Here is a 72089-nt window from a genome sequence, read left to right as displayed (position 1 = left end):
TGATGTAGCATAATTAACCTATATGAAGTAATCTTCTACATATATGAAAATAATTTAATTAATATTTTTTCTAATGTGATGGCCATGTAATATCGCAAAATGAGATTGGTATCTGAAATAAGTTCTGTATTTTTCTAGGCAGCATATTTTGATGGCAATCACATTGGCAGAAAAGGATTTGCAAAGTTCTTTCGCAACAGTTCGTTAGAAGAAAGGGAACATTCTGAAAGAATAATTAGATACCTGAATGCCAGGGGTAGCAGGTTTCTAACTTTTAATTTAACGGTAAGTACCTTTTTTGTTGATTTTTTTCCCCTGTTTCTTGTTCATTAGATATCTTGAACGTGAAGACAGTGACACCAGAAAACTTTTGCCACTAGACAATTTTCTGCCTCTTTGATCGAACTACCTACGAGAATAATTTATCTTTGAATTCGAAAGCACGCGCTATAGAGTATTTATTTATTTATTTTTCTTTGCTGTTTTTGTCACGATGCAGAATTCAAACTTAAATTACTTTTTATAAATTAAGAATCTCTTCGTCCAATGCGAAATGGTGTAAACTGCTAGTTTGTGCAACATTTTTAAAATTCCTTTAACACGAGATTGACTCAATTAAAATCATCAAACCGCCTTAAATTATAGCAAATTCAATCATTTACAAAACAGTTACAACACGTTATTTTAGATTTGCTGCCAAAAAAAAAAAAAGAAGCGCATGAGATGCTGCGTCGGATGACGTAATTCCAAAGCATACATAGAAGTTGAAGTGGTTTCAGTGGGAAATGTAACCAGTGCGGGCAATGAACGATGATTTCAATCAGACGTTAAACTTTCAATTCGTCTTAGCAGTACTCCATCTTCATTCCTAAAAGTAAACATCCCATACAAGTTTAATATTGATAAATTCGTGAGGGATTTTTTATAGGTTAATATTTTGACAAAAAGGATTCGGAAGCCATTATAGATGGCGATTATCCGTCGTTGCACTCTGAAAATACAAGTGAAATTGAGTCACTTAACGCTTAGTGAGCGTCAAGTGCAATTCAGTAAAATAGTGAAAAGGGACGAAGAATTGCCTGGTCCAATTTTAATCATTCGAGCATGTTTACTTTATGAGTATAAATTGGGCGAAAATGCTACACAAGCAGCCATGGAATTCGGAGAAGATATGGTGTATGAAAGTACAACCCAAAAATGGTTCAAAACAACTTAAATCAAGTGACGAATTGCTCAATGATGCACGCTAGGCGTTTGCGGAAAGATTCAGTGCGAGCAGTGAAACCATTCGTCTTCATTTGCATCAACTGAGAAAGGAACACAAACTGATCAAATGGGTTCTACATAAATTCACAGCTGACAAAAAACTCCAGAGATTATCAAATTGCTTGTCACTTTCTTTCTCCTCACAATAATGAGACATTATTGGACGAGTTGTTAACGTGTGGCGATGAATGGCTTATGTCAGCAACATAGAACGATCACATCATTGATTATCATCTTGTGAAACTGTACCGCACCCATCGAAGCTCCCAATTCGCCAACAGAAGGTACTGTATTGATGTGTGTATGTGTGTGTGTGTGTGTCTGGTGGAATACAACTGGTATCGTCCATTACGAGCTGTTATCCTCTCTGAAAACAATCGCAGGGGAGGAAAAAGTGGTTTTGTTAGTTTTTTAGTTTTAATTTTATTTTAAAAATACTCGCGCAATATTTTCCTGATAGTTTAAAAACCGTAAAGCATGAATTGATTCGATTAAATTTGAACGTTAAACTCTGAAGTCGTTAAGCCTATTTTAACACATGTTTGTGTTAGTTGTACTGCAATTTAAGAAACGTTGTTCAAGTGCTGTATGTATGAATGTTGCACCAACTAAATAAACATTGTGCGAGTACGTGCTTTTTCCTAAATACATCATGAGAATTGTACAAAATTCTGCGTGCATTCACCGTCTCCCAAAAGAGTTTTCTGATCATAGATTACAGTTTTGTGAATACTACAGGTAAGTTAATATTTATCAAAAAAACTAGGCAGAAACTCACTGCTAGTGTGTCATTCGGTCATTGGAGAAATAACACTACATTTAGACACAAAATTTAGCAGAAAGATTGAAGTGGCTCGAAGGGGAAGAGGAGCAGCTAGATAGCGCCATTAAACAAAGTATGGTTACGTATATTGATGAGGTCGAATTTCTTCCTTTAATGGTGTATCCTATCTTCAGAAAAGTGTTTTTAATTTTTTGCCATGTTTTTGGTAATGATGATCTAATAAACATAAAAATTAATAAGGAAAATCCAATGATTAGCTTTTTTTTCAGGTACTGTTATTTGCCCAGGTTTATAGGTTCTGTATTCAGAAGAGAAAATCGGAGCATAGAAGGTTTAAATGCGCATTTTAAAAATATTAGTAAACAAGATATTGATGGTTTTGTTTACAATTGCTGCATCATCAATAACCACATGCAATTACAATCATGGGGTTTTCAGAGCATAGCTACATAATCTGATGGGCAGAAATTACTTTCTTAGAAAATTTAGATGATAGAAACAACGAAAAATTTGTCAATATTTTCTATAGCATTTATTTTTTGCTTTTAAAATGTATTTTTAATCAACCTTAACATACAGCAATATAGAAAAAAAATTTCCCACACTTCTCCCATTAAAGAATATTGCAAAATATAGCTAAAATTATTAAAAAGTCACTAGTGACTTTTAAATTCAAAATCTCAAAATCATCAGTAGTGATGATTTTGAGATGAATTCACGTTACTCTGGACAACAAATTTAAGATTTTGATATATTTTTTTTTCAAACTATGGTACATATTACGCTTATTGAAATATTTAATGAAATTTTAACAGGTATTTTAAAGTTGGATTAATGATTAATGAAGTTGCCAGATTACTTGAGCAGAAAAAGACGGGACGGAATGGAAAAGTTAAGAGCAATAAAAAGTACTGAAGCCTATAACAGCTACAAATTGATCTGTAATAGTGCCACAAAAAAAGGTTAGGCTGGCAAAGGCAGATTTTGAGAAATCGCAAAGAGAGCAAAGAGGGGGCGGATAGGGAATTCTTCACATATATAAATGCAAAGAAGAGAAGTACAAACCAGATCGGACCCTTATGTATTGGACGTGGGATAGTATTAGTTACCCAAGCTGAAGTTGCAGATGAACTCAACAGTTACTTTGCATCGATATTTACAGAAGAAAAACTCTTTGTGTCAATGAGAACTCACGGGAGTGAAGTTGAAAAAAATGTAATTAATGATGTTGAAATTTCATATGTTTATTTAATGAAAAAACTTTTGAGCCTACAGGCCAGTAAGGTTCCTGGGGTTGATGGCATATACCATATAATCTTAAGGAAGGCAGCAAGTGAGTTCATTGAACTATCGAGGCTAATTATGAGAGCATCACTGCACTCGGGAGTGATTTCGTTGGATTGGAAAATACCAATGTATCTCCAATACATAAAGGGCAGTTCTCTGAGTGAAGTGGGAAATTACCGACCGATTAGTCTAACTTCAGTAGTAGTAGGCCTAATCATGGAGACAATAGTCAAGGGCAGAATTCAGGATCATTTAGATAGAAATGGAATTCTGAAGGATGCTCAACATGGTTTTGTAAAGGAAAAATTATGTTTAACTAATCTGGTTAGCTATTTCGACAGGGTCACTAAAGAGCTGGACTTATGGAATAATTTCATATTGTTTATTTGGATTTCAGCAAAACATTTGACTCAGTCCCATATGAGCAGTTACTTTATAAGTTGGAACAGGTTGGAATCACAAGAAAAATCCTTAGATGGATAGCTGGATGACTTCAGGGCAGGAGGCAGAGGGTTGTGATAAATGGTTATTCCTCAGATTGGGTTGATGTAAGAAGTGGGGTTCCCAAAGGATCAGTATTATGACCATTGTTGTTTTTGATTTTCACAAATGACATCAATGAAGGGATAGAGGGCGTGATGTCTTAATTTGCAGTGATGTAAAGGTTGGTAGAGTAGTTATTGATCACCTCCAAGCAGAGCTCCTTCAGGGTGACCTAGATAGACTTCAGGGATGGTCAGAAAATGGCAACTATGCTTTAATCCAGCAAAGTGTAAGGTATTGTACCTGGGGAACAGTAACCCAAAAATAACTTATACACTTGGTGGAGTTGAACTAAAGCCGGTAGTGGAGGAAAGAAACAAGGGACTTTGGTATTACGATGCGGTCAGACATGAAGTTCTCCGAGTATTGTAGGCTGGTTGCAAGGAAGGCCCATGGTGTCCTATCGATGATTTATTGAACAATTGCTAGTAGAGGTAAGAACGTAGTAATCCAATTATATAAGGCTATTGTTAGACCACACTTGGAATACGCTGTTCAAGTATGGAGACCGCACCTAAAAAAAGACATTGTGCTTCTTGAAAGGGTCCAAAGACGGGTAACTTACCTGATGAGTCGGCAAACGGGTGTCCATATGAGGAAAGACCGGATATGTGGGTTGCACAGCTTGGAAACTAGGCACCTTGAGGAGACTTGATTGAAGTGTTTAACGCTCTGAGAGGCATAAGTAAAATGAATGAGGACGAAATTTTTACGGTTATAAATGATTCTAGAATTAGGAGCCACAAATGCAAGTTACGGGGGAATTGCTTAGACTGGATAGCAGGAAGTTTTATTTTAGCCAGCGAGTTATAAATTACTGGAATAAGTTACTTACATGGGTGGTAGGGGCTGACAGTTTGGGGAAATTCAAAGGTCAGCTGGATAATTACCTACTGGAGGAGGGAAACGCACAGATTGTCTATTTCCTTTTCTCTTATTAATTATTTATTTATTATTTATTTTTTTAAAAAAATTTCTTCTTCTTATTGTTATTTTATTTTTATTCTTATTTTTTAAAATTTTATTCTATTTATTTTATTTTATTTATTTATTTGGTTATTTATTATTATTATTTTTTGCTGGTGCAACATAAGCTTCCTTGCACTATGTGGCCATTGCTAATACTAAATGGCATAAAAATATAGTCAGGTTTTTTTTTCTTTCTGTAACGTTTTATTTTGTAATGATCAAGAGCTTGTGACCAGTATTTCAGCAAGTCTCCTAGCATATTGGGCTTACAGCTTCTTTGATAAGGTTTCTCCATGAAAGCAATATCTTGATGAAAACGCTCGCCGTGTTCGTCACTAAGTGTTCAAGGTTTTCTGGGAAAATGTCTCCGTGTGACTGCAGAAATTTTTAGAGTCATTGAAACCGATATTTTGGTAGGCTTGTAATAGAGTCTCGATCAGAATTTTATAGTTGTCTGCTTTATCGTTGCCCAAATATGTTCAAACTACCGTCAAGAATTTCCAAGCTTCCAGTTCCAAATGATTTAACACTTTTTCAAAATGTTTATCATTCAGTAACGCTCTTTGCATTCTATGGCCAGTTTGCCATCGCAAATAAACTATCGTAAAAATTCTGATTTTACGGGTTAAAAAAAAAAAAAAAAAAACATGGAACTTTCGTCCTATAACGACTGATTTGGCCACTTGCTTTGTAAAGTCCATTAAGGTTCCTCCAGTCTCGGTGACCCTCAAATTAGGCCAGTGAATGTTGGAATCGAAGTCAGAGCGACGCCATTCTCTTCGCTATAACGTGGGCTTGAAGTGCTACATTGCCTTCAGGTTCGTCACCCCAATTTATTAACAGCCGGTTTCCATCGAAACTGAACCGCACCGTTTAAACTATCACACAGTGTATATGTTTGTCATAACTTTTGTATTTGTATAAGGTTTCGATGTTTTCACTAAGATTAGGTTAGGTGTGGGTTAAGCAAAGCAACTGAGGCTATGAGGTGTCAGTATATTGTGTCTCTAATTGCATGCATTCTTCGGTCGTTTTGTTGTTTGCTGGGCGAAAACCAGCTGTACGAACTACTGATTACTTTCTACACTAATGAGATTTAACACCAAGTGATTTTTATGTTTTCTGGTCACTCAAAGAATCGCTCAGGGACGTAATTGGATGAACAGGTCAACACGTAGCTGTGCACAAATTGCTTCGGGAACATGTTGTAAGTTTGTTTTAAAAAAATTACGTAATTTTGCAGTTTTCCTTTGAATAGCTCTGGAATATATAACTGTTCTGGAATATATAACTCTCTGCGTTACTTTTCTTCTAAACACCTACTCACTCTGTACAAATTTCAAATCCGCCCCATCACGAAATATTGTTCCCACATCTGGGATAGTGCCCCATAATCTCTCTATATCAGGCTTCTATACTCCATTCAAAAGAGGGCAATCAGGTTAATTAATGACCCATCTCTTGCACAGTCTCTCCACCCCCTGTCTCATAGACGTTCTGTTTCTGCTGCGTGCCTCTTTTATAGATACTTCCATGGACACTGTTCTGAAGAATGAATTGTCTTCTATAATTCCCTCTCTCTCTCTCTCTCTTTCCAAAACAGTTCGAACACGTGTTGCAACCAATCAGCATCTGTTTACTGTCCTTCAAACTAACAGAACCGACTTCTCTTCTTCTTCATTTATTCCTTCAACTTTCGTTTTCTGTAACAACCTCCCTTCACACGTATTTCTTGAAATATATATAAATATATATATAAATAAATAAATATATATATATATATTTATTATTTATATATAAATATTTATTATATAATAATATATATTTTATTTTAGACCAAAGTCCTAAAGCTGATTTATGACATTTGGATGGTAGAGTATATTAGGTTTCATACTTCTTTCAATAAAATTAATGTTCAGTTTTGTATTGAAAAATTCATTACAAGTATAAATTATTTTGAGTTTCAAGAATTCCATTTATCACTGTGTTACGTTTTGTAGTACAGTATCCAATTATTTTGATTATGTTCCGAAACAGTATTACGAAACACGCGAAGAACGAAAAAAAAAAAAAAAAAAATTAGCATCTCTATAAAAACATATTTCAGTGATTGTTTATTTTTGTTTATTGTAGATGCCCAGCAAGTCATCATGGTTAAATATTTTGGAAGCTCTGCAAGATGCTTTAGACTTGGAGATCAAGCTCAATGACCTTCTCTTCAGCCTTCATGATGCTTCAGAAAAATGTGTTGATCCACACGTAAGTTTATTTATACGGGTAATATTAACATAGGCATTAGTAGAGGCATGTGATGCAAGAAAACAAGCTTATACAGCATCAGCTAAAAAAAAAAAAAAAATCCCTTCCCATTTCACTGATCCATTCGTTCCAAATGTTTGTTTAGTTCTCCCTTGAATTTATTTAAGATATCAACTTCCACAATAACAGATGGAAATTTGTTCCAACAATCAACTACCCGCTGGCTAAAGATAAATTTTCACACATCTATTCTACAACTGTCTTTCCTCAGTTTGAATCTACGCCCCCCCCCTCAGATTTGTAATCTGGGCAAGAGGAAGAATCCCATCAGCATTGAGCCTGCCCAATCCGTTCAAGCACTTATACACTTCAATCAAATCGCCTCGCAGGTGCATAGTCTCCAGAAGCTGCAATTTTCAGAACTTAAGCCTTTCTTCGTAAGAGCACCCCCCTTGTTCCTCTCACCAGCCTTGTTGCCCTTCTCTGTACTCGTTCTAGCAACTCTACATCCTTCCTAAAATGAGGCTTCCAGACCTGTACGCAGTATTCAAGTTGTGGCCTGACTATTGCCTTATACAAGGGGATTATCGTCTCCTTATCCCTGCTCACAAAATTCCTGTATATCATTGACAAGACCCCGTGACCTACTCTGGCAGCTTGTCTGCACTGTTCAGAAAACTTCATATCTGACTGCGCAATTACCCTCAGGTTTCTTTCATTCTCTGCTGTCCTGAGTGTAACACCACCCAGTTGATACATTTCTCTGCGGTCACTGCTACCCATTTGCATTACTTTGCATTTGTCAATGTTAAACTTCAGTCGCTACTTCTCAGCCCATCTGCTCAACTTTTCCAGATCCTGTTGCAACAGCATACTGTCATTACTGTTATTAACAATCCTGCTAACCTTTGTATTATCTGCAAACTTTGACATTAGGTTTGATATACCTTCATCAATATCATTGATAAATATACAAAACAACAATGGAACCAACACAGAACCATGAGGGACACCACTAATAGATTAGTCCACGTAGAGCAGTATCCATTGATTACCACTCTCTCTGTTCTCTCACTCAACCATCCTGTTTTTTTTCGTTGTAGCAACTTTCCCTTAATGCCATACTGCTCTAATTTGTGCAGTACTCTTCGATGTGCAACAGTATCAAAAGCATTCCTGAAATCCAAGTACATGATATCAAAATTATTTTTTTGAATCCAGTTCCTTTATGATCACGTCATAATATCCAATCAAATTGGCCAGAGAAGACTTCCCATTAACAAACCTATGCTGTTTCTGAATTATTACTGCAGTCTTGTCTGGATGATCCCGCAATGCATCTTTAACCAGTGACTCCTTATTTTCCCCTGAACAGAAGCTAAACTAACTGGTCGTGTCACCCTTAGATCCCCCTTTGTGAATTGGGGATACATTTGCACATTTCCAGTCCGTGAGGACTTCCTCTGAGTCCAAGGATGCTCTCATAATTATGGCTAAGAGTTTGCCGCCTCCTTTAATATAACTGAATAGATCCCACCACCCCAGGTGCTTTTCTTATGTTTAACTTATGTTTCTTAAATCTATCGGAAGAATTAATTGGAATGCAATTCGGTTAAAATTTACATATTCTGCATGACGAGATTAATAACAGAAAAAAACTATATAGAGCGGGTGAGCAGAAATGCGATCTTGAAAAGAATTATCGTATTTTAATATTGTAATGGCATGATCGCTAGTTATTTTATCAAATTACAATTTTCGTCATTGTAAAAAGAAATACACAAAAAACGTAATTTTGAACTCAATAAATTTATACTTGGGCACCTCTGGTTGTCTGTGGAAACTAATAGATGAATAGTTATTATTATTATTATTATTAATATCAATTTATTTCCGAAGAAATCTCCTATTACAGCTATGCATCTAGAGGGCGAGTTACATACAGAAATTAAATAAATAAATAATGACAGACAAATGCATTGTGTACAGAGTCCAGTTACAGTACACGGCCTTAAACAGCTTCTAGTAAAGATACATAAACATAAAGCTACAACGTATAAAAGTTCATAAAGATACAAGAAAGCGTGAATAGAGCGACATCTCCAAGAGACTCACCTAGAGCATGACTAGGGCGGGCATACATATCTGCAAGTGTGGAAGATCTATAGGTTTTGTCCTTGTATAGCTTCTCAACGTCTATGGATAATCTATTCAATATTTCGATTGAGTTATGTGGAAACATATTGTCCAAGGAGGACATGCTATGCAGCTTAGATCTGTATGGTGGTGCTTTGGTCTGGCATCTATTTCTATCTGATGGTCTGGCGATGATATCCCGGATATCAGGTGAGGTCAGTTTACCGGACAGAAGCTGAGAGAAGGTAACAAGGTTCCTAGAGATGATGTGATACCTCCAAGGCAGCATATTAAGATTGATGACCAGAACAGATTTTGAGATTGTAGGTGTTAGACCGGGGATCTTATTTAGCCATTTTAATATTTATTCAGTATTCCAGGGATAAGAACCTGTTTTGGTAAGATGGGGTGCAGAGGACCATATAGCTGAGGCATATAAAGGAATTGGGACTATGCATCGAAGAATATAATTGATGATAAGGTGCGGATTGTGAAAGTTGAAAATCTCCTATTTCACTGTCCATAAAGCCGCATATGTTTTCATTCGAGTCGCATTAAAATGAGGCAAGAACGTGAGATTTTTGTCCCAAGTTACGTCCAAATCTTTATGTTGGGTGACTTTTTTAAATGGGGAGTTCGCTATAATGATGTTGACATCGTTGATATTTCTCTTCTTGGTGATAGAGAGTTGTGCGGTTTTCTCTTTGTTAATGGAGCCCAATCGCATGAAGGTAAGCTTCCGGTTCATGCAGCTGTCGGTTGGAGCTCACAGTGGTAGACTGGAGAGACTGGGGGCATTTTGTAACGATGAAGAACTGTAAATCATCGACGTACGTTGTAAAGTTAGCATTATTTGCGACGAAGGATTTTAAAGATGCATCAAAGAGTGCGGCAGAGAGAACATCCCCTTGGGGAAGCCCTCTGGAGCAGAGAATCCGGTGATGATGGTTCTGATTTCTGATGCATAAGGTCCTGGACTGTAGGAGCTTCTTAATTTAATCCCATCGAAGAATACTTTTCTCTATAGGAGGACCCATACTTACTCTAAGCTTCCTGCGTTCGAGGAAAATTGATTTTGTTTCGTCAAACAGAACTCACACGGAATTTTGTTGGGCACAGGCCATTCTTAGGGCAACTACGTGACTGGTGCGAGAAGCGGAAATGACGCCGACAGCACAGAATTAAACTTTGAGATATAACTATTAATTTGCAGCTTATCATATAGCTGTTCCTGAGATTTCTAAGATATTATAGACCAATATAGGTTATCCAGTTATCTTTCAACTAGTCTTTCAATGGTGTGCATCCATGTAACAAGGGAGCAGAGCATACGATATTACTTGGTGTGGAGTGATATATTTTAGAAAGGTAGCAGTTTCATTGTGACTGCGGTGGTATTTCAGGAACAGTGTTATATTTATTAGTGTGGTGCGTAAAATGGAGATTCTTCTTAGAAGAAAGGGCATTTATTTTGGGAAATTATCTTGCATCTAAATAATTTTTGCAATGCCAAGAGATGTTCAGCAATAAATATCCAAATAGACTTTTACCAAGTAAGACAACTGTTTTATCAAAAAATAGTGTGACAGACCGTATTCGTAATTTAATCAACAGTTCAATAGATAACAAAAGTCAACAGTTTAACAGAAAGTAAACTGCAGAAAGCCTGAAGATTCACTTTTGAGACCTTGAAAATCTCTACTAACTCCTTAACAATTGGGTTAAAAAAAACAAAACAAAAAAAAACTGTCATATTATAGCCACGATTTTAACGATTGTGTTAAAAAAAACTCTCATATTATAGCCACTCGAGAACAACCTATGTTTTCACCCGAGTTTCCGGAAGGAAAACCTTACTATTTTCGCCTGAGACCGACTCATCCGCAGAGTGAAATCAGCTACAGTGTAGGTTGCCATGCTGAAGTGCATATGGAGACAACGAACAGTTGAAGATGCATCTATATGGAGTTCAAGTGTTGCACCAGTGAATTGACCTGCAAGATCTCCGTACCTGAATTTCATTGAGATTCAGCTCATCCCAGAATCCTCGATGAGCCACGATCTTCTCTTGTAGAGGAAATGGAGTATATTAAATCGAAAACTCTGACGGAGAACTCAGTGGATAGAGTCCCTGCTCTGGTTCAGCGAGTAGAAATGGATGTGATCGATTTTCGTCGCCAGCCATCAGTCGCTCTCGGCAACAGTTGCATCCACCCCCCCGGAAACTCGTATTTGTCACTCTGCAATGTAGTAAATTGACCTGGAATAGACAATTTACAGAAACAACAAAGGATACTGACGCTTCGGGGCCTTAGTTGCCTCTGGGAAAATTCTGAACATACCATTCCAACCGTATTACTGCTTGGTTTTATTAAGCAGCGTGGGAGCGTTGATTATCAGTAACGACCATACCTCGCATGAAATGCCTGAATTATGCTGTATCCGGCGATCAGTTTTAGGTAGATCATTATTATCTTGTGATCACGAACTAATCGAACTAATCATAACTCGTTCACATTCTCTGTAAACTTCACTGACAAACGTAGTTTTTCAAGTTTACAGAGAAGTGAAGTTTAAAGTTGCCAAATGAAATGTAAAGACAAATAAATGAATACATGTACTAAGGAAGTTGATTGTCAAAATTGTATGATACAGTGAACATACTTAGAGGAATAACTTGCCATTTCAATTCTTAGTTGTAAGTCTAGACGAAGTGGACAAATATTTTTCAAGTTGTTACCACCATTTTTTCATTTATTTTTTCTTATTTTCTTTGATTTGCCGAAAGTGAAAATTTTTTTTGTTTTTACTTATTTGTTTTTTTTTTTTTCTTTGCAGCTAATGCATTTTCTAGAAGGGGGACTTATTGAAGAACAAATATATGCAATAGATCGTTTAAAGTCTTATATCAGCATCCTGACTATAATGAATGACGGTACGGGAGAATATTTGCTTGATCGGGAATTTTTGAACTGGGTTCGGGATTACTATGACATATTTCCAACGCATGGCCATAGCCATCCCTACGATCACAGTTACAGCCACTTCCATGGACACTCACTGATGTATCATTAAAACTGAAGACTTGCTTATAAAGAAAGCGAATAAATGTGTACAAGAACGAAGTCTATTTGATTAAATATGCCACGTAGCCGACATTACAACACTTTTTTATCTAATTGTAATACCGTTTATTTCTGCAGGGTACCGAATTGCCTTGTTTGGATTCGGCGACTTTGAAATCGCCGATCCAAACAGAAGGGTGTCCACAAATCTGATTTACCAAACTAAAATGTTATTGTGCGAATAGGATACATGAATACAAACCTGAAACCACGATCAAGTGATAGAGGCTATTTTCAAGTGTTAATTAGAGGTGTTCGATGAAAGCACCTTTAGTTACTCTGCAGGTACCCCACATATAAATCGATTCCTCCCATATTCATCACAACGTATCCCTGTCAGCGCTGCCAATGGCTTCACAAATGCGTTGTTTATGTTCCATAATAGTTCCTCGCATAGCTGGAACACTTTGTTCTTCCATGAAACCCTAGATGGTAAAATTTAAAGCAATCAGAACAGGGGATCGCGGGAGCCACAAAACCGGTGCTCCTCTTCCAGCCCACTTCTCAGGAAATACTGTGTTCAAGTGTGAGCGATTTTCTTTGTGGTAATGTAGCGGTGCTCCGTCTTTTTGGAAATCAAGCCACCGTCATTGTCGTTCCTGCAGTTGGGGCGTAAGGATTTTTTTTTTTTTTTTTTTTATGTAAACCCCAAACACGAGAGGTATTGGAACCTATCGTACTTAGTACCGTGCTTGGGTTGGAGGTTGAGAAGACGAAAGAAGATATTTGTTGACATTGAACTTGAACTTCTGTAGACTGTAATTTTCAGGAAATACGTATGAAGGAAGGTTGTTCCAGAAAACGGCAGTTGAATTAATAAATAAAGAAGATGAAAAGTTGGTTCTGTGAGTTTGAAGTTGGACAGTAAATGGATGTTGGCTGGTGGCTGCACGTGTTCGGACTGTTTTGAAAGAGAGAGCCGGAATTATAGAAGCCAATTCAGAAGAACGTTGTCCATGGAGGTATCTGTAGAAGAGGGATGCAGCAGAAACAGTGCGTCTATGAGACAGCGAGTGGAGAGATTCTGTTAGAAATGGATCATTAATAAACCTAACTGCCCTCTTCTGAATGGAATCAAGAAGCCTGAGAGAGGTTTTGGGGGCACCACCACAGATGTGGGAACAATATTCCATGGCGGGGCGGATTTGCGATTTATACAGAGTGAGCAGCTGTTTGGAAGAAAAGTAACCTTGAGAGCGAAAGAGAAAACCAAGTTTTTTAGATGTAGAGGAAGCAATATTTGTAATGTGCTTGTGCCAAGAGAGATTAGAAGTCAGGGTAATTCCCAAAAGAGATATATCATTTTGACAAGAAATCGGAGTGTCACCAAAGATAAGCATAGGAGCAGGAGAATCCTTTTTGCGAGATATAAGACAAGACTGAGTTTTAGAAGGATTGAAATCAAATAAGTTGTCTTTGCCCCACTGGAGAATTACCTGAAGATTGGCATTTAAAGAATTGGTAGCAGATTTTCGAAAAGTTGAAGCTGATTGAACAGGGAATGTTTCTCAAAATGGAAAGTGGAATGCAATGTGCTATCATCGACAAAACTATGGATAGGATTTCCAGTCAATGGAAGAAGGTCATTAATATACAAGTGGAAAAGTGTGGGGGAAAGAACTGAACTTTGGGGGACACCGACATTAGTGAAGAAGTTAGAAGACAGAGAGCCATCTACCATCACCATCAGTGAGCGATCAGAGTAAAAACTGGATAACCAATTACAAAAAACAGTAGGCAAACCATAAGACGGAAACTTGTTTAGAAGACCCTTTTTGCCAAACACGATCGAAAGCCTTTGAGATGTCGAGAGCAACTGCTTGAGTTTCACCAAACTTTTCCGTTGAATTAGTCCATAAATGGGTAACATAAGCCAGAATATCACCAGTGGATCGACACTGGCGAAATCCATACTGGCGATCGTTGATCAGACGGAAGGTTTCTAGGTAGTTTAAGAGTTGGCGGTTAATTGATTTCTCCATTACTTTAGAAAGAGTAGGAGTAATTGCAATGGGACGATAATTGGATGGGAGGAATTTGTCACACTTTTTAGGAACTGGCTGGATATGAGCAAATTTCCAAGTAGAAGGGAAAACACCTTTGGAAGAAAATGAAAAAGGGCGGCAAAGAACAGGAGTAAGTTCAGGAGCACAGGTTTTAAGAACAAATGGAGAAATACCATCACGACCTGGAGCTCTCTTAGCATGAAGATTCGTCAAAATCCTTCTGACATCCTTTTGCTGGAAGACCACAGGAGGTATTGAATGGTGCGTGTCGAGAATGGTGGGAGATGTTTTACCAAGATCATTAATACATGAGTTGAAAGGAAAATGAGATGCTAGCAGGTCAGCTTTATCCTTGGCTGAAGTGACAACAGAACCAACTGGTTTTGACAGAGGTGGGAGCAGAGATGGGCAAAAGTTGCGGCCAATAGCTTTGGCAAGAGACCAGAATGTTCGGCTACCATTAGGGCAAGAAGCAAGTTTTCTACTCTTAGCCTGTTCAAACTCTAGTTTGGACTGATTAATAACTGCTTTACAATTGTTGCGAGCTTTGGTGTAGGCAGAAAATTTAACTGAAGAATTAGAAACAAGCCAAACATTTATTGGAAAACCAAGGTTTAGATAAAGGACAAGATTTTTAACTGGAGTGTGGGATAAAGGATTCCATTCCTACAAGAATAATTTCACTGACCCGATCTGAGCAAACGTTGACATCAGAAGTTCTGAAACAGTAATCCGACCAAGGAAAAGAAGAAAAAAAATCTCGCAGGTCATCCCATTTTGCATTCTTGTAATGCCAAACAACAAGGTTGGGAATAGCAATGAGATAAAGGCTCCATTGGAGAAGAGACAATCACCAAGTTGTGATCTGAAGTGCCTAAAGGACCTCTCACTTCGATCGTGTACTTAGAAGGGTTGTTTGTGAGAAAAGGAACAAGCGTGTTGGCTGTATAAATAAATAAAATAAATTTTCTGTTTATACTCCGGGACGACCAAACAGTCAGAGGAGTTTACAAGATAGACAGAATACAAGAAAGAGCACCGTATTCAGCAGTCACCGGCTTGAATCCCGGTTACTCAAGGCACGTGTACTTATGCACCCGCGCGCCTGACCACTAGGCTACGGCGGCATGGTTAGTATTGTCCGGTATTCTTGTAAGTAAATGAACAATCTGTGTAAGGTCATTAGTAATTGCAAAAGCCTCAGCATTTCGACCAGCTAGGTCGGTGTGAGTAGAAAACGGAAGACAGCTGGAGTTGTGAACATTAAAATCACCAAGGAAAATTATCTCACTGTTAGGAAAGTTGGACTGGAGAAAGTCAAGTTGCAAAGAGAGGAAGTGAAAGAGCTCCAAGTGATTGGTGGAGTTGGGAGAACGGTAGAGGCAACAGATGAATTTGACACAATGAGGTAGAGAGATTTTAAGCCAGAGAAGATCGAAAAGAGGAGATTCCAAATTACCAAGTCTCTGACAGGAAATATTGGAACGGACATATGCACAAGTAACACCTTTGAGGCGAAAGGAATCATACAGCGAATAATTTGGGCAACTGAGATGAACAGTAGTTGAATCAACCGATAACTGAAATTCTATCAGAAAAAGTAAATGGGGTTTGGCAGACTGCAAATGGACATCGTTGAGATTAGAATTGAGACTACGTATATTTGTGAAATGAATTAGGAAGTGTTTTGGAGGTTTAGATCTTTTCGATTAATTCGTTTAGATTAATTCTATAATGTATCGAGATATATGATGCTTTTGTTGGCGCCTTCTCCACAGAAGAAAGGTTCGTACACTTTGCGACAATCCGTCACGCAAAAGGCCAAATTTAGTCATGATTACGGTTTTGCGTAATCATGACTGTTTTGCGTAACGGGTTTACGGTTTTGCGTAAATACTGCCAGCTACCGCAGCGTGCACAATTTTTCAGTTGGTGAATAAAAACTTTAAGAGATCTTTTATCGGGAAGTGGTTTGAGGCTTGTATCATCTATCCTATTCACACAATAATGTTTTAGTTTTGTAAAAGGGATTTGTGAGTTTTTTCAAGATGGCTGACAGTGTAGTGTATGAAGTAGTGCTCTCTAGAAAATTGATCTTAGAAAGTGATATTTAGTGATTTTTACGAAATACAGTTTTCTTGGAAGACTTTTGGTGACTTTTGGAAGTTGTCAGGTACTTTTTTAGTTAGATAAATATATCTATTGGTCAGTTGAGGAACGATTTAAGTAATGCTAATTATGGCGGCCATAATGGCGGCTTGGGAACGATTGTTATGTAGAATTAACATACTGGTTTGTGATTGAAAATTGTCTAGGATATATTCTCTGAAGTTTGGGATTAGGTTGAAAGATTTATTATATTGAGATCATCATTTTCTTTGTTGTTGAGTTGATACTGAATAATACTAATGTAGTTAGTGTTCCAATTGAAAAATACTAATCTGGTTATTGTTTTGATCACTGTTTAAGTTATCGAAGTATTAGCTATATCGAAGTACAGAAGTATTAGCTTTTGTACCTGTGACGTAATTGGATAGGAGAGATTATTGTGTATAATTAATACCGAGTTAATTGGAATTTGTTAGATGTGACGTGAGTAGCAGGAATCCCAAGGTTAGCAAATCTTCAGCAGGATCTGAGGGGGGAAGGCAGTTCGCCCCTACTTCCAACCAAGATACCGCAGTCACAAGCTGAGCTAAGGAAATAGGTGAATTTGCATACTCAAGTGGATATAGTCATGAATCAATGAGACCGTGTGGAGGTACACTGATTCAAGTAATACATGATGAGGCAGGTGATCAGGCAACTGATAATGGGCAAGGTAGTGATCACGTTAATAAAAATGAGGAGGTTAAATGAGAATATTTTACCTACTGGTATAACATTCTCATTGGTACAATGACTGATGACATTGAGATGGTGCAAGATGCGTCTTTTATTTACAATGAAATATCAAAAATGCGTAAAGACATTACGGGTTTCCTTTTTGGTGAGACTCATAAAGTGATGAAAAGGGCTGGCGATATAATAATGGATAAATGGGCAAATCTTGAGACTGTTGCTACTGCATTGATAATCGAGAATGAGAGATTAAAAGCAATTCATGATGAAATTATTAAGAGGCTCAGTTATTGGAAAGGGTGATATATTTTTTCAACTTTACCTATAAAAAAAGATAGAGGTTGATAAGCAGTTGAGTATTTCTTTATATGAAGCTAAATATCAGCTTTATGAAGCTTTATATGAAGCTGAGGAAATCGAAGTTGATCGGGATAGTGAACAGTTGGTTGGCAAAGTGTCCAGGCGTTCATATGCTGATACTGTTAGGGAACCGCAGCAAAAGGTAAGTGAATCTAGAACGGATGAGAATGTGATGATACTTAGAGCTGCAGATAACAGTGACTTGAAAACCAGGAAGTCAAGAACGCAGCGACAAATACTTTAAAAACTAAATTTAAGACAATTAAAGTTAAATCATTGAGGATGGTTCGGAATAAGGGTGTTTTACTTGAGACGGATTCAAAGTCAGATTTAATAAATATTTCTTCATCAGGTGATTTGGCTGCAATGCGAGTAATTACAGGGGCCCCTAAGAGAACTGCTATTATAATTTATGATATTCCTAAGCACATGAATCAGGAGGAGATTGTTGAAGGTCTTTATTGTAAAAATCTTGAGGAGTGCGGGTTAACATTTGAGGATATTAAAAGAGAAACAACATTTAGATTTATGACGAGGTCAAAGAATTCAACTACGGTCCATTGGGTGATCGGCTTTTCTCCTAAAATATACAGTGTGATTCTAAACAAGTGTCACAAAATTTACAGGCGTATTCCACACACCTCGAATTTGAGAAAAAAAAGTCCTAATAAACATGGGTCTGCAAACTTCTTGTTTCCGAGATAAATCAATTTTATTTTAATATGGGCGTAGCTTACCGTAATTGCACAAGTAATCACAACAGGTGTTCAAAATGCGTGCCCATAATCCTTTAACACTTTCTACTGGACTGGAATACACTATTGATTTCAAATGATCTCACAAATAAAAATCAAGGGGATTTTAATTAGCTGATAAAGGCGGCAATGCAACTGGTCCACCACGACCTATCCACCTCTCTCGAAAGTTAGGCTTAAAATATTCTCGGGCGACAAGACTGAAATGTGGCGGAGCTCCATCGTGCATGAACCGCACGTGCATTCTTCTCTCAAGTGGAACATATAATAAATTTGGAAGAACGTTTTCTGCCATTGGATGAACGATTTCTCACAACTTGCGATACAGAGATCCTGTTAGCCTATTTGGCAAAACATACGGACTTACCAATGCATCTCCAAGGATGCCTTCCCAAATGTTGACGGATTTTAATCCGTCAACATTTGTTGCTGATGATTTGCTTCAATAATCGCCTGTGGATTCTCTTCGCTCCAAATATGAGTGTTATGGAAATTAATAATTCCATGGCTTGTGAACATTGCCTCATCTGTGAAGAACACATAACGGAGGAAGTAAGGATTCGCTACATATTTATGCACGCACCATTCACAAAATTGTAGTCTACGTTGATAATCAGGTTCTAACAAAGCTTGTACACGTTTTAAGTGATAGAGATACAGTACGATTCACCACACAACGGACTGTAAAACATCTTTTCCTATGCCAACATGTATGCATGCTGAAAATTAAAATCAGTTTATCTTGGAAACAAGAAGTTTGCAGACTCATGTTTATTAGGACTTTTTTCTCAAATTCCAGATGTAGAATACGCTTTGTGACACTTGTTTAGAATCACCCTGTATAAATACAGTGGTACATTAGAAAGAATATATTTGTCATTTAATTCACACAGACACTGTCCGTTTACAATTGTGTTAAAATGTTTCCTATGTCTTGGTTATGGGCATGCAACTAAGTATTAAATGAATAACACATCATTATATGATTTAGGAAGTAGCATTGGTTCAAGTTATTCGGGAAATGTTGAAGGAACATTGCCTCGGGGAAGTTCTGTTAGAACTAGTATAAGTATTATGCAAATTAATGCATAACGCTCAAGGTTAGTGGCAGATGAAATCGTCGATGATGAGCAGTGTTTCCCAAACTTGAGTCCATAGACCAGTTCCAGGGGGTCCGCGAAACGGTGTTCGACTATATATATATATAACATATGCATATGTTAATAGGAATCCGCAAAGTTTGAAGGGATCCGTGAACTTTTTTTGATCTTTGAAAGGGTCAGTAGTTTGGGAACCACTGCTCTAGAGTAATACAGCCTGTTCAAGATGATCCTAAGGCGAATAGTTGTTATAAATCAGGATATGGATGTGGTTGTTGTTCATGGCCTGTGTAATAGTTTTGCAACTTGTGTTATTGTTACGTTAAATTTTTTGACAGACATTTTACTTAATATCACCTTATTGTGCTCCATCTCTAATGACTTTACTAATTTATTGAATTATTTGGAGTATGCAAGAAGTTGTTTAAGGTCCAACAATATTGTTATTACTGTTTACGCCAATGAAAAATCCCAGTTATGGCATAGCCGAATAACAGATATGCGTGGTTTACGACTTGAAAAATTAATTGGGAGTTACAATCTACATGTGATTAATACACCTAATCAATTGTCTACTTTCTATAGTCCAATGGGAGATTATTATGCAGTTATTCACGTAACCATAATAACCGCGGGACTGAGACGGCAAGTACGAGATTGGTGAATAGTAGCGGACTAGACGTCGAGTGACCATCGGGCTATTTTGTTTTATATTGATATTTTTCCAGTCTTCAGTTGAGGAACCCCGACTTCCCGAACTTATTAGGTTCTCACTTAAGACAATAGATTGGTCTTCATTTCATAATTCTGTTTGTCTTGATTTTCCTATGTGTAAGCAAAATCAGTTGGTTGGAAACTGCAGTAGAGTTAGTTAGTTTTGTACAAACATCTATTTTACGGGCAGCTTATAAATATGCTAAAAAGAAAGTTATTATTTCAAGCTCTTGTCCATGCTGGTCAAGAGAACTAACTGTTCAACGTAGATCTGTAAACCGAACTAGGCGGCAATATCAACGTCATCGGAATTGGTTTCTTAGTGAGGTGAATCGGGTGAATCGGCTGCATGAAGTCTACATACAGTCAAAAAATACACACAGGAAGAAAATTGCAGATGGAAAGCGTGACACATGGCGTTTATGTGTTCAAGAATCTGGGAATGCTAACCCATGGGGGTTACTCTATAAAATAACTAGAGGTAAACTGCGAACTGGAGAGGTTTTTGGAACAGTTACGGAAGGTAGTAGTAGTAGTAGTAGTGGCACTTGATGCAAGAAAGCAGTGTAGGAGCTTATGCAGCATCAGCCAAAAAAAAAAAAAAAAATCACACCATACCCTCCAATTGCCTGTCCAGTTCCTCCTTAAATTTATTTAACCTATCAACTTCCACAACGACAGATGGAAGTTTGTTCCAGCAATTAACAACCCGCTGGCTAAAGGCAAATTTCCGCACATCTATTCTACATCTATCCTTTCTTAATTTGAACTTATGTCCCCGTAGGTTCGTATTCTGAACAAGTGGGAGGATCCCATCAGAATTCAGCGTGCTCAACCCATTCAAGGCCTTATAGACCTCAATCAGATCACCGCGCAGGTGCCTAGTCTCCAGCCACTGCAATTTGCAGAACTTAAGCCTCTCTTGGTAAGAGGATCCCTTCATTCCCCTCACCAATCGTGTTGCTCTTCTCTGTACACGCTCAAGCAAATCTACATCCTTCCTAAAATGAGGCCTCCAGACCTGTACGCAGTACTCAAGACGTGGCCTGACCATTGCCTTATACAGAGGGACAATCACCTCCTTTTCCCTGCTAGCAAAATTCCTATATATCATTGACAAAACCCCATGACCTGCCCTAGCAGCCTGTCTACATTGCTCAGAAAACTTCATATCTGACTGCACAATTACTCCCAGGTCTTTTTCATTTTCTACCACCTTAAGTGTAGTACCACACAGTTGGTACGTTTCTCTGGGGTTACTTCTACCCATATGCAGTACTTTGCATTTGTCAAGGTTAAACTTCAGTTGCCACTTCTTAGCCCATCTGCCCAAATTATCTAGATCCTGTTGCAGTAGCACACTGCCATTACTGTCATTAACAACCCTGCCAACCTTCGTGTCATCTGCAAACTTCGACATTAAGCCTGATATACCTTCATCAATATCATTGATAAATATACAAAACAACAGTGGCCCCAACACCGAACCCTGTGGGACTCCACTAATAACATTAGTCCACGAAGAGCAGCACCCATTGATTACCACCCTCTGTCTTCTCCCACTTAACCATCCTTTTATCCATTGCAGCAACTTACCCTTAATACCATTCTGCTCCAATTTGTACAGTAGTCTTCCATGCGCAACAGTGTCAAAAGCTTTCCTGAAATCCAAGTATATGATATCAAAATTATTTTTTGCATCCAGTTCCTTTGTGACCACATCATAATAACCAATCAAATTTGTCAGACAAGACTTTCCCTTAACAAACCCATGCTGTGTCTGAATTATTGCTGCAGTCTTGTCTAGATGATCCTGCAATGCATCTTTAACCAGTGACTCCATTATTTTACCCGGAACAGAAGTTAAACTAACTGGTCTGTAATTATTCGTGTCACCCTTCGAACCTCCTTTGTGAATTGGGGATACATTTGCACATCTCCAGTCCGTGGGAACCTCTCCTGAGTCCAAGGATGCTCTCATAATTATGGCTAAGGGTTTGCTTAGTTGCTTTGCCGCCTCCTTTAATATAACTGGATAGATCCCATCCGCCCCAGGTGCCTTTCTTATGTTTAACTTCAACAATTTCTCCTCCACTTTGCTCTCAGTTATTACAAAATCATTAAGCACACTGCTACAATTTGATAACCTTCTTCCATTTTCAAACTGTAATGATTCCTCACGTGTGAATGTAGATGCAAAATACTCATTCAGTTTGTTTGCTATCTGAGCAGGATCATCAACAGTCGAACCATCGATGTCAAGTGGACCAATCATATTCAGCCCCTTCCTTTTAGAGTTTATATAAGTAAAGAAATCCTTGCTGTTTTTCTTAGCATCTTTTGCCAAAGATTTCTCGTAATCCGCCTTTGCCTGCCGAACCTCCTTTGTGACCTGATTACAGACTAGCTTATATCTGCTACAGGCTTCTGCGTCGCCTGATAATTTATATGCATCCCATGCATTTTTCTTCTCTGTCACGAGTCTCATTAGTTCATTTAATAACCATTTAGGCCTAAACCTTGAACAATATTTCTTCATCGGTATGAAAAGTCTAGTAGCTTCCACGATTAATTCCTTGAATGCTTCCCACTTAGAATTTACTGTTTGGAACATCGTCAGTCGATCCCACTGTACAGAATTTAAAAACTGTCTGAGACCACTGTACTCCCCTTTACGGAAGCAAAAACCCTTTCCTTTACCCCTGACGGTAGTTACCTCTTTGAGTAAATCCCACTTCAGCACACTGTGATCACTGCCACCTAGTGGTTCCTTTATCTGCAAATTCTTAATACACGAATGATCACTAGATCGTTAGTTGGAAAGGTTCCACTGAAGTTATATTAAATCAGTTATTGCCAAAGGATGATTCCACACATGCCACTCGTAATGCCATAAGCCGTTCAAGTATTTTCCCAAGTTAGCCCAAGGAGTCACTGGACGGTATAATCTGGGATCCAATGCTGGCTTACCTTGGTTTCTTGATAAGCCATTTTATAATTGGATATTAGATCTGGAAATCGTGAATATGGAACAAATACGGCTACAGATCCATTTTTACCTGAAGAATTATTGGCAGTCATAAAGAAAGTAAAGAAAGTTAAGATTAATAAGTGCCCTGGACTGGATTTATTGGAAAATGCTTTCATTGTTAGGTTTCATGAGCTGTTTCCAAATGTGCTACTTCTGGTGTATAATAAATGTTTAGTTGAAGGTGCCTTTCCCAGTGATCGGAAAATGGGTTTACTAAAGCTTATCAAGAAACCAGGGAGCCAGCATTGGATCCTAGATTACACCGTCCAGTGACTCTTTCGGCTAATTATACCTCCAGTGACTCTTACTCGGGAAAATACTTGAACAGCTTATGGCATTACGAGTCTCTGAACTATTGACACCTAAAAACTTGATATCCTCTAGACAGTATGGCATCACGCTTGGAAAATCTCGTGAAGATGCTTTGGTTGATTTCTTAGCGCACATTGAGAACTCTGAAGCTAAATATGAATTAGTTATATATATATAGATTTTGAAGGGGCATTTGATTCAGTCTGGTGAGAAGCTGCCCTGGTTCAATTAGTGTGCGTAATGTTCATTTGAGATCTATAATCTCTTTAAAAGTTATTTCTTTGACAGGTGTGTTATAGGTAAATCAAAGTACTTCTATGTTAAAAGACAGGTGACACGTGGGTGCCCCCAGGGCTCGGTGCTGGGGCCACTTATCTGGAATTTGGCGTTGCAAGATTGGTGGAGCGGTCCTATTCGGATTGTAAAATGTTTGCTTTCGCAGACGATCTTACTATAGTGGTTGCTGGAAGGTTATCCTCCGATAACCCGGATTAAATGTCTCTTAGGGATCAAATGTCAGATCCTCTTTTGGTTAATTCGTTCCGTAGGAGGATCTTTCATCGTATCAAAAAGCACCCTGTGAATTTCCACAAAGTGGCAAATTTTACTCCGTAAGACCAATTTACTCATTCTGTCAAAACTGATCTCCCACAGGATAGAGGTAATCTCCACAGTGTAAATCCTCATTCGACCCTCAATCCAAAATTGATATGCCTTTCATGTCAATTTTAATATTCTGTTAGTTTATTTTTAAAAAAAAATGCACATTGACTGCATTATAATTTAAATACATTTTATTCTTTTACACATAAAACTTTAAAACGAAATTCTTTTGGAGTAGAATAACAATTCGCTGAGTGCGAAAACTGTATCTAAAGGAACTGGAACAAACAGTAAAATTTAAAAATATGGTGATATTTGGATTTCAGAAGAAAATGTACATAAAAAGTGAAGGCTATTTGACAATATTTCTGAAACCTCTATATCAGGTAAACTTTAAATCAGATAATCACATCAGTAAAATAAAGTACAATCTTTCGTGAATTAAATACTTCAAACACAATATGTAGATAAAATGTACACAATTTTTTATCTTCGTCTTGAACAGACTGCGTTATAAATAACATTGAATACTCAATAAAAACGTCTCACTACAGTATGCTGCAATATACGTTGCATTGTCATGACAACCAATTAGAGTCACGTGAATGAAATATTTATAAAAAATAAGTTACACTGAATTACAAAATTAATGGCACCACAACGACAAACAGACATGACATATCGGAAAAAAATTGTGCCGTTTCAAAAATGGAAACAGCGTATTTAGTTAAGACTAACCGTTGAATACCAAGCGTGATTATCCACTTTTAAACTAAAATTAATCGTCCACCCTTTATTAGGTGTGATTATTATTTTTCTTTTACCATTTAAGGTGCTTTAACAACTAAGATTCTAAGCGGCCATTACCTTAATATAAATTAAGGCACATTTTGCTGTTTCCTGGTAAAGAGGAATTATAGTAGTCGTACTTTTAAACAAAAACTCCGTACTACTTGTAATTAATAAGTACACTTGGTGCTGCTACCAACTTTAAATGCTATCCCACTTCTAGATTTTGTTTATTTCGACAGACTAATTCCAGAAGATGAGCAATCACCAGTTTTCAGTTATCAGGAAAAAACACCATTTCTCGATAAAATAATGGCGACTCTAAGTACCCACTTCTATAACAGTACTACATCAAACCCAAACCGACAGCATTTCTTATTTTATTTCTCAAAATGTTTCTCTGCTGACAGTTGTTTTTCACAAATCAAACTATTACTACCACAAATGAAATGTAGAAATTTAGAATAATTTTAATTAAGGTCATTTAGATTTTTAAAAAAATAATGAGAAAATTCTTAAGAAACAAGAATTTCACTAAAAGAACGTGGACAACTGTTTCAGATAGGTTTATGAAACGATGATAGTTAGAAACCTTTAGATTATTTTTTCTTTCGGTTTCAGGTCTTAAAAGCAGTTTGAAAAGTACGAAGGGCTGCTTAAATTCGAATTTTGGAAAATACAGTACTTGGAAACGAAATTTTAAAAATAAACATTTGTAAGATGCACCTTTTAGCAGTCTACATTCAAACTTTAGATACAGTAGACCTATATTGTCGACCATCAAGTTACAGGAAGGTAAAGAGATAAAATTGCGAATGCTCTTAATTGAACCATTCAGCGTCACCTTCATGCTTGTTCGACTATATAGTTTTATGTTTTAATAATCATTCATATAATCAATATTTCTAGCAAATTTATACGCAGTTGTTTTTACTCATTTTAATAGCCTGATGTATATGTGGTAACGATAGATTTTGTTATCGAATATTTTTTATGAGTTAAACATTTTATAATAATTTCACTTTTGTTATATCAAAAATACAATTCGTTTAACCTTGGATATTGTGTTATCTCCTTGAGGTAACACAAAATCTGCAAATGAAAGATAAAGTAGTGGTGGGAAAGAGAATGATAGTGAAACGAACGATGGGGAAATTGAACAGGAACCGGAGCGAATACCGTTGAAGGCTACAATGAGATGGAACAGAATGTAGGATTTTCCTGAATAGATTTATGGCTAATCCACAAATCAGATAATCGAGAGTTCACTCTATTGAATGGTAATACTTCGTTTCAGGTGGCACCAAATAACGAATTATTGACCGAAAAAAAGCAAGAAAAGGCTTTAATAAGATCGTATTCTCAGACTGAAATAAAACTATTTGTGAACGCATTGACTTCTAGCCTTGTTTCAACTTCTGTGCGTTTACAATAAACGCAGTGGTCAATCTGAGAAAGTGGACATCCCTAAATTTCGGTGGTTCTAAGTTTCGCTTTTCTCTATTGCCAAAACTGATGTATGCTAAAATTTGCTAGGGTGCAATACGGGATATCCCAGGCCTTTAACAGAACAGAATTAAAGAAATAAGAATTAAAAATTAAGAAAATAAATATTGTACTCTTAAAAATGCCAAGGAATAAAAACCGTTGAACCTATAGACATTAATTTACATATATACTCTAAATTAATATGTAATATGTAAAATCTAATTCATATATTAGGTTTTTACATATACTGTACTCTTGTTGGTTTACGAAAATTTTAACTTAATAGTGAAAAATAAAAAAATGTTCTCAATTTAGTAAAATCTTTCTTTGCGACACAAAGGACTCTAAGTCACAAATTATATTATTTTTAAAAAACTATAATGCTCAAGAGAATCACTGTGCAATATTGAACAAGGGAAAATCCCAAGACTATAAAAAGCTAAAACGACTGCTTGGACTTATGATTACAAATTAACTAAAATCGGCTGAATATTTACACAGACTTCAATTATTTAGAATAACACTGCAAAATTACCATCCAACTCGTTGGCATTGTGCTCATCATTAGCGCTACAAATAACAGAAACTCAAAATTAAAGCACATACAAAGCCACAGTGGTTGGATTATAAACTAAATGTTCCGTTAAGGAACAGAAGTCTAAAACTTACTAAATGAGTATATGTGAAATATCACATTCTAAAACAGATCTCTTTCCAATGTACATCGTCATCTTTAGATTTGGAACGGTGTTACTAAATCAAGCGGAGAGCTGAAATTAAATAAGGACTTATCGAAATGTTCCTATGCTTTAAATATTCCAAGTGATCTAGAGAGCCATATACCATTTGGTAATTCGGCATAGGTTCAGGAACTGTGCCACCTCAGTGATATTCTTAGAGAAACTCTTGCAACGACTTAAAGCTAAAATTAAAGTTCAGCGTCACAGATATCGTACCACTTCCCGGATATATCCCAGGGTCCTGACACTCTGTTAGTACGCCTTCTGTCGAGAGGATTAAAAGCTGTATTTTGCCAGTATTGGGTTCCTTTAAAGAAATACATCGATCTGTCCGTATAAGAGTAATACACGGAGTCCAGCTTAGATGGCAAGAATGATTCTTTGGTCGTTCCTGGAAACTCTCGAGAAAGCGTGCGAGGATATCCTGGAAGACAGCATCCTTCATTGCCACGAGCGATATCATAGGCGTATACCTATTGGAATGAGCAAAATATTTTAATAATTGATCTGTCAGTAATATTTACGATGATATAATAAACAAAATTTTAAAGTCCATTAAAAATGTTTGGTTTAAATTATTTGTGTGTTATTTATTACATTTTGAAAAAATTAGAAGACACGATCAAAAATCAGTAATTAGCATCAAGAGTTAGGCTCATGAAGAAAATTTGGATTACTTCTTTGCCCACAGCACTTCATCAGAAATTTTCCTTTATCCAAATAGTATTTATACAAATTTCCTTTGTTTATTGATATGAGTTAACAAAATGTACTGCAAAACAAAGGAAAAGTCAAGGGCTTTCACATTCGGTTTGCAGTACATTTAAACAAAATGATTTATAAACTGCTGCATAGATAACCCGCATCGAGGTTTAGGTTTCTAGTGGTCAGTGTTGTTCCAAATTAGGTAAAGTGAAAGTAATTTAAAGGAGGATTCGTAAAATGAAGTCTATACAGGAAAGAAAGCGTTAGTTACTCCGAGTACTCAATTCTGAGAGCATGCATTTCGATGGAAATTCACTCAAAACTTTCTAAATAGCAGACATGGTGCAAAGAAAGATGTTACGAGCAGAGACTTGAGATGACGAAAGAATAGCGTGTTGAATAAAGAAATTTACAAAAAATGAATGTATAGTCAGTGATATTCAGGACTATAAATTTATTGAGTTAGTCTGCTTTCGTTAAATTTTATTTAGGTTACATCCAGTTGATATGGGAAAAACAGCATTCATGCACACTGATTTCCAAAAAACTTAGGCAACAGTCACAAAATGGAGCTAGTGCAAGAATATATATTCGACTATTATAGTCGAATATTACAAATCCTTTTAAGATTCATAATGATAAAAAAATGATGATAAAAATGTATTCACAAATCATGTAAGAGAAACGACACACTAGTCAAGAATGAAGTTGTGAAAGAAATGTCGATTACAGATCAATAAGGAAATATCCCCCTCCCCCACAACAATACAAAACTCTGATGCTGTTGATACGTACCAAGAAGCTAAGGTCGCAATGATGCCCAGCCAATCCACAAAACACTTCTAGCTTTTGAAGATTGCAATGGTAGTTGCACGATAACAATACATCTCGCAAGAGCGTCCCCATATAGGATCGAGGTGGGAAATCGCACTGGCCACAACATGAGGATAATGTTCATTCCCAGATAGCGGTCAACGAATCTGGCGAGATGTGATTGGACATTATCGTCCTGTAACATGAAAAATTTATTTTGCCTGTAAGAAGGTCTAACATGTCATCTCTGTACAGCTTCCAGGTCGCGGCCTTCTCTGAAGGCATATACAGCAATACATTCACTCAAACAGATAATTATCCAAACCAACAAACTCGCCCCTCTCCAATACAGGTTTCCCTTTTAATACTGTAAAATCTAATTCATTAATACTGTAAAATCTAATTCTAATTCAAACAGGTTTCCCTTTCAATACTGTTTCAGGGGCCAGGGACATGACTTTTCGCTCTTTAGAACAAATCCGAACTCATCAATAAAGAATATAAATTTCCATCAGTCTTGTGTCCATATAACATATAATCAAGGCAAAAATGAACTATAACAAGTTTTCAGAGAGATCAAGAGGAAGGTGTATCGATGGTGTTAATTAAGCATTTTAGGAAAGAGGATAACATGGAGGAAAACAGTGATCTTGGTGGTCAGTTGGTCTTGACCGAGGGTTACGTTGTTCTGTTTCCGGCCACTCAGATTTTTCATCCGCGTAATATATGTTCATTTAGATAGCAGTACTAGAGAAAGGTGTAAATTTTATAATTATGTACTAAATAAGAAAGAGCAGATGGTGTTCTACAATTTTAAAGTTTACCAGTAGCGTAAACGTGGGTCTACATTTGAGTTCTGTCTAACGTTTACATAAAATGTACAATGAATGCTCAAGTATGGGTGATGTTATTGTGTCATTCGTTTCTATTCGGATCGCGGCTTGCTCTATCCGCCTTGTTGTGGTCGAAACATCAAAGGATGTTAAGTAACATTACGTGAGCTACGTTCCAAAGCCTTAGACTTATATAGTCTAAGGTTTTGGAACGGAGGTATCAGTTTCAGCTAACTTTACGTTAAAACTTAAAGATGTTACCACTTACAAAACTGTTAAAAATAAATGTAACATTGTATTGCACTGATATGCTCAATAATTTGTATTTTGTTAATATACGTACTAAAAAGCTGAACATTTGTGGGGGAGAGATTTCCGGCGACGTCATTGAAGTAAAAGCAAACTGTATTGCTAAATTATAACTATTCAGCATAAGTTTAGATCTCCTTCAGTGGGTATAGTTCGTACATACCAATAAAGGAACAAAAACAAATTATAGGAATAATGCTTATGACTGCATTATTACGGTAGAAGAAATAATAGAATAATCACCAGATGGTCTTTGAAGAAATACAAATTTCCGTCCCGTTTGTCGAAAAATACACTATCGATGTTATTGGGAATATTTGGAAATCCTGATCCTGGTATAGCTCCAAAATCCTGCGATATATTCCTCGGATATCCAGTTGCAACACGATCATCAGCACTCTTATACAAATAATATTGGTGACCTAAAGAGAAAGAATGAAAAATAATAAATAAAGTAGATAATGTAAGCATACACAATATATGTAATGTGTAAGAGATAATCTAAATGGATGCGTATGTAGAAATGCAGCATGATAATGAAGTCTAAAGATATTAAAATTTAGACTATTCAGTACAAATGTAAAGTCAACATCTCTGTACGCATGGATAATAATGACCTATTGCTAACAAATTATGAGTATTCATAAGAAGAATATTAGGGATGTATTGGCCAGACAAAATAAGTAACAGAAGGACGAGAGAAGGAAAGACAGAACAAGATGGCAATCAGAATCGAAATTATAAAAAGAAAATGGAAATGAATTGGTCATGTGTTAAGAAACCCGAAAAGACGGTACTGGATGGAAGTCGCAAGGTGAGCGTAAAGGAGCTAAGGCCAAGATGGGTTGTAAAAAGAAATTTAGTCGGTCTAATCGGATCACCTTTACTCGGGCCAAGTCGCAAGCCATGAAAAACTACTTCAGTGTCACATTGGATAAAAGAAAATTTTCCTATGCGAATGTTTAGTTAAGTTTCCTGCAGAATCTCATCTCGACCATCTCACACAGTTCTCAAATGCTGTATCCATCAATCACCGGGTCTCGAATAATTTGAAATCAACGGGATATCCTTGACATGATCGTCACCACCACTACCAAAGCAACTGTTAAATGCTATCTACTGTTCTCCGATGTTGCTGGTCATGACAAAGTACTGCGCTTCGTGCTAAAATGCTTCAGTCCAGATTTTGCTGATTTCCTATTAATAATCGATAACACTCTGATAAAAGAATGTTACTTTCAGCAGCAGTGGAATATTTACGAAGTATATTTATAGACTAACCTCAATCAATCACTACAGGCCCACATCTAATGCTTCTAGTCTACTTAAGATTCTTAAAAAAATAGTGCTATCAGTTTTTTCCAACCACTTACTCCCTGAGATGCCTACCCAAATTCATTACCTTATACATAGATCGATAGTCGCCAACCTCCTATCAGCATCCAAAAAGATTCTTCAGACTTTTGATAATAATTCTGAAATTGCTGCTGTGTATCGTGACATACTATCGGCATTTGTTAATATTGGACTCTTCTCCAGCTATTGGAAAGGTTCCTTCAGGTTAAAGGCAATATCTTGAAATTTCTTCGCTCGCTCCTAACCTCCAGGGTTGTATACCTGACTACTCGATGGGAGTCATTCTCTAGATGTGTCACTGCTGGCGTTCCCCAGGGAGCGGTTTTCTCTGGACTTCTGTTCACTGCACTAATCTTCTCATTTACCGACCTTTACAGGGAAGAGTGCTTATATTATACTGATATCATTAAATTTTTTACTACTATCAGTCCCACATATGATCATAAACTTGTTACCAAACAAGCTGATGATCAGTTATGATGATGAATAAAATAGTTCTCAGCAACTTCTCTGATAACCTGGCACAGTTCTCGCTGAGAGTCAATCCTGCCAAGTTTGCCATCATAGTTTCTCTTCCTCAAAATACAACCTTAGCAATCTCTCAACAGTGTTGCCATTCCTCAAGTGACTCATCATAAGGATCTAGAATAATATTTGACCCAAGAATTTAATTCCTAATTACAGTCCATTTAACGAAGATTTAGTCAGCTGAGATGGATTTCAAAACAACTTTATATCAGAGAAACGCCACTAAAATATGATTCAGCTAGCGCTGTTGTATGCGGCCTGAGAAATTTCGGCTTCTGCTAACCTTACGACCTCTTTTTGAAGATGAGCATTGGCTTCTGAAATGGTTGAACTTCAAGTTAGGCCTGATGTAGCCGAGTGGTCAGGAGCGTAAGTGTAGTAGCACGCGCTCTTTGAGTGGACCGGGGTTCAAGCCCGTGACTGCTAAATACGATTAACATTTGTATTGTATAAACAAGAAAAATACCAGCTACCGCCTCAAGTCAGACCTACAGAGTTGACATAGAACTTGCAGTATACTAGGCTACACCATAAAATCTAAGCGAAAACACTGTGCACCAGTGAAGATGATGACAGGAAATGGAAACAGTGTTAGACGAAAATAAAGAGAGAGGTGCACAGTCGCTTCTGTGGAAGCCCTGTGCTCCAGCTGGAGCGAAATGATTAAGTATGTAAGACACGTACTACGTATAAATAAACATTTTGCTGGATATTTTTCCGTTTATTCTTATTTATTATTTTCATTTTGAATATGGAAACGATCACTAAATACCGCAATGTTCGAGTATTCTCTATATCATGTGAATTCTTTTGACCTATGTAGTTGTCTTGAAGTACGGAAAATTTATTTATTTGTATTTCTTTTTACGTGGCTTTTCTTCCTTTTTTGCACCCTAGAATACGTCACGGATTTTTTTTACACGTACTTTTGAAATACCCAGTACGTGAATGTTTTGAATGATGCTCAAAGCTGCCTTCCGCTGCAGGCAACATGCAGCTATGATTACTGTACTTCCGCATAGTGAAAGGGAAAAAAAATAAAAAAAAAAAACACTGTGTACTGGCACCTCGATGTGTTCGTTGCCTCTGCTCATTCTAAACACCCGAGTCTAGCACTCATATTTATCATAATTGGTAAATTGCGCCATATATCTGCAAGGTTTCCGGCCGTCATCATAACATGAAATTGAAATTCTTTATTTATTTCAAATGAACAGCAACTACATACAAATTTGTCATTCTTTCCTAAAATAGTTAATTCGAACAATTCTTTGTGGTAAATGCAGGAGCAGGCTTTCAAACTAATAGTTAAAATCAGGGACGTGCCAAGTCTTTTAAGCGTCTGGTTATAAACAAGAAAACACCACCCCTTCCCACCACCACTTGAAAAGGTCCCAGTAATACTGTATTCAGTTTAACGATATCTACTACATGAAAATCCTCATTGATACTATTAATTTTTCGGGACCTGGCACCTTGGTGTGATCGCTTCTAGTCTTGTATCTTAGTACGAACTGATAAAAAGTATCTTCTGTTTATTGAGTTTAGGAATTAGTCGATGCGAAAAAAAATGTTGAAAGTTTTTCGTTTGATACGCAAGTTCCATTGTAATATTTTTTTAAATCAAGATACTCAAGTTTCTTGAAGATAACAATTAACCAAATAAATTTTTAATTGCGCATTTAATGTTTAGTTAAAATTGATGGATATAAAAATGACTACTATAAGCTAAATTTTTACGTCGGTATTAACAAGAGAACTCTTATTTGCCTGCATTGCAAGTTAAGTACAATTCCTTGCTCTCTGCCCTACGTGAGGAAACTGACAGTCCATTAACCAGACAGTGAATGAAGGGAAAGAAAGAAGGAATCGCATTAAGTGTAGGGTATTTTACATGACTGAGTGAGCACTTATTTGTAGATTATTAGAGAAAACATGGGTGATGCCAAATAGAAACTCACCTTTGAAAAAGTAGGCCGAATCATCAGTATAAGTCCACAAGTGTGCATAGCCATCCACTTTGTTTGGGATACCTCTCCACTCCGGTCTGATAGATAGCGGATCTCCATATCGGGTTCGATTGTATCTGTTTTCGTACATCCAGTAGCGATCATTTCGGAAGAAATAAGTATTGTATATCAATTGACCATCAGGACGGCGGCGAACCCAGTCAAACACAGTATCGAAGTGGCCTCGACATATTCCTGCAAAATAACAAAACCCAATTGTTTTTCTTAAAGCTGACTTTCGTTGATAAAGTGTTCCAGATTGATCTTTTTTTATTTTTAAAACATAAATTCTTTTACAGTTGTTCAAGGCATAAAAAGTTGGTTAAAAATAATCTCTCCCAAGGATGTTCAAAAATAAGTAGAAAATTACACACACACACACACACACACACACACACCGTATTTGTTTTACATTCTACTTTATCCGGTATGCCTTCTTGGTATGCTGGATTCTCATCGATTTGACTATGACGATTGTGATCCAAGTGGGTCGCAGAATGTTATGGAAGTTGGCTATAAATATTAAAAACAAGATTCCGGTTTAATGTTCAGTGCTTAGTTTATTTAATCAGTAGTAAATTCTCTTCCCCGTGACTTGCTTTTTTCATTTATATCATTTCATTCAATTTTATTCTCAAAAGAATGGTTAGGATAAAAAACTGACGTCTGGATTTGATCATATACACTCGATTCCTGGTTGAGACTTTTTTGAATTATTAAATTCTATTGCTGTTTTTATAGATACAAAACGAGGTCAATATCGTGAAGAAATGTATATTCAAGGACGTTTTGATCATGCATAATAGGTTGAATTCTGGATGGGTTATCAAACATCTCCACTGGAAGGCCAAAATAATTCTTATATTCTCTACTGATAAACAAATTCCGCAGGAATTCATATTGCATGAACGAAGGGTGAAAAATGAAAAAAATGTTCTACTTATAACACTATCATTCGTAAACAGTTTTTCAATGTTCACGATGGACGTGGCGTTGCGAGATAAAGTGGGTGGGAAGAAATCGCTTAACTGGAGAGATTGGAATATTGTTTCACAATCACAGAACGTATTTATGTTTTAATACAGAAAATTAGACTTATTATGAAATTTGTTTTGACACTGTACTGTACATCTATATACTGGTGTGCAAAACTTAAGGACCTGTCAGGTTTTCACCTGTAGCTTCTCATAGGAATGGCCTGGATATGGGAAAAGCATACCAAAGGAACCTCGTGAGGTACAAAAATGATGAAGGAAACAACACCGATATAACAACGGTAACAAAACGATACAGAGGGACTTTATTCAAAAATGGCAACATAGCACTGGCTGCCATGATATAGATGCATCACTGCCAAAGATGGAACAACGGGAAGAGGTGATCCTCAATAGGAGATATGGCCACCCCTAATGTCGATGCAGGGTTTGCACCGCCTGTCCATACTTAGAACAATGTTGTTGATAAGTTCTTGCGGTAACATCGTCCATTCCTCTGTCAGCGACATCTTCAGCTGGTGAACATTTTCTGGTGGGTGTGGACGTGCTGCTAGGCGTCCTCAGGGCGTCCCATATGTGTTCGATGGGACTTAGATCGGAAAGAACGGTAAGGCCAATCCATACGAATAATGTCCTCACTTTCCAAAAGCATATCACAGCTGCAGTGCGATGAGGTGTGGCATTATCATCCATAAACACGAACTCGGGGCCAATGGCATCTCGGAACAGACGCACATGGGGAAGAATTACCTCAGTACAGTAGCGTGCACCAGTTACAGTACCGCCTTCCAGTATCTGGAGTTGTGTACGTCCATCCAAGATAACGCCTCCCCAGACGAGAACACCTCGACCACCATATCGATCCCTTTTAGTGATGTTTGCGGGGTGATACCGTGTGCCACCCTCTCGCCAGATTAGCTGACGTCCAGAATCGCTGCTGAGCCTGGATCTACTCTCATCAGTAAAGAATACCTTAAGTAAAGATTTTGTGGTTGTAACCTTTAGAAATAGCGTTGATCCTTAAGTTTTGCACACCAGTGTAGTACTTAGGCGAGTATAACAGCTACTTCTGAAATGCGTTAATGTGTTGTAGCTCCCTAAACACCCTACAAAACATTCAATAATAATTCTTACTTTCTTGTCGTCGTCGTCTTCTTGCCTTCCAGCAAGTCCTCGATGAGAGCACGGTGGTTTATAATCACGGTCCATTCGAGGACTGTGCTCCATTCTACATCAGATGGAAAGGGCCCTGATTCGAATCCTGTCAATGATGTGAGGAACGTTTATGGGCTTTTTCCTTGGCTGAATTGAGGTGAGAGTAGCAAGGTTTTTTATCCCTGAAACTCGGGTTTTTCGTCCAGAAAAATAGGCAAACTGACCAGAAAACACAAGCAATTTATGGATATAATACGCATGGGTGGAAGGGGCGGTTCTCAAGTAACCTTAATATAACAATTCTTTATTTTTCCCTTTGAGTAATCGAAAGATTCGTTTTAATACTCCTGTTGTACACCGTTGTCTGATATCTCTAATTCTTCCCAAGGATTAATAAATGCCTTTATGCTCTTTAGACAGCCTTGATATTCTTACCGCTTCATATAGATAATTTTCTAAAAATGCATTTAATCAAAATCAGGCACCTTGTAAATGAATTATTATATAGTCTCTTAACGCAGTACTCATGTATTCTGCTACAGTTGTAGTGCACTGTATGTATTGAAATTCATGTGTGAAAAATCTGATGTACAGTATGTATAGAAATTATACTGAGCTGGTGAAAGACAGTAAGAACGACAAACTTTCTTTATCGCTAACAGAAAAATTTAATTTGTCTGATGGCTAAGGGTAAATATTGTAAGTTCCTCTGATATCCAGAATTATAGAAGAACCCAATCAATTCGTTTTCAATATACCTACAATAACCCGTGAGAAGAATGGTCCTGAATATCTTACTGTATGCAATCTCGTGGCCATATGTAGCTGTGGAAGGACTGTTGCCTTCTTCTGCAAGAATATAATGCATTTATGGTGCATTCTTGGCAAGCATCTCTGTCTTTCCTGCTATGTGATCTCTAAAAGCGTGAGCGTAATTTTACTGCATGACTGGTGTGTAATGAGAGGAAAAAAGATGCTTCTCACAAGAATTTTTATTTCAGCTCATTGCTTCACCGCACATTCTCCCAAAAAAAATTCAGGTTACAGTTGTCGAAATACAGTAGATTTTCAGAACGGAATTCCTAAAAAGAGAATTTCAAATTATGAAAAGAAAGAATTCCAGCCAGCACTTCTTTAGTTTAGTATTTCGTAGTTATACGTTTGTCCTCCCCCTCCGCCCAGAACTTCATCTAACGAGAACAGTTCTGGCATTATGCCGTATATGTCACTGTTGCAGATTCTACAAATTTATTGTCTTTTCATATTATTTTGACTAGTCTACTGGTTTTTAAAGTCAATAGTTATATTTAAGCTGTTGATGTAAAAACAATATGATTTCAATAAAGATAAAATAGATCAAATTCATTTTTAAAATGCATTTTCAACCTTCTTTCCTATCGATAGTGAACTTTATTAGACTACATCTCAAACATCCAGACTTTAACTCTCACATAATGAATCGATGATCGATATTGCTTTGAATCAAAAGTTCCGATTAATAATCTGAAAAATTTATCCAGAAATTAAAATACTGAATTAATTCTGAAAAATCAATCCAGTATTTTAGTATATGATTTTTTAGTTAAGAACTGCATCTTGTTCATTTAAAAAAAAAATGTCACAACTTCCACCGGACTAATTACATTTGAAGCCATCTGGGTTAACATTGAAGCCTGCTTTCAGGCTTCAATGTTAACACATCGTGGAAATCACAGTAAGAAAAGTAACTTAACGCAAATGCAATTTTAAAAATTATTACTTCTTGCAGGCCAAGAAGTAATATATTCTTTTTTAAACTTTGTTTTAGTTTACAAAATGCGAGTGGATGGCTTTAAGATTCTAATGGGTGATTATCGATGATTAGGGTTTCGAAAAGCTTATTTTCCTTTAACTTTTTTTTCAAAAATGAGCACAGCAAATTGATTTTTCTGATCACCAGTAGCAGTGAGCCGTGATCTCAGAGAAAAAACAGAAAAAATAATTGTTTATTGTAAAAAGACATTTCATAAGCAAATACGCCTTGTGCAAATATTTCTACAGATTTTCGATAGATTTTTCTGCTCGATTTCAGAACGGTATCATTGTACTTTCTAGAGATGATTGAAAAATAATAATACCAAAATGATTTTAATACTCACCGTATATGTCTTGCACCAGTTTTCGGTCTTCCCAGCCAAGTTCAAAGTTGTTGTTGGGAATGACTTGAGAGTATATGGCATACATGATGGAATAATTTCTCGAAGTATGAAACAGACCCAAAGCGTGGCCAACTTCATGAACAGCCACTTTTACCAGGTTGGTGCCTTGTTCCGAGCCTACTGTAAGATATTCGTCGTCGTCTACATGAATTTCTGCATTGGCCGCCATCTTAATAGCGTGAGAAAGTTGTCCACCAAATCCATCAAAGTGATTTGGACAGTTGAAATGTTCCCCTGGTCAGAAACAAAATGATCCTTTTGAGAATAATGCAAGCTTATATAAAAAAAAAGTTTTTACGTGTTTTTTTAGTACAATAGCATAATTTTCTTAAAATTCTTTATGATTCAGCGCAATTATTTAAGTCAAATAACTCGCATTTTTGTTCGCTTGAGAACATTCAACTAAGTTACATGTTTAATGAGTAGCGACTTATGACGAAATACTTCAAAACTAAAAACTTCAAATTTCATATTCAAAGAACATGTTCACTCCAGTACGCTATTCCCGTATTTTGTATCTACGCAGCGTCCCTTTTGCTTTATGCTCAAGATGTCAAAAAATTAGTACACTTTGTTCAAAATTGTAATCATCGTTTAGCTATGAAATTAAATTCTTATGATTTTTGATATTCATATAATTGTAAAGCACATTTTGATATCTAATTTCATACATTGCTTAATGGGCCATTTTTAAATGTAAGCAAGGTTTTCACCAATCTCAAATGCAGTATCTTACACTCCTGAGAACAGGCGCCCCACAAAAACAGAGCTATCCTACCCCGGTATGGGAAAAAAAAAAAACAAGAATAAGAACTGTCTCAAAGAATATCCTTGGGAATACCATTTCAGTAATTTAATATATATTTAAACCGAATTAGTTCAACTTTGCAGTATTCAGGTGTAAGCTGAATGCTAATTTGCACGATTCACTTTGGGTGAACTTTCAACACCATTGAATGTGAAGCGAAATGGGATTCGTGTTTGGTCTTGTCAGTAATAGTGAATCAGATAATTTATTTTAACATGGTACCAAGTGAGATAATACAGGCCGTGGTTTGTAGTTTGTATTATATGTGAACATCTAATTAATGAGTGCAATGGAATTATTTCAAAAACAGAAAAGTAGTAAACATCGACAATATTAGGTAAACCGATGAATCAAGCAACGCGACATTTTAGGAGCATTGCAATAGTTATAAAGAGAATGGACTACAAAATAAAACACATCTCGTTATTTTGAAACTCATTAAAAATAGCGCTATTTTTTCACAAATTTCTGTAGTTCGAATTTTTCATTATTGCTTTCACATCGCTTTCAATCGTGCCTTTAAATTTAAATCCAATGTCAAAATTGAAGGGCATTTTGCAAGCTGCTTTGTTTTTGAATCTAGACTTTTACTGTTCCATGAGCTTCGCTACTTTTAAGAAGACTTACCACTAGAGGAGTGTGTTCTTCACGCCATTTGAAAGCCATGTTGATATTACACTTTCCGAAATTGTAGTTATCTATATAATTTAATTTTATGTGAGGTTGGGAAAAAAAGAGAAGCTAAGAAACCCTGGAGCTTACTCAATCCTTTAACAGTTCAGTTGGCACGATGCATTACTGTCTGTCACTCATTCGGAGAAACCTGGATTCATCGACGACTGAAAGAATTTCTAAAGTGCTCTTCAATCGAAGCTGTTGTTAATCGGCCTGAGGTGGAGGGAGTAGGATTTCCCCGTTAGTTATTCTTGATTTTCCAGCCCTCACAAAGCGCAAAAGAACGATATGAGGGACGAGCTCCAGTACCAAATATAATTGGAATTTTTAGGCATGGTTCTTCCACACCAGGATTTCCAAAACCAATGGTCGTCCTGGACTATAAAACAAAAACATCTGTCCTGGAGTTTGATTCTCACTTTACGCATTTTTTTGGCGTTGCCGATGTTAAACGAGTTATAAAAGGACACAAATTCGGATACGATATGGAGGTGCAACAGGAAGAACGTCAGAACCTTTCAAACGTTTCTCGTATCAACGAAGAATATCGGAAAGTTCATCGTTTGAGGCGTAAATTTGGTTGTTTCTCGACTTCTCTGTAATTTTTCCCCATAATTATTTTGTACGAGAAATTTTTCTACTTCCGCAGAAGAATACCTGGGTGCAAATTGAATTTTTTGTTTTGTTTCTTTAATTCCCAACTGTAGCCGACCTCTGCTTCATATTCTTAAAATTCTAGGAATAAAGAGAGAGGACTTTGAACGGCAGGTTTCGCTACTGCTCACAAATTATCAGCAATTGAGCAACTCTTCTGGGAGATCGTAGCGCGTATTTGGTAGTTCAAAAGAAATGATTATTGTTCACAAATATCAACTACATTTTTCTTTATTTTACTTTATTTATCTATTTTTATATTCAAAGAAGTTTCGCGTTGTGTTGCACTGAAGGTCTTTTAGAACTACTGTTTTTTGAATACACATTTTAGCTGTGTGCTTTATTCCCTGGTTTTAATTTTCAGACTATAATGGCGTAGACAGGTGGACAAAACAGGAAGCGAAAACATCTTAACAGATAAGGAGATAAAAAGAAACGCACAAGTAAGAGAGAAAGACAGAAAGAAATAGTACAAAATATAGGGAAACGAGTGGGTCACATGATTGTGCACTGACGTGGACCTCCTGAGAGAGGGTGGTTATATTTGGTAGCTGTTCGTCTCAAGTGGTCAAGCCTTCCCAGAAACTTAAGACACTTTTAAAATAGCGTCGCCAAGACACAGATGTTTACTTCTGGGTTCACTACCAACAGATAGACTACCACTTCACGTCTCCATCTACCAGAAAATTCTCTACTGGCGGCGTTGGCGTCAGCGTTTCCATAGATCGTGAATGTTAAGTGGATTCCGCTCGCCAATTCTGCTACGGGTCATTCTAGTGCGAGTCAAAGCGTAAACACTTCTCTCTGCCGGCTCATTGAACGCAGAGGGTGTTACGTGTATATCGGCGTCGTATGATGCCTCGCTCACTCGGAGTCTTAAGGATGGGATAAGAAAAATTCAAAACACGTGTCATCGTTAAATGCCTTTTCAAGCACCCCCGGCGTCCGACCGCGACGCGGGTTTGCTGTCGAAGGCTCCCCGACTGATCTAATCTAGGTTAGAGAGAGAGAGAGAGAGAGAGAGAGAGAGAGAGAGAGAGAGAGAGACCGACCGAAGATGTCAAGAGCTGACAGCACGTGTATGAGAGTGGCAGCGGGCGTGTGAGGTTTAGAAGAAAGTGGCTTCTTCCTCTACATTTAGTATAGTAATCTATTGTGCAAATCCTGCATCGCTAATACTCTTCTAATCTTAAGAAATCATAAGAATGTTAGGCTACTCTGATTCGGAAATCCTTTCGCAACTTTAGATTATCAGTGTATTGGAAATCTTAAGTTGCAGACTAACAGTCACAGATAAATCACTTTTATAAATTAAAAAATGACTGATTTAGCTGTAATTTATCTTTGATTGAATAGAATATAAATTTATAGTAAATAAACAATAGTAAACCGTATCCATTCATCTATCCGCACACTATTTCTTTTCATAAATGGCAATATTGTAAAGTAATTTATTGTGATTTTTAAGCTGTTATAACCGGGGCCTCGAGTATACAAATGTATTGAAGATCTAACCGCCAACCAGGGAAAAGCTCGCCGCCAGATGGGAGTGGGAGGAAGACAACATACTTCAAAAAAGGTCTTCTGGTCTAACGATTAGCAGTATCCTCGATTCGCGTGATGAGAAGCAAATGGTGCCTACCTTGTTTGTTAGCTCTAATGGCAGCTTCCCAAAGCAGTCGGTATCAATTAACCTCACGCTACAATATTAAAAAGCTTTTACTTTTTTTGTATGACTAACTTTTTTTCTATACGTTAAATTAATTATAAATGGTATTTTGGCTATTATTACACTACCAAAGCAACATAAATCGAAAGAGTACAAAAAATGATGCATTACTGGGCCCCTCCTCGTTACTTAACTTTGACTAACATTTGTGTGCGCGAATATAGCTCTATAAAATAAACCAGATAATATTTTCACCAGTTAACAATCTTTTAATATTTATTTCACCCTGGAACTGTTGAAGATGGATAAAGATTTTTCTGTGTCAACGTTGAATATGAAACTAATTACGTGTGACTTTGGGCAACTTTAATTTTCACGCTGTCCTAACAAAAGCTGGATACGATTGGTTGGACTTATTCTTGGTCGTTCTTCCAGCAAATGAGATTCGTTCTGAAAAATAAATCTGTCAAGAGTTTTAGCGCCCATGTTAACAATCCATCACGCTCTACTGAACTGGCATTGCGACCTCAAAGCCGCTAGACTGACCTGCAAATCAATAGTCGACAAGTTGGATTTCTGATCATGGAGGCCACAGACTTTGTCGACCCTTGGTTATAATCTTCTAAAAAAAATAAATTTTCTGTTTATACTCCAATATGACGACGTAATGTCAGAGGAGGTATCACAAGGTATAAGGATACAGGAACATTACCGGATTTTGTAGTCACTCAAAGCGTTTGTACTTCTGTACCCTCAAATTTAACCACTCAACTACGGCGGCAGTAATCTATACGTGCAAATAATTTAGAACAGAAAATATTAATTCTTAAAGGGCCAGCAAATAATAAGATAACACACCATTAATTTTTTCGCCAAAATAAACGCATTATTATAAAATTCTAGAAATTATTCAAGAAACTATTTTGAGCGAATTCTGTTATATCGAGTCCTTGAATTTCTGAATTAGTCCTTTGCATACAGCATGCATCCAACCGTGCTTATTTCACTGATAATCCATTATACAAATGTAATGGTTCACATCTGTCTGCATTATCCACTCCGATAAATATTGCTTTCTTGTTAATTAAATAAGAGTGTTGGGAGCTTGAATTATGACAGGCATTATTTAAGTTCCTGTTACTCTTAATAATAATTACATGTTATGTTAAAAATATGCGCATAACATATATTATACTGCAGTAATAATATATTACTGCAGTATATTAATATAGTGAGTTCTGGCAAAAAAAATTTAAAATGGTGTTTGTATTTTTCACTAATATTTGCTTTATAATTTGCTTTGATCGTAATATTTAGATAGATGAGATACAATTTCAGAAGAGCGACTCAAAATGAATTGTCAAAAGTGAGCTTACGGTTTTTGACAACTGAGTCAATAAACGACTGAAAAATAATTCAAATCAGTTTAGTTTTTTGTTAATAATAGTAAACATTAGTTTATAAATTGGAAAGCAGATAAAATGGGTAATGCATTGAGATAAAATACACAGGATTACTTATGATGGCAGAGTATAAATCTAAAATTAAAGACGTACAAACTGCAAGAGCAGAATAAGGAATTTTAAAACTGCACAAGTTATGTTGTATGTAGTAAAATAAACGTAGAAATGCGCAAATATTGAAAAGGTAGCTAATTTATTTCTCATTAAAGGCATTGCCGATTAGCTCAAGCCTCATTTTAAGTTTATTAGCATAATAAACTTAAAACCTATTTGTTTAGAGACATACGTATTCATGTAGGCTTATACTTTAGAGGACCTACTGTTTAAGGATACATTGGAACATAACTACGAAGGACGAGAATCCTGATGAATCAGATGCCATTAATATTCTTTTCTAAAAACCTAGATTTATTTTAAAAGAAATAAGAAAATAGCTTTACCTCTTCCAAAAGCTATGAGTATATCAACATCATCGACTGGCGAACGGGGATCCTCTTGGAATATTAGAGGGATCACTTCTCCCCACATCCGGAATGCTAAAGCTAAGGCTGCTCTTTGGGTGTTAACTGTCAATTGATTGCTATATGCCGACCCAATCAGTCGCCATGTCACAATTTCCTGTAACGAGCAATGAAACATTAGTGTCTATAGATCACACGCAGGACGATAGCTTAAAACCTGTGATAATTGGAGATAAAACCAATATTTTTGTAATGTCAAATGCTATCTTCTTACCGATAAGAAAGCGTGACCTTCAACTCCGGTAGCTGTTGATCTTTTCTTCCGTCTGCGACTCTGGATGTGATCATGGAGTGTCTGTACTTTGCTGTCCAGCTCACCATCCTCTATGGATCGTATGTATCCTTCCAGCCACCTCTTTCGACGTGTTACGACGTTGCCAGGAAGCGGAGGTTCTGTGTTAGATTTTGTATTGGTTTGAATGATTTCCAGAAGGCTTGGCGTACTGCGTTTGTGGCGGGGATTCGGTGAATGATTTCTGTTTCTCCTCCAATCTGAAATAAGTGGATCGTTTATGATTTTCAAAAAATCTCTTGAAATTACTTTAAAGTAGAATATCTCCTAAATGAAATAGCTTTAATAAAAGTAGATGTGTGTGTGGGATTGCTCCCTGTTTAGAAAGTCTACCATTAATGGAAAGTTTCGTTTTTTTTTTTTTTTAATGATCTCAGGAGATCAGTTGGAAAAAAACAAAAAACATTCACGAAACAATCTTAAATTTTATCTTTCCAGTGGTTTTATGCAACTTCTTTTAGAATAAACTGCTAATAACTCATCGTTAATCAGAGAATCTTGATAACTGAGCGAATTAATATATGTTAGCAAACCATTAGAAATAAATTAATTTCAACATAATTAAGGGAGACTAGTTTCGGCTTTGAGCACTTACAAGTTGAACTGAAAATATTGTCTTAAAAAGAAGTGGTTCCCAAAAACTTTCGGAACACGAGTACAGCTAAAATGCTAACGACACTTTAGGAAAACCCGCATCCCCATGAGTGGCTAGAATAACTAAATATACTACCAGCTAGATTATTTGCTAATTGCATAGGAAAAATACAGCAATGTGGAGTTTCCACGTGTATTTTTTAAGGTGCTACTACCTTCATCCGTCCGCATGTAATAACTCCACTAGCAGTGGATGGGTTTTCATGAAATTTCACATTTAGCTCTTTCAGATTGAATTTTTGAGTAGTCCTAAATTATTAAAATCAGACCAATAGACCAATTTGAGGAATGAATGGGTAATATGGTGAATGCCCAAGAAATGTTCTCGGTTTGTGCATAAAAGCGGTTGGTTTTTGCTCGTTTCTTTTCTTTTTCCTTTATAAATCATTACTGTTTACTGAAGTGCCTGAAAAATAACGCACTTCGTCCGTTAACTAACTTGTCTTAATGTTTGCAATTGGGTAGAAATTAAGGATTGGCGTTCGTATTATTAATTCTTAAATCTTTAATGTCTCTCTGATTTACTTCTTAAAGCTGAGTTAAGTTTTATACTTATATAGGCCTACTTTAAAATGATATACTTGTTTTAAATTCTGGATCATATTAATGATTTTATTAAGAAAAGAAATTAAGTTATTTTGATAAATTCTTGATTAAGTAATTTCAGGTCTGGTAAAACCAAAACGTGTTTGTGTTTCCAAGTGCTAAAAATTAAAAGGGGCTAATAATCCACATACGATAATTCATTTTATTGTATTGATTGAGATTATGATAGAGCTTGTAATAAACTTGCAAATACTGTAAAAGGAAAACACTCATACAATGTACTGCCAAGGGCTTTATACGAATGTTTGAAATAGGAATATGTCAGCTTTATTCAATTAAATTTTTGTTTGTTGTGAATTCATAATTAATAATAATTTGTGTATTAATGTCACTGGTATTTGCCATGCTAAGTCGTTCGCAAAGTCCCAAAAAAATAGATCGAAGTCTAACGGCGTAAGAGGCGAACATCGTTGGCCAGGGATCGGACCGCCATGAGTGATTGATTGGTCTTGGAGCTGGTTGTCGAACGAAATACGTTCTTACAACCAGTGTGATAGTCTCTATCTTTTTTTACTATAAAGACAACATGGTTATGTCTCTAATGTTCTTGTGAAAAAAGGAACACAAAATGAACCACGAAACTAATGCGGCAAATTAATGCCAGAATAACTCTAATTGTAGCATTGATTTTTTTCCCATTAGTTTCTTCGTATATTTAGTGCTCCTTTTTCTACAGTAGTTCATCCAATCTTCTTGTCTGCTGGCTTATTGTAAAAAAAAAAAAAAAAATCGGGTTGTAGTTTTTCAAGTACTGAACACGGAACTCCTCACATAGCGAAGTATTTGCTATTTTCTGAATTTTTCTGATCTACAACTCCTCGTGTTTTCGTATACAACTCCCTTCCCTCAGATCAAAAGTCTGACAAGATCATCTTTTTCCACTTGATTGAGAGTGCCTATGGAAAATTTTTCTTGGTTGCTCTGTCATACGGGACTATCCCATGGAACAGCTGCAGCATGTATGCATGGTGATGTAAACGTTATGGTTTACTTTGCGTACCATTGAATACATTGAATATTATGATTCCGAGCTGAATAATAATAAGATCAACTCAAAAGACCTCAGAACAGAGATCAGCGTGGCCTTCACTAATATCACTGTTGCCATTGAGGTAACAATGGTAATACGCATATACAAAATTTGTATATATACAGTATATCATCTTTAAGTTCCTGTCTTAGGTCTGTACACTTCCTACTATTTCTCTCTTAAATTTCTGGAGGTTTCGGGTGTTGGAAACCTCCAGAAATTTAAGAGAGAAATAGTAGTAGGAAAAATGGCTACCTACCCGCTTGTCAGTCAGGTAGGTAGCCATTTCCCTCTTAAAAATCTTGTCCGTTATCGTGGCATGGTTCCAATACAGTTTGTGCGTAGGGCTGTCTTTTGATCGAATGGCTTTTTTGTGCTAGATTCCGATTTGTTATTCTGACGATCTGGCAGTGAATATGAGTGTACTCCGTCTGGGTGATCACCCTGTATCCCGAAATGTACTGAATTTTTTTCTGGGACCAGGCGCCATCGCCGGCATGTGTCATCTATCTCTCCGGGGTCCTTGGCAATGCATTTACAGTAGTTTCTGGCGTTGCTCACCTGGTCTCGGATGGTCTCGGGAAAGAGCCTCCCGTTCGTGAGCCATACGTCGGAAAGAAGCCATCTTATCTATCTAGTCTTGATGGAGGTCATTGTCTTTGCCCATCGTTCTGTCTGGATGAGTAGGATTTCTTTGTTGTGGTTGAGCGGTGTGTATTATTTGTCTATCTTCCTTATGGCTTAGTAGTTTAGCGCTGTTTTCCTGGAATTAATCCCTCAGGTTCTTAATCGCCTTCTTCTGTTGTTTAATTATTATTATATAATATATTTCTTTTTATTATTATTGTTCCAAACTGAATAATAATTAGATCAACTCAAAGACCTTAGAACAGGGGTCGGCAGGGCTTTTACACTTCACTAATATCATTGCTGCCATTGAGGTATTAGCCAATGGTATTGGTGAAGTACGTATATATATTATCAAACTCCTAAAATAAACTGGGTTATAAATTAATTCTGGAAACTCCAATTCCAAAAGCTACCATAGCATTGATATTGTCTAAATCGATCATCATTATTATTATTGGAATGAATAAATGACAAGGAAGCGGACTTTTCCTGAATTTGACAAAAAAAAAAAAAAAAAACATAATTTCCCTCTCGTCAAAAAGCGACCACCTAACTCAGTTTTTAATATCAATTCATTGAGATTTCATCCTCTGTTACTCCCTGAGATTTTAAAATTAAACTCCCTCGGTTCTCGTCTCCCCTACCAGTGAAAATATATCTCCCTCGTTCATTTTACTGATCCCCTTCAGAGTTTTATACACTTCAATTATGTCCTCTCCCCAAGATATCTACTTGCCGAATCTAGAAATGGTTTCTAAATTATATCAGCAGCATAGTAGCGTATTCCAAATTGTATACGAGCATATTGTGTGAGTTTGGGGACATGTGAGTAAGGAAGGGATTTTAATGATATCTATCGAGAAACTTACACTTTTTTCGTACATTTATCATTGGTTTATAAGGAACTGATGATTGTTCGTCATCGGGATTGCCGCACCTAGATTCGCTCATCATTCTCAGAGTGGCTTTGTCCAGCCTTCCCGTTACTGGCATATTATAGGTAAGTTGGTACTGACGAATACCCTGTCGAATCTCTTCTTCTGTACATGGTCTAACTGGCCTTTCGTCTGGCTGAATGTGGTTCGCTTTAGCCCAACCTCTTTTACGACGCAGTGCACAGCGAAGATACCCGTATCTAACAAGGATTTCCTAAAAAAATGAGAAATACAGAAGAGGTAATGATAATTCATCGTTGACTGTACAATACACGCATAAATCAATAAAATATTCGCGAATTATGATGAAAACTACTTAGGATGTTTTTATAGGGAAACAACATCCTCAACTTATGATAATACATGTAATATCAGTTTATTTTTGCCGAAAATAGTTAAATATTAATGGGCAAATATCATACGAGTTAGCATGTTATTAGAAGAGAGAAAAGTATATCAACCCTTTGTAATATCGATATAATTTTGATGGTGATTCTAAGTTTGCTGTAAAATTACAGCATATAATGTCGCAAACAGAGTAAAATCTGATATAAGTAGGAAAGAATCAGAAGTTAGGTGGTTACTAATTTCTTTCTCAAATTGAATTTTGTACTTCAGAAGAAACATTCTCATTAGAGTAATCAATTGTTTGATTCTATGTTCTAGGTGCGACACTAACCATCTTGAATAACTACCCTTACAAGAGAATTCTATAATCAAAAGTATCATATCCCAAACATGTTCAATAAAAGACAAATCAAGATACCTGGAAGGCCATGGAAGTACGTATGTCAACATTGCAGAGAATCTGTATGACAATATTAGACATACAGGGTAAAGCACTAACCTTCTGGAAAAATGGTTAGGTAACTTTCGAAGAAATGGTCCAAGAATGGCCTAAGTACGGTTTCAACGTACCGTTGACCTGTGAGGTAACTTTCAACAAAAAACTAAAGGCGAACGGCTATCACAGAAGATGGAATTCCATATTACGATTCCTGGTGGGCCGACCGGGCTAGCCGGGTGGGTAAAGTGTCTGCCTGGTAACCCAAAGGTCGCGGGTTCGAATCCCGCCTCGGGCTTGGATCAGAGTAGAAAATGCAAAAACTTTGGGAAGTGCACTATGGCCACAGAAGCCGATGCGCCAACAACTAACAAAAAAAGAAAAAAGATTCCTGGTGGTATTCGGTTTCTGCGCCTTTGTTGTGATACCAGGGTATCGCTAGACATGGACCATTCTGTCATTACTCTTCAGACAGAACTTTTACTTATTATTTATGACAATCCACAGCCATCCTTAGTTCCAGCGCTGGTTTTATCTCTACCACTGAAGTTGCCTGCACATAATGAGACACGTCTCACAGTATGAATAATCTTCATTGTGAAGGTAATTTGGAGCAATGCACAACGTGAATACAATCTTGTCACTGACAGTTGTCTACTAATGGTGATAATGTGCTTCTTTATCTCGATGTCTCAAAGATGAATTAACGTCATTGTTAATCATACTCAGAGAGGCAAATCTGTCAGCAGTAAATAGGTTTCGAATTATTCGGTCCTCACACTCTGATGTTAGCTATGTTGGAATTAAACATCAGGAAAAAATTTAGTTCACTTTTATAATGACTACTCTAAATCAAGCGCCACAAATCTGTTTCGGCATTTACATACTTATGATAAGACAGATATAAATAGATGGTACAACAGATGCTAGTAAAGATTTGGCAGTTGGTCAGAAGTCAGGCTTCCATGGTGGAGTAAACGAGAATGCATAAATGCGGTGTATTTACAGTAAATACGGTGGTATTTTTTATGTTCTCTTCATCTTGTAAACTCTTCTGACAGTGCGCCTCGAAATTTAAACAAAAAATTCATTCGTCCATCAATAATTAACCATAATGACGATTCCAATGAAGGATCCTTGAAAGGTTAGTTAAATAATATAATGCTTTTTACTTTAACAAAAAAAGTGAATTAAAGAAGTTTCCTTTTGGTTATCTATCCTTCAATAAAGTATTCGGATTTTGAAGAGAATATTAATAGAGTACTAAAGTGGTGTTGGAATAAAAACTGAATTACATCAAAATTCTGGAGAAAATATATACCACGGACAGTGATAAGAAATATAAATTTCGACTGGAAGATGCATTAGGACAAATAATTATTGAGTAAGGAAACAAAAGGTTTAATTCATTACGGAATTATGATGATGTCTATTTTTCTAATGTAAATGGAATAAAAATGAAGAGTCATAAATGGTAAGTAATGTAGAATAGTCTCCTTCATATATTTATATAATGTTCGAAAAAAGCAACTAGATTTTAAAATCAAAACATAAATAATATTGTTTTTGGTTAGTGAAGTTTTTGAGATCAATGGGGTGAAATATCTATATCTCGAGTTTAATTCCATTTTTGAGGAAAATTATTACAAAAGTGCATGAATTTCTTGTCATCTGTAATTAAGATAAAAACTGTAATGAAGATAAAGTTACTGATAAGACATTTAAATACTTGCATCCAATAATGCATTTATATCAACAAAAATGGTTATCTTATATACCAAGTCTCACTAAATACTGTCACATTAATAGTGTTATAATGAGCATGGTGTTTAACGCAGTTTAACAGTGTTTAATTTTGCAAATCACTATTTGATTACATCATGTTTGATTTACATTTTAGAGACCTTTACCTATTTCAGACGTACAAGACAAGGTTTTTATTACAAAAGAAAAAAATAAATTTTGTTTTGTTTAGTTCTCTTAGGGTATCGATCTCTGTTATGGAGCACTTTATTGTAATCACGAGTTCGCTCAGCATTGAACTACTTTAGTCAATATTTCTCTATTTCATATGGAAGTGCTGTTTATTTCAAGTGGTGCTATATGAAGAAACTTGCTATGAGGGTTGAGAGTACTAACTACTCAAACAGCAGGTTTCTCTTTTAATAAACAAGCGCTTTCTTTTGAAGTACTGAAGCTGGAAGAGAGGCCCTCGCCGTTATCGAAAATCATTTCTAAACTTAAAATGAGAAACAATTTACGCCCAATTATTATAGGTTGTCAAGGTATATTTGGTGAATTGGACAATCAGTACGAATCAGAGGATAGCAGTCAGTCTAGGCAGATATGGTGGTATGAGTGATCGCAGGCACAGATTGGTAAAAGCATATTTTTCGAAATAAACCCAAATGATCTTCTGCAAAGGCGGAATTTTTTTTTTTTTTTTTTTTTAAATTGAGGGGAAAAAACTGAGCTTATTGGATGTTTTTTGAGACTAAATGTTTTGGATTTCTAAGGCAGGATACATTTTAAACAGGTTCTAGTAAATGATAGTAGAAGTGAAGCTTGAAAGCATTGTAAAAATTATGAGAGCTTAACGCGTGACAAAAAGCTCGAAATTTTAAGGATGACAACTCACAAGAGTATATTCAGAAATAAACTTCGATTAACTTTTACAGAATACTGCATAAGGGAAGCATAGACGATTATGCCCAAACTAACTGAATTTTATGGAATCGTATTGGGCTCTGTTGAAGGTTAACGCATGGAAACAGGAATACCAGCAGATTTTTTTTTTTTTTTTTTTGATTTGGTAGTTGTTGGCGCATCGGCTTCTGTGGCCATATTGCACCTCCCAAGGTTTTTGCAGTACTTTGATCCAAGCCCGAGGCGGGAATCGAACCCGCGACCTTGGGTTGCCGGGCAGGTACTTTACCCACTCGGCTAGCTCGGTCGGCATATCAGCAGAGAAACAGAACTAAGTACAGTACATGTATATTTAGGGCACTTCTTTTCCGCAGTGTATAGAATTGTACTTGTCCACATAGTGAAGGCCAGGGTTGCTTGAAGTTTTTGTTGGTAAACAGAAGACCTCGTAATGTTCTTACTTGGTGGTCCTCAAGGAATTAAAGAGGTGGCAAGAAAATAGCAGCGACTGTAATGCTTGCCTTCCGCAATCCATCGGAGCTATGTTTGTTTGGCTAATGGGAGTGTTTGCGCGAGTGAGGGGTACTTGGTGTAGAGCATGACAGCTCATATCGTCCCTTCCGTGAAATACTGACACGTTTTCTCGCATTTCTATCAATGGACAATAACTGACTGACAGGGGGAGGGAAGGGGATTGTGTTGCTATCTCAAGACTCTCCTCCCCTCCCAGACTTCGGCATATTTATCTAATCCACGTGCGGTCAGTAAATGGTTTTAAAAGAGTTCCTTTCTAGTCCCGCTGTTTTCAGCCGCTCCTTGTGTTGTCACTTCAGGGAAACTGCCGATAGTGGGAGGGAAAATGAGGGTAAAATAACATCCCACCGTTATCCTTTTGCCACTCCCCCTTGTCACCCCGCGGTGGACATTTAGGCTGTAAGAAAGGTATTTCCTCTCCACGGTGGTCTGAGGTTAACCCCTCAAATTGACCTTTCCAACTTCTGATGACCTACGAGAGCGAGGTCATTTAAAAAACATGCGTGTGGCGGAACAGTCATGACACACACGACAAATAAGGCAAGATAATGACAAACTTCTGTTCCTTCGCGTTTAGCAACATGTAATCTGGTAGAGGTCTGTTGAATTGGGAAGAAACATTTCTTAAACAGAGTTGAAAATTAAGACATGTCATTTTTATTATCTGATCATTATCTTTCGTCACATCCCACCTTCCATCACTACACTTTCTTATACGAATTAACTATTTTCTCTCCTTGGGAGACAATACAAGTAAGCCGTTAAGACTTTCCAGTTGATCAGAACACTATATTGCTCTATTCATTAAATACAGCAGACCTGGTTTCTCAGAGATCACGGGCTATGTTGTTATTTTTAGCTAGTGGAAATAACCGACGTTGTCTGAGGAAAAAAAAGCAGTAATGTCTTTATAGATCGGTGGCATATATTCTGATCAATAAATACATTTTCTATTTCTACTCCAATACGTCACAAACGATCACAATTCTGACGAAGATTTGTAACGTTTCTGAATTATTGTGGAGTTAAAAAACCTCTTGTAGAATGGTTTTAAAAGCATTTTAAGTCAAAAAATGGGTTATATCGCTTTGAGCGGTATAATTTTCGTACATTTGCTATTGCAAATGTACGAAAATGAGAGTCAAATATGTTTTCTACAGAAATAAAGCCCTCGTGGGTAGCACAGTTGATAGAAGCGCCGTCCTACCCATACCGGGTAGAAAAGACTTGAGTTCGAGTCCAGTCGATGACGTGAGGAATTTTTATGGGCCTTTTTCACGACGTGACTGAGTTAGTCGGTCTCAGGCGAAGGTAACGTGGATTTTTCTCCCGGAAACTCTGGTTTTTCGTCCAGAAAACAGAAAATCGACCACAGAACACATGCAATTTACGGACAGCATATACGGAGCAATATGGTCTTAGTCGCTAATGATCCTAAAAAATGGGACAACTCCCATGTTTTTTCAAGTTCAGTTACGTTTATCAGTTTAGCTGTTATAATTTAAGCACGTTTAAGCGATCACTTTAGATGACAGCTTATATTACACGGTTATTATACCATTTTTAAATTTAAAAAAACGCTTCGAATTGTTATTTCGAACATCATTATTCAAATTTTTTACCTAACCACTTTTATTTATAAATTCGGTCTTCTGTTACAAAATTATCTTTAAGGTGTTTCCCGTTTCTTTATTATTGAAGTGTGAGATAGTCATACTGAAAGGTGCACATACTCTTAAATGTGCACATCCGCTATTAAGACAGTCTAATTTATTACTTGGCATAAGCTACTGAAGACCAGTAATCTTTCATGGGATTACTGCTGAGTTACTAGGAGTTTTTAGGAAAATGAAACTAATAGAATGGAAAAATCCCAGATAATCGTTGCCGATCAGGAAAATTTTCTTTTCCACTACCTGCTGATTACACCAAGTCAGTAGTCAATGAATCACTGTGACACTCAATGTTATTGGTTGCAGCTTTTGTCAGTTTTGTTCAGCCAATTCTTCTGAACAACCGCATTTTTTTACTAACTTAATCAGTTGATTTAAAGTAGCCAATAATGAATTTTATTGTATTAATTCGTACTGTTTCATCGAAATTCCGCTCTTTATCGTATTCTTCTGGTACTATATTTGCATAAACATACTAGACAATAAAAACAAGCGGTAAAACTTATTGACTAACATTTGACATGGTCCAGCGAGTAATGGAAGAGAGGGTTGCTAGTTACCTCTAATCGAATTCTACCCAGTGATATTATTGGTTCTTAACTCTACATACCTCAGCTTTCTCTATGGAAGTCACTACATTCCTGTCTCTCATAACTCGATATTTCACATTGTCTCCCCTGTCTCTCATCTGAAAGAATTCTTCGCAGTTCACCACTGACGCTAATTCCAAAGAAAGAACAAACACCCAAAACATTGTCCTTTGCAATCTGTCTGCATTAACTCGAACAGGGAAGTACAATATATAAATGGAGATGAAGGGACCTGAAATGACATAAATAAATTTGAAAGATTACTTAAGATGGTTCTCCATCCACTAGACGGAATGAATTATTCATTCATTTAAATGTTGGAAAAAGAGCATCAAGCTAGCATTAATTAAATTAAGACAGATTAATTCACCAATATTTGACCTTCTTGTGCTTTTAGCCAGAGCACTCCCTCCTCCACGTTACTATAAGTAAGCAATAGTTGGTTTGATTAATTCAACAAGAAATCAAAACTAAAAGAAAAATTCTTCATGGATGTACTTACCCCTCGTACAAAGTATGCCAGTTTCACATTTGCTTTTAGAATGATTGCTTGCTGACAACACAGAAATACTATAAGTATTTCTGTGTTGTAAAATCTAAACATTTGTAACGTTGATATTTTAGCAGAGCTATAAGTTTATTTTGAAGTCCATTTACTAACTGGAATTTGGAAACGATGTGTACGTCCCGTCCCAGGTAGAGTGTAATGGATGTAGTCCCCTTATGATGTTGGGCATTGCAATCTATCTTTTAAATTCTGTTGTATTAATGTATTTTATTGTTTTTATAAATTCTAATTCATTAAACCTCACGAAAACTTTATTTCTATGATATCTGGCTTTAGTACGCAAATCCTAACCCTCCTGGTGCATTAATTCATGCCTGGTTTATACAATTTAATTTGCATTAGAAATAATTTCTTATTGTGTTCTCTTTATCCCTTTCCTTTTTTCATCCTCTTTCTTTTCTGTTACCTTATAGACGTGACAAACCTATGTACAATACACCACAACAATAATATGTGCATTTAATTAAAAATGCAGTTTATTATTAAAAATGCAAAAATTTATTTATGCATAATGCAAATGAAGATAAAATAAATCATATTATATTCAATATGATAAAATACGTAAAACGTGGCATAAATAAATATACTCTTTAAAATGTTAAACATCATTTAGAAGAATCAGTAATGCAGAATGTGCCTGTTAAATTTTTTGCCGTTTCCTTTTTGCTTCTATGATCATTTCGTTTTACTAATACAGAACACACGTGAGTACGAGTATTGTATAAGTGCATAATTGCTTTAAGCACTTAATTTTTTGAGCTACTTTATTTCGAATACTCGTCATTTACATCGATTAATCTTGTGTCATATTGAAAAAAAAAAAAAAACTAATATAGTATATATGGACTGGGTTTTTTTTTTTTTTTTTTGTTTATATTAAGCTAAATTGTAATTGGAATTATTTCGGTGTTCTAATTTCAATATTGAAATTTCTCTATTTATCAGTTTATTATAAATAGAGAAATTGAGATCTGTGATTACATAGATCACATTTTACAGTTCGTACTCATGTTTATTTTATCAGACTTAGTCCACGTGATTTACACAACAGCGCATAAATCAAATTACACTTGATGTATATAAATATACGATCGAGACTGTCGAATCGATTAAGCTAGTGTTCGGAGTTTTATTGTCTGATTGTACTTTCTCCTGGATCACAGGAAATCTCTGGTGAACGCAGTTCTAACAACGTCTATACCCATCTGGGAATGATTGTCTATAGCTCTGTTATTTTTCATTTCGTGAACAGAGATGCTGGAATATGCGAGTTGATATTTGGTGCATTGTATGATAATAGAATCAAAAATAAATAAATAAATAAACGACATATCTTAAAGAAATCTTCGAACTCAATGCTGGAACAATCTGACGAAGAATGCGGTGGGTTCAAAATGTGAAAGATTCGTAGGCATCCCAAGCTGAAGTGGTAAAATGGTTTAATTTTGTACATGCAGCGTTGTAAAAAGATCGCAATTGAATATTTCCGCCTACTTCGATAACTCACATTTTTTTTTCATCCAATTGTGTCGTGAACAGAAGAGAAGAGTAAAGCCTCATAATGCTGTTTGTATTTGCCAACTGTTAACGCATACTGCCGGTTGTTGAAGATGCTTTTTTATGCCCAGTAAATGAAAAACGAAACTTGATATAATCATCATCATATTTTCTTCTCTTGACATTGTTTCTGAATTCAGAGGCTTTAGCTTTTCCAAAAACTTGAGTTAAGAAAGAGAGACTGCATTTTACGTGTTTGAGTAGGATTGTCTGTGACAAATTCCCTGCACCATCACAAGATCAGTGTCCCGAATTGTCATTTTATATTCCAACCGTCCGTCTTCCTGACACTTCCAGGGTCAGGAAGCATTTAAAACACACGAAAAAAACAAACTATTGTGTTTGCCACATGAAATAAAATTTGATTCCTGTATAACTCATTAATAGAATCACGTCTAATGCAGTGGTGCATTTGATGCACTTGTTTAAAATTAATGAGTAACGATGTAACTATAGCCCACACGGTCTTGTATTGGAAGAAGAACGGCTCGATACATTCATACAAAGTGCACAGTTCACATCTTGACTGGGATCGAGGGAGAAAATTAAGAAACGTACAGCTTTTGTTTTTTCAAAAAATTTGAAAAGTTTCCTGTTTCCATAAATCTTTCAAAAATTAGAGAGAAATCAAAATAATGCAACAGCTGTACCCCCATAAAATTGATAAAAGACACCCATATCACATTTTTCTTGCTTTCACTCAGAATTTTCCAGAAAACTCCTATAAGTTCGCAGACCGCCGGTTGGAAAACATTGAGATGTGTATGGCCTTGAATGGTTTGAAGAAGTCAATGCTGATGGATGGGATTCTTCCTCTTGCTCAGATTACGCACCTGAGAAGGCATAAATTGAAATTGAGGAAAGACAGTTGAAGAATAGATGTGCGGAAATTTTCCTTTAGTCAGCGGGTGGTTGATTTTTAGAACAAACTTCCATCTGTCGTTGTGGAAGTTGGTAGCTTAAATAAATTCAAGGAAGAACTGGACAAACTTTTAAAGCGAAAGGATGGGTGAAATGGGAAGGTTTTTTTTTTTTTTCGCTGATCTGACTTAGTGATTGCTTTCTACTAATGCTAATTTAACGAAAATAAAAAGGAACTATGATGAAACTAAAACAAAATGGATTTAATTAAAGTTTATTGTTTATGAAAATAAACAATAAATTTTAATTAATGTATATTGTTAATGACTATGAATTTAATCAGAGTAGACAAATCGCATGTTCGTTTTTTTGAAGGAAAAGGAAATTTTCTGTCGAGTAAAGGTCCTGTCTTGTATTGCCGTTTCATTCTTCACGACAATTCTTTCATTTGCATAATTCACTTTTCCTTTAGAATAATTTTATTCATTCTGCAAAGACTGTCAAAGCATTCTGAAATATGTTCAGAATTCGTATTAATACAATACGGATTACAGAGGGTTCGAATTAGTGAGGTGAGATTTTATTGTAAATCTCTATCCACTTTTGTACCATGATTGCTTTTAGCATCATGAGAGAACTCTTTCCGTTCCCCCAAAAAAGATGATTTAATGTAGAAACTACGCATGCGTCAGTTTCGTTCCGCTGCTTTTCATAATTATAAAATCACCATATACAAATGTATTTTGAAATGTCAATACGAAAAGCATTCCATTCATTTTGTAGGAGCATTTATATGAATGATATACGACTTATATCTCATTTTAGTATCCAGATATAAACATAGCTTTAGAAATAGAAGTATCTGTGGATGGATAACTATTTATTTGTATTCATATGTATATATTTTGATGTATACATAACGTGAATAAATAAATAAAAATACGCTTGATAGATCTATACAAACAGAAGCACGCGGCATCCGATGGCTACTTAAAACTTACTGAAAATAAAACTTGACTCAGCTGTGCAAAGTGCATCGATTAAAAGAAGAGCCACGTAAAGCAGCCTCTGAATCAGCACAGACTTGTTGACTCATTGTAAACTAAAGAAAAAGGAGTGATTCAGTTCAAGTGCTCGCCCACTTTATCTGTTCACCACAGCGAAGAGTAAACTATCTCTGGAATTCTCTTTTTCTATTTTTGCCAGGACAATTGCTGAAGAACAACTGATCTAAATCGCCTGCAATACACTTAAAACAAGGCGACAATTAAAATTTACTCACCTTCTTGCTACTTTAAAGACAGTTGCACTTTATTGGGATGTCAAAATAACTCAACATCGTGAACTCCCGTTAAAAAAAGAACAGAAGTTTCATTCTGCAGTCCAGTCCAGTCCACTGCATACCTGTTAAACTGTAATGCATACCAATAAACGTCCTAACTATAATTTTTGTCTTCCTTATGAACCTAGACAGCAGGTAAAAAGTCAAACAATTGTAATTCTCTTCTCCTGTCACTATATGTCATATATGCATCTAAGTATAAATGAAAATCAGTCGACCTTGACAGCTTTACAGCTGATTTTTTTTCTACAAATATCCCGCTGGGTCCATTGGCATTCCGAAAGACATGCGGTAGCTCCGACGTACTCATCATGGTCGTTAGCGCTCAGTAGGATAAGTTGAATTTAAAAGAGACTGCTTCTGTACGTGACAAGCATTCAGCATGAAAGAGTTTTCAAATAGTTTCTCTTCTGTGCTGCTTTAATATTATAACGTATTACAGAAGGGTTTTAAAGTACGTGTATCTGTCAATAGTGGAACTCGCAAAAGTAGTTTAAGGCTTTATATTTAAAATAAAAGGAAAAAAACTATCAGGATACAGTAAAGGACACTCGGTATTATTATTGAAGCGGTTTCCATTTGCATTCTTACTAAGACTTTTGCTTTTCGATTAAACAAACAGGGTTTTTTTTTTTTTTTTTTTGTCTTGAAGCTATTGCAAACGACCAAACAATCCATCTATGGATTTTCATGGAGGTCTGTCGGAGAAAAGCCATAAAGTGTAGTGCGAGTAGGCGAAATGCAAGCGTGATCTTCAAGTACTCGGAAAATACTGCTTGAGTAATATACGTCAACTGTCCAAGAGGTTTAAATAGTATACACCACTTCCTTCTTTCAGCGTGAGGTGCTGTTAATCACGTATGCGCTTCTGTAACTATTGAACACGAAAAAGAAGTTTTTACGACTTTCATGGAGAGGATGTGTGTGCGCGGTTATTTTAGGATTTCTGTAAGAGCTTTTTCACCACAGAAGTGTTTTGCGTCAAGCACTTTTACATATGAACGTCATCCATCCATTGAGTGAACTCCAAACAGCAGCAGATTGGGCAAATTGAAGACTGGTCAGCCGAAGAAAGAAAATTCCGTTTATTCTAATTACGTTCAGCTAATTGAAACTCTTTAATTGATCGATTTTTTAGATTTTAGTGGAAACAGGATTAAATCAGTGATGATCAGAACTGAGGATAAAATTTATGAATCTCTTAAGAGTTTTTCATCCAGTAGATTTGTGATTTGTTGGGTTTCCTGTATCTACCAGCAAATAAAATGCCTTTGATGTTAATATTCGTATCAAATAAGATAAACCAAGTGCAGAAAGAAGGATAAGATTTCTTGTTAGAATTATAGTAACAATAAGTCAGTTAATGAGCCATATAGCGGATAGTAGTACCTTTTATTCCTTTCCTGAACTTTTCTATATTCTCTTAACTTTCATAACAGTAATCTGAAGGACCGAGCAAATGATGGGATCACGCAACTGAAATCTTGTTTCCTTTTCTAGCAGACATCTTTGCACTACCTGAAATAAAATATAATATGAAATTAACTGCATTAAATGATAAAATTGCATTTTGTTTTCGTTTTTTAATTGATGGCGCTTTAATCAGTAGAAAAATAGATCAATCAATTTGCTTGAAAGGTGAGTATAATTGGAACGGTTATATGTTAAAGCCTTTCTGTGACATTTGATGCACTCGCCGTTCAAAGGTTGAGTGGAAAAGGATTATGATGCTAAAACTGTAGTGTCGAGTCAATTATTTTCCTGTGTAGTTTTCTAATATATTGTAAACGACGTTAAAAATAAATCACTATGAGTATTACGAGTTGTCCAACATGTTACTGCTTGATGAGCCTCGACGCTATTTACTCTACCCACTCGTAAGTGGAATGGTGACCTCAAACGACCATAGATGAGTTTGACCTAAGATCCAGGGATACCAGACGTCCTGCACAACAAAGAATTGTCCCGCGTGCCGCTAGATAATTTTGAAAGTAAAAATTTGATTGCGTCTACCACAAATAGATGATGTTGATGAGCTGGTGTATAATCAGACTGGAAGCTTTTGGATCATAGTTACTCGAAAAGTCACGTGATTTAAGAGAAAGTCTTTATGAAAAAGGAAGCTTGATGGGAAGTGAACATTGTTTCCACTTCCACCCCATTGCGTAGTTTGCTTTTCGAGAATGGGCTCTTTCACAGTTGTTAACAAAAGTTGTCACCAATGCCCCTCGTTTCTCTACTACTTGGATGATATAGTAGATTTCAATATTCTCACCTTTGATCATACGCTAGGTAAAATTAATGATTTTGTTAATTTACTATCAAGCTGAAAACCATATTGATAAACTGCATGAACAGAACATATAAATTTTTTTTCAGCTTACGTCACTACTCAGCTTGTGCCTCTTTTACTGTATATAGTTCAATGTCTTATGTAGTTTAAACATTAATTTTTGTAAGTTGAACCTTAGTCCTCAGTGAAATGTCAGCAAACGAAGATATTGACAACGGTTTAGATTCAGAATCCGAAACAAGACACCAGAAAAGAAGTTTAAGAGACTTGTAAGTTTTAACAAAAGCTGGACTTCAAAATACAGCAGGATTCAGCCTGGAAGAGACGGCTTTATGGCAAGAAGTTCAATTTGCAATAACTTTCCGTTAACAATCAGTCATGGTGGAGAAAACGATATAGAGAGATATTTAAAATCAAAAAATCATACCTCAAACATCAAAGCAATAGCGGGTTAATTTTTTTTAACGTGAAACATAGCGAATTACAATATGATATAGAATTCACAGAGGCATCATTCAAGTACCATTGGTGATGCATTCCCATAGTTATGTATCAGCTGGATGTGCAAGTTCACTGTTCCACGGAAGGTGTACAGATTAAAAATTCATTGATATATATTTTTTTCTCATTCCATGCAGAAGGCTCTTCAACAATATCAATGCAATAAACCAACATCTTATTGAAAATAAACTTCACTGGAAAAATGTTAAGGCTTAGGGAGCAGATAATGAAATGTAAACTTTTGTAATAAAAATAACGTATACACTGCTTTGAAAGAAACATAATGAGAAGAACACCATTCCTGCCCGATGTAATCCACCACATTTCATCTAACTCCGCTAAAAAAAAGCATCCAATAGTCTAAGTATTGATGTAGAAGCAATGATCATAAAAATATTCAATAAATTCAGCCATTCAACTAAGAGAATAACAGAATTGAAAGAATTCTGTTATTCTCTGGTTACCCTGCGTAGATCCCAAGATGAAAATACTTTTTGTTTAATAAATTAGTCTGTTACCTTTACTCCGTCGCCTATCTTCGCGGTAGCACGGTGGTTATAATCCTCAAGGTTGGAAAAGGCCTGGGTTCGAATCCCGTGAGTTGATCGGTCTCAAGCGAGGATAGATAGCAAGGGTTCCCCCCCCCCTCGGAAACTTGTTTTTGTTTTGTCCATCAGAACAGGCAAACAGACCAGAGAACGCACGCAATTTACAGACATAACGCACACGGGTAGATGAGTTAATTTTCAGGTGGCCTTAATATAGCCGTTTTATTCTGTCGCTTATGCAATGAAAGTATACTATCTGCGAACGGTTATGCATAGTCATGCAGTGTGTGACTATGCATAACTGACTATATGCATGGTCTGTGTTATATCAATAAAAAAATCAGATGCGCAGAAACCTCGCGTGATTTACTAGACTTCCGAATACGTATTTTAAATATTTGGTGTGATTTCAGCTTCTCAAAATATTTCAAAGCTTACATCTGAGAAGATGAAATCATTTTAAAAACGTGGGCCTTGTGTTTCCCCACACTATCTTATGCTTTATCTAAATTAATATAACCTATAAAATACTATCGGAAGCCATAGGACACTTGTAATTATGACCAATTCGTTTACACTTGTTCAAATAATTAAATAGGATGTTGTCCACTGATGATTCGTCAATGCTTTATGGCAGTCTTTCTACTAATTTCTGGTAGTAAGGTATATTAGGCTTCGGTCCTCCCTTAAATCATTCGCGCGCTCCACCACCGAAGAAAGTGGTATTTTCTTTACCCTTGTTCATTCCAATGGCGTTCGATTAGGTTGAGGTCGTACTCTGTTCACAATCCATGCTTTCTGACGTGGAGCGCTGCAGTGTTGGAAAGTATAAGGGTAGCTTCCATAAGGTTACCATAATGTAACAGCTTCCACAGCTTATTGTTCGGCAGGTTTTGAAATGAATTCTGGACTAATCGCTGATCACCTTTGTAGGCCAAAATATTTGTTTATTTCTTAGTCACACAATTTCCCACAGTCAGAGAGTGATAGCCATAACTTTTAACACAATAATATTTTGAATGAAATGAATAAAATCCCATTAAATTATAGCAAATTCAAAAAAAAAGCATCGATATTCTTATGGCATTGTTTCCTTAAAACCCAAGAAACACACTACTTCGTTTTCCTTAAGCAGATAGTGTTTGAGATTGGCAGCTCCACCGCAGTGACGCACGAAAACTGCGATGCTATCTGATTCGTTATATTTGTTTTTACTTTTCATAGTAGAAAAGATTAAAACTGATCAATAGAATGTCAATTTAGTGGGGATAAATGTACACGAATGATGGCAAGTCCACGAACCAGCGAATTTAAGAAATATTATTGTTATCCAGAGGTGTATCAGCAACGATTGTTCTCATACGGCTCGTTCGAGGCCGAAGATGATAAAGGTTTGCCAGAGGTAATGATCTGGTCTGAAGTGTTATCTCTCCCTTCATACTCACCAGTCTTTATGCCAAGTAATTTTTTAATCTTTGTGTGCCACTCAAGAAAAGTGAAAAAGCAGATAAATAGGTGAAAAGAGCGATGCATGAATAACTCCACAACCAGACAACAGAATTCCTTTCTTTCTCTCTCTCTCTCTCTCTCTCTCTCTCTCTCTCTCTCTCTCTCTCTCTCTCTCTCTCTCTCTCTCTCAGGATGGAAGAAGTTTTTATATTATCATAAATTATCAAACTATTGCAATTTTTTAGCTCCCGCTCCTCTCTTCTTCCCTAAAAGTCCTTAAACTAGATAGACTGCTGGGAAAAGACACTGGAAAACAGTTATTTTGGCTTAAATTCAAAGTCTCGTGCGGTTAATCCTTTGATATATGAACGACTCCATTAAGCTGATATATCATTTGCCCCCATGAATGAAGCTGACATTTGCTGGCATGAATGGAGCAGCTGCCACATTCAGCAATAAACAAATCGCCATGGCAACGGACACAATTTGACAGACGTGTTTTTTTCGCTTCAATCTGTCGTTATCAGTTCACAAATATGGCCATTACCATCCATCTGGCGATGGCGCTGAAGTATAAGAGGTCATATAAACAAACTGTAAATCTGTCACAGGTGGCATTTGTATGCGGTCCTTCGTTTTCGAAGATCTTTTTTGAGTTTCATTTAAACGCTAAAGCTCGTCTTATAGTGATCTCGTTTTACACGATAATTTAAAAAGAGATTTATTAATAGAGCGGCAGTTGCATTAGTGATCACTACATTGCGGAACGTCCCAAAAATAACGTTTTGGACATCTCGAAATACTTGACAAATGGACTCGTTCCACTTAGAAATGGAGATCATTCCCAAGTGGAATGGAAGTCATATATTCAACAATCGTTTTAGAATCGGACGTGGTTTTCTAAACTGGAGTGATTTTTATTTTATCCTGTAAGAAACTACCGATCTTGCAAAAAACTCAATCCATACTTCCGCTATTGTATACGGGCGTGTAATTGCAACAGCTGACAAATCATTCTCTTGTCCTTCTCTCTTATGGAAGTTTTTACCTCCCATTTTTGCCCCGTCCCTTCCTCTCTCTTTCTCTTCCTGATCCGTCATGAGATTCGTATCTCTGTTTCGATGGCGTTTCCCACGCCTCCAGCTACCTGAGGACCACCGAAAGGTAATGAACAGGCTACCGCACTCAGACAACTTCCGGCCAGTGTGTAGAGCGAACATAAGTTACCTGCTGTATCGGCATTGCACCACTGGAAAGCTTTAGTGGCTATAATGTTGTCGGGGATCTGTAATTTGGTCTTTTGATCTTCAGAATAGAACGTAACGAGGACATTCTACAAGTGAGCCCCATTCGAAAGTGCTCTACTTGGAGTTTCAACAAGAGATCCTATTTAAAGTCAGCCTTTCTCGTATGGAACACATGTATACAAACTGGACATAAATGGCAATAATCCGCGATCCCCAAAAGAAAGACAGGTAGAAGAGATGTAAACGTGAAAAAAAAAAAGAAAAAAAAAGAAAGAAAATTATAATCTACTTCATCAGGGTGCATCTGTATTTAACAATCCGTATTTATTAACTAAAATGTGCGTAACAGTATGGAAAGAAATTAATGCAGAATATTTCATGACACAATATTGATAATGCTGATTTGAACTGATGTAAATTTAATGAAGGCAGAGTTGTCTGTCGTGTTGCAACGAAACTTGTATGATTCTTTCAGTGAGTCCACCCAGGTAGCACATGGGATATAATTTCCTCGGGGAGGGTTATAAAATTCCTGGGTTCGAATCTTATCAATAATGCAAGGAATTTTTATGAGCTTTTTTCACAACATATTTGACTTAGTTGGTCTCATATGAGGATCGGATGGATTTTCTTCCGGAAATCCGGATTTTTCGTCAAGCAAACTGGCAAATCGACTGAAGACTAAACAGTTACAGACACAACATAGGTGACACCTCATAGCCTTAGTTGTTTTGACACGCACACTGTCGAGTGAAAGAGTCATGTATGGTCCAGTTCTCTTAGTTATTGATTGCAACGTTTAGATTTCTAAGCGTATTGGAAATTCTGTCTAGAGATCGCAGAGCAAATTGCTAATTAAAGTATCACTCATTTCTGTGTTGTTGTTGGTGGAGTATTTGAAAGGGATGACTGATGGTCAACAACCAGATGATTTGGTTAGTCAATCGTTTAGAACTGGTCCAAAGTAACTCAGACCATAGATTTTTTCGATTGTCATTGTATTTTTGAGAGATTATAGACTTTATAAACGTATACATATGTATATGTCTATAAGGTCTTTTTATTAAGTTACAAATAGACCCAGTAACTCTTCGGTAAGAAAACTGGATCATTGGCATTTATTATTTGTTTTTATTTAGGACAACGATTCGATTTGTCTAATATTTGAAATAAAGCTCAAGTACTGTAATTTAGTATCGTAACTGTATCCCAGACGTCAAGTTCTTGATTACAATGCTGAACTTCATATTTTTATAATGAAACTTGCATTTCAGTTATCTAATTTCAAAATTCGGCTTTTTGTTTGATTAACTAGAAGCTACGTAAAAGACTTTGGTTCAACTTCAGTACTTAATTCAGATTTTCTGATTTTTATCTGCTTGGAAAATCTTTTATTATTAAGTATCATTATTATGTTAAGTCACAACAAAAGAGGATAAACCTTTAACTTGTTTATATCTCGAATAAGCGTTCTGTGTTCACCAGCCCCGTAACAGCACCTTCAGTGAAGCTCCATCGAGGTCTTTAGAGATGTAGGCTTGCACTACGTTCGTCTCTTCGTGTCTCGGAACAAGTTATGTAACCTTACACCGATCAGGTTATCACATCTCCTTCGCTAGCTCTTCAGTGAGTTGTCACGCGTAAATCTCCCCGTAGAGCGTCTACCCCACGTTCAATTATTCATTTTCCCGTGCTAAGTAATCGGCTACAGATTGTCCACACACGTAAACCTCTCATATTCTGTTGTCTCCCACTTCCCTCCCCATATGTATGAGTGTATTATTCTGGGATAAATAATATCCGACCTCTTTCCCAGGATAAGAATCAGTCATTGCTCTTTTAGACAGATTGCAGTGACCTTGAACAGCTCAAGCCTTTTCCAGAAACGTATCTTTCCTTGAGGAGAAAGTTCGCTCTGAGGGTCAGGGGTTAATAAATGACCTTTCATTATATTGTTTGGATATCGGGCAGTTTCGAAACGAATAAGCTTTGATTTTCGCTGTTGTCCTAACTATGCAAGTGTCAGTATAAGTACCGAAGTATTTATATAGTTAGGACTTTTTACTGACGTGTTTAGCACATCTTTATATATTTTAGTATTGAAAACACAACATTGGATTCTCTCTCTCTCTCTCTCTCTCTCTCTCTCTCTCTCTCTCTCTCCAACATTATCACCCTTGAGACAGATGAGTGCAAGAAGATACTTTTCTTTATTCGCAACGGAAAGGAACTAAATGCACAATCAAGTGAAGAGACGGATGTGAAGAGACTTTAAGAATGCTTAGGTCTGGCGACCGATGTCTGTATGTATAAATACCCCAATGTTCTCCTTCAGTGAAGCTTGAATAGGCCTTTTGCAAAAGGGCGACAATTCAGCTCCATTATCCATTATATACATTATCATCTGTGTCTAGGGAGACGTAACAAAAGATACAGAGAGAGAGAGAGAGAGAGAGAGAGGGCGGGGGAAATGGATAGATGACGAAAAGCTAGAACGTGCTAAAAGGAAGCTGAAGTCCATAAAGCTAATTTAGCTGGCGATAAAAATACAGATTCAGTAATGATTTAAACAATAAAAAGGCCGTTGCGGTTATTTTGTACATCCGGATGCTGGAAAAAATGGTTAAAATTATTTAGGATGGTTCTTATAGTTAAAGATAGTTAAATTCTCTTCCTCTACTATAGAATATATTTTAATAATCACGGCTGTAATTCATTAATAATCTTGCGTATCAGGTAATTAATACAGATGAAAACGATTGAGTTCATTTACTGTACCTCTTTCATTTCCTCTTGAAATCAATAAAACATTGTTCGTGGATAATGAAATAGTTTGTGGCTGCAATTATGCATTAAAAGTAAAAGGGAACCTTGAGCCACAAAATGGAGGCCGATGTTGACAGCCCTAAAACCTTGACCGCATTTAACGAACCCAAGCTGAGATTCTGATCAATGACTGTCGAAGCTATCAGGACACGATCCTTAATCAAGCGAAATTAAATGCAATTAAACTTAAATGACACATATGTTAATTAAGCTTAATTACATTTAATTAAGCTTTAAATTGGGCTTTTAATACCTTTCCATTAAGTTCTAAATTAGTTTTAAATACATTTTCCTTAAACTTTAATTACACTTGCTTGTTTCCTGCCATAACTTTTGATTGCATCTACTTCATGGATTCTGAAGAAATCAAGTTTGATACCCTGCAGGAACGCTGGTTATTGGGTTAACTGCAGGTGTAGTTATTGGGTTATTTTTAGATTAAGCGCCGAGGCGGCTAAGGCCACAAGGAGTCAGCGTATTGGGCTTGTAATTTGCATGTATTTTATGATCGGTTTGCTTGTCTCCTGGATGAAAAACCAGAGTTTCCAGGAGAAAGAACCATGCAACCATCGTCCAAGACTGACGAACTGGCCCATGGTGCAAAGAAAGGCCACAAAATTATGTGAAGTGACATTTTTCTACTAGAAAAGGAACCACCGACAGGATTTTGCAAACACATCCAGCGACCGCTGGATGTGTTTATTAATTTATTTTTAAGGTGGCATCGTTTTAGGTTATATCTCATATTGTGAATGCCTTCACAACGAGTTGCCATGATATTGCACTACTTCGAGTAAGTAACGCTTCACCTAAGGAGAAGACTAGTGTTACTTATTCTCAGATAGGTACCACCACCCAGACAGCACTGTTTCAGGGCTATTTGGCCCTTCGTCAGTGAGTGGATAGGTACCCAAGTGATGCAATGATGGCAAAAACAGTTATGAAGTATAACTCCACAATATGAGAGATGCCTGATGGTGTATGATGTATTTAGACTAAGGCGCATTTAGGGCTAGAGCCTCAAGCTGCGAACGAATTTAGACTATGTATATAAAGTGCTTAGCATCATAATACACAGCCATTTCTGAATAAACAGAAAATTTTTAAGGTGGCATCGTTTTAGGTTATATCTCATATTGTGAATGCCTTCACAACGAGTTGCCATGATATTGCATGATATTGGCATGTTTCCATGATATTGGCTGTGTATTATGATGCTAAGCACTTTATATACATAGTCTAAATTCGTTCGCAGCTTGAGGCTCTAGCCCTAAATGCGCCTTAGTCTAAATACATCATACACCATCAGGCATCTCTCATATTGTGGAGTTATACTTCATAACTGTTTTTGCCATCATTGCATCACTTGGGTACCTATCCACTCACTGACGAAGGGCCAAATAGCCCTGAAACAGTGCTGTCTGGGTGGTGGTACCTATCTGAGAATAAGTAACACTAGTCTTCTCCTTAGGTGAAGCGTTACTTATTCGAAGTAGTGCAATATCATGGCAACTCGTTGTGAAGGCATTCACAATATGAGATATAACCTAAAACGATGCCACCTTAAAAATTTACTGTTTATTCAGAAATGGCTGTGTATTATGATTGTTTGTTTTTTTGTTTGTTTCGGAATTTATTGGGCGCATCGGCAACTATGGCCAGTGTATTATGATGCTAAGCACTTTATATACATAGTCTAAATTCGTTCGCAGCTTGAGGCTCTAGCCCTAAATGCGCCTTAATTTATTTTACAAAACTTGAGTTTTACGTTCGAAAGTGAAACTTCCTTAGTTATTAACAATCTGTTACACTTCAAAATTAATACTCATAACGAAACAAAACGATGAGTGACTGCGTCAACCGTTTTGACCGGCAGTGAAGGCGGTTTTTGTACCCTTTCACGAATCTCTCTATCTACATTGCGGCTACGTATAACAAGACTGTGTGTGGTCGAGGCCATTCTCTTGCTTCATTAAAAGTGAAACTTTCAAAAACTTAATTAACGGAAGATGAATGCTTCTAATATTTTCGTGCTAATTAATCATTAGACATTCCAAAAGGTTTGATATATATAAAAAAAAAATAAATAAAAAAAAATACAAATTAATTTGGCCGGGAATTTATACATCAATCGCCATCGGTTCATGATCGATCAAAGAAAAAAAGAAATTGATAATTAAGTTGTAAATTTTATATGATTTTTAAAAAAATGTCGAATGCATCCCACATTTTTCCCATAATTTCAATATGTATCACTTGGTATGAGTAGAAAAATGTGACAATACTATTAATCATTGATTAATAAAACGATAAACAACGTTTCCTATGATTGTAGTTCGAATAAAGATCTCTCTCTCTCTCTCTCGAACCAAATTTCAACACTGAAACGACTGAGTAAGAAAACCGAACGGCATTGCACCATTTCTGAAAATAGTTTAAAATTAAATTTAAGAAATTTGCTCCAGTTAAATGCAGTTCTTATATACGATACTCTTACTTTTGCTTTTTAATCCAGAGGAGGTGTGCGGAAGAGAGTAAATCGCATACTATGTGTGAGAGAGAGTCGGTGTATATTAAATCGCATTCTTCTCTAGAACAGTTTTCTTAATGATCGCAAGAAAACGCTTAATTCTACAAGATTCCTTCGATATCTTCTTACCTGTGTCCGAGAGAATTCCTCGTGTAGTAGCTCGTGTAGTTGATAAAGTGTCCTTCAGACCACGTTGTCAGGCCGGTGATGCTCTGCAATAAAACACCGTACCGCGACAATATACACGGACGCTACACTTAGTGGAAAATCAGTTAACATGTGAATGGGGGCCAGTGGCACGTCTCGGCTTTTATCGGGACGTCACGAACTGACTGCCAATGGCAAAGAACACCTCTTCACTTCCATCCACTGCCGGGAGTTGTTCTTGCACGTGATGCATACCACACTTAACCAAAGTTCGGACAATCACGAACCCCAAGTGACATATTTCACGAAGGGTAGGGTTTTTTTCCTTCCTTCTCTCTCTCTCTCTCTCTCTCTCTCTCTCTTTTTTTTTTTTTTTTCCTCTGTAGTAGAGCTTCCTGTGTCGAGCTTTTTTCATTCTACTTTGTCAAGTAGGACTTGACAAAAGGTTGAAAGGAGAGAAGGAGAAAGGGGAAGAGACTTCTCAGGTAAATTAATGAATAATGGGATAACTAGGCGGCTGGAAAGGAAATAATTAGGAGGTTCTCACCGAAATTCTCACTTCATATAAACAAATAATTCAGCTAATCCGGTGCATTTGAAAATATTCTCCTTTTTTTTTTTTTTTTTTCTTTAGTTCAGTTATTGCACTCCTGCCCTCCACGTGGGTGCTCTTACTACTGCTACCTTTACGCACGTAACGAGCACACGTTAATAACGCAACATTTGTCTCAGTATTCCTGAATTGCGTCAGATATTTGGAGAACGTCCTAAAAGGTGTCTAAGACCTTTTAGATGCGATGAGAAATAATAGAGCTGTTAAGTACCACCCATCGCCTTACTTGATCTATAGGCGATTACATTTATCACCTGTCACTTATTTGGAAAGATTCGACTTCGAATCCCATCGATGATGACAACAGCTTACTTGGGTCTTCTCAAGCAGGACTCAATTTATTCGTTGGTCTTTTCAACCTCACCGATTAGCCTCGGAATGCACGCGATTTTCGGAAGTTGTTTTAGTAGTGGGGTTTTTTAGGAGCATCAGCGACTAAGGCCATATTGCTCCGTGTATATTATCTGTAAATTGCGTGTGTTCGGAGGTCAATTTCCAGTTTTACTCGACGAAAAACCCGACTTTTCGGGAGAAAAAAAACCATGCTGTCCTCGCCTGAGACCGACTAACTAAGCCACTTGTGAAAAAGCCCATAAAAATTCCTCCCGTCATCGACAGAACTTGAACTCAGGTCTTTTCTACCCGGTGAGGGATGGACGGCGATCCTACCAACTGTGCTACCTACGAGGGAATTTTCGGAAGTGAATACCAATACAGTACTTTAGGTTCTGAGTTCCCTCTCCCCCGGCTTTAATATAAGCAATTCACTTTTCTTCCTTGACCCGAGCCTTCCTTGACGGAATGCTGGCTCCACACTCCCCCCCCCCCGTTTGGAAAATGTTTCACGTTCGATTCCCATGTAAGGAGGAGGAATTCTTTACAAAAGCTTTTTTTGTCACATGGTGCCGCAATTAACTGGCCTCAGGTGGATGTGTAGGGAGAGAAAGAAGTCGTTCATCAGAAATTCAAGCTTTTCCTCTCACTTATGCGAAAATAAATTTAGTTTAGTTTAGTTAAAATAAGTCTAAGTCCATAGAGCGCTAGACTCTTTTACTCTAGGCGTCATAGGTCTGATCCTTTGCCTCAGCTATTAAGGTACTTTCTTTCCCTTTTTCACAGTCATGAAGTTCCAATAAGGGACCATTGACCTTCAGTTTTCTACGTTAACCAGTATTATCAGATCTCATCTTTGAGTAACCAGTCGCTTCCACTGAAGGAGGTTGACGCATTAGTGTTATCTCGCATTTTTAAATGTTGATGTCTTATTTAGCCTCTTATCTTGTGACCTACAATGTCAGTCGAACGAAGCTTTCTTTAGAACACGGACAAGGGGCGAATTTATGCACAGGTTCAAGAGGCGCTAGCTGCAGTGGACAGCCAAAGGGGTGGCCTCCGAACGAGGGGTCACCTCTTCACTTTGCGCCTCTTGTCCTG

General features: G+C 36.7%; 1 protein-coding gene across 1 annotated transcript; it reads right to left on the bottom strand.

Moving 5' to 3' along the window:
- Positions 1 to 26786: 26786 nt before the first annotated feature.
- Positions 26787 to 70151, bottom strand: LOC150089600 (matrix metalloproteinase-21-like). Its single transcript, XM_090368683.1, has 10 exons — positions 70025 to 70151; positions 59891 to 60019; positions 54194 to 54405; positions 47881 to 48160; positions 44014 to 44291; positions 43719 to 43896; positions 37950 to 38243; positions 33614 to 33856; positions 30012 to 30190; positions 26787 to 27581 (listed from the first exon to the last, which is right to left on the bottom strand). The coding sequence occupies exons 3-10, from the start codon at positions 54335 to 54337 to the stop codon at positions 27297 to 27299; spliced, it is 1881 nt and encodes a 626-aa protein (XP_090224809.1). The 5' UTR covers positions 54338 to 54405; positions 59891 to 60019; positions 70025 to 70151; the 3' UTR covers positions 26787 to 27296.
- Between the last annotated feature and the right edge of the window lie 1938 nt (positions 70152 to 72089).

This window comes from Mastigoproctus giganteus, chromosome 2, assembly GCF_048544385.1.
Source record: "Mastigoproctus giganteus isolate SK-2022 chromosome 2, ASM4854438v1, whole genome shotgun sequence".
Classification (NCBI taxonomy): domain Eukaryota; kingdom Metazoa; phylum Arthropoda; class Arachnida; order Uropygi; family Thelyphonidae; genus Mastigoproctus; species Mastigoproctus giganteus.
The sequence above is the reverse complement of the archived record's forward strand: the minus strand, read 5'-3'. Positions and strand labels throughout refer to the sequence as shown.

Coding starts and splice junctions, on each gene's coding strand:
- LOC150089600 (XM_090368683.1), bottom strand. CDS start 54,337: ATGTTTTGGGTGTTTGTTCTTTCTTTGGAATTAGCGTCAGTGGTGAAC. Junction 33,857..37,949: donor ACTGGTGCAAGACATATACG/GTGAGTATTAAA, acceptor GTTATTTTGCAG/GAATATGTCGAGGCCACTTC. Junction 30,191..33,613: donor TTCGGCCTACTTTTTCAAAG/GTGAGTTTCTAT, acceptor CTTTCTCTTTAG/GTCACCAATATTATTTGTAT.